The following is a 70,204-nucleotide window of genomic DNA, read 5'->3' as shown; positions in this document are numbered from 1 at the left end:
TATTAGCACCTTGCTTAGGGCAATCATGATTCATGCCATTTAGCATAGAGTATTGGAGTTAGACCTTGCTTAATATACAATCCTTTCAATCAAAGTGCTATGTGATACTGTTATCAAGCTTGGTATATTCTTTGCTCTGCTTTTGGGCAACACTCATAGATGTCTTCTGGCCAACAAAATGCAGGGAGTGCTGGTGATGTGCTGGACGATGACCCTGTTGGGAGGCTCAAGGTGTTTATCTATGACCTCCCCGGAAAATACAACAAGAAGCTGCTGAAGAAAGACCCAAGGTGCCTGAACCACATGTTCGCCGCAGAGATCTTCATGCACCGGTTCCTGCTGTCGAGCGCGGTTCGGACTACTAATCCCGAGGAAGCGGATTGGTTCTACACACCCGTGTACCCGACATGCGACCTCACCCCGTCGGGTCTCCCCTTGCCCTTCAAGTCTCCGCGGATGATGCGCAGCGCGATCGAGCTGATCGCGACGAAATGGCCTTACTGGAATAGATCGGAGGGGGCAGATCATTTCTTTGTCACACCACATGACTTTGGCGCTTGCTTCCATTATCAGGTACAGACACATGAGCAAATCCCTGCTGTTGCACACATTCTCAGATTCTCTTATTTGATTAACTGAACTCTAGACGTTAAGCAATTGTTTAGTACTGGAGTACATGTGTTTTGAACAACTAGGGGATATCTAATTGCAGCATGGAGCATGGGGACAGTGGGGCATCAAGATGCTAGTTTTATCATTTGTGTTTATGAATGGGCAACTCTGACTTAAGTACTTCAGTCTGCACATGCTTTGTCCTTTGTTTCAGATAATGATTTGCTTGCTTTTCTGTATAAAAAAAAGTCTGACTACTCTTCAGATTTACAGTTAGCTGTCCAATTGAAAATAACTACATGCCAATCTGCCATGTCATGCCATGTTTTTTTCTGACTGACACATTATCTCTGATGCTTATTCCAGCACAATTTTGTCCTTCTGTAACACGAGCTTCCTTTATTATTTCAGGAAGAGAAAGCAATTGGACGTGGAATCCTTCCCTTGCTTCAGCGTGCCGTACTGGTTCAGACCTTTGGACAAAAGAACCATGTCTGCTTGAAGGAAGGCTCCATCACAATTCCGCCATTTGCGCCTCCACAGAAAATGCAAAATCACCTTATTCCCGGAGAGACCCCTCGATCCATCTTCGTATACTTCCGTGGTCTGTTCTATGACACCGGCAATGATCCCGAGGGTGGATACTACGCGAGGTAAATTGTTCTCTGTCGAAAAATGCAATTAGTCCTATTGATCCTGCTATTCCCTCTTATTGCATTGTATTGCCGATCTGACATTCCTATGTATTCTGCAGAGGTGCTCGTGCATCTGTCTGGGAGAACTTCAAGAACAACCCGCTGTTCGACATCTCAACCGATCACCCACCGACATACTATGAAGATATGCAGAGGTCTGTGTTCTGCCTGTGCCCATTGGGCTGGGCTCCATGGAGCCCCAGGCTGGTGGAAGCCGTGGTTTTCGGCTGCATCCCGGTGATCATCGCAGACGACATCGTCCTGCCATTCGCGGACGCCATCCCATGGGAGGAGATCGGCGTGTTTGTTCCCGAGGAGGATGTCCCGAGGCTGGACAGCATCCTGACATCCATTCCGACAGAGGACATACTGAGGAAGCAAAGGCTTCTCGCAAACCCTTCGATGAAGCAAGCTATGCTGTTCCCCCAGCCAGCTCAAGCAGGAGATGCATTCCATCAGATACTGAACGGGCTTGCTCGCAAGCTTCCGCATGGCGAAAGTGTCTTCTTGAAGCCCGGTCAGGCCCGTCTGAACTGGACTGCCGGCCCGGTGGGTGACCTCAAGCCTTGGTAGCATCTCTCGCATCGCGGTTTGGAGATGTATAAAAACCTTTTTGAAAATAAACATTTTCAGACCTGATATACTTTGCGCCTTTATACCGCCATGGTTGCACAGTGCTGACCATAAATCAAATGTACATCCTTTTTTTTATCTTCTTTGCTGATAGCTAGTATACCATAGAGCTTCATCCTTTTTCTCTTCTTCTTTTTATATTAGTTGATGAAATGTGTCAACCATTGTGCGCTTTGTTTGTTATATGTGGATATCATAATGGAAATTGCAAGATTTAAACCCTATCGGCCGTCTGATGTTATACCGGCACATGCTTGCGATCTCCAGTTGTCGAGCCTGCTTGGCCCAGTAGGTGATTTTCATCCCCTCTCTGTTTTGTTGTATCCCTGATGAACAGGTGAGAAATTGTCAACTCCTGCAAGAAGCATTGCTATCCCATCTGGATCAGCCGTGTCAGTTTGAGTGCTTGGGGACTTGGGAGTGGCAATTAGTCATGTACTAGCTGCAGTCTTTGTGTAAATATATTGCTGATTTCCTAAGGAATAATGTTCAGACGTGTGACCGAACTGGCCAACAAATGCTTGTTGGCTCTTCTGAAGTTTGGATATCCCGCAGCCTGCTGCACAGGGGAACCACAGACTCCAGCAGTCCACAGTTCTACACCCATCTAAATGGGCCGGGGTGAAGGTTGTCCAAGGGGAGAGCAAATGGTAGGGCAAAGCCCATTTCCTTCCTTGTCGGCTGTTTGCTAGATAACCACCACGCGTCCACGCCTACCACCGAGCACCGACCGTGTATCCGCTGTTTCCCCCTCTCTGCTCTTCAGCGCCGCCGTCGCGGGGAGAAGCAGATCCGCTGCCTTCGCCCGTCGAGCACACGAGGTAAATCGATCTCGGCTCCCCCCATTCTTGCTCTGTTTAGGCGCCACGATGGAGCTCTGAACTGAAACAGAGTGGCTGCCGGTTCCTGCAGGACCTTGGAACCATGGCGACCATGACCAGCGAAGAAATGGGGTCACCAGGTTCAGCGTCAGGGCTTGCTCAGGTCAGCTCAATATTTACCGCTCTCATGGCTAGCAGCTAGGTACACAGCTTAATGTTTTCGTTTGTAAAAAAATGCAACACTCGGTAGCATATTCTGGCTAGAAGATACCAGGCCCTCATGCGGCACTCTAGGTCGACTACAGTCCAGATAATGCCTTTTCCTGGACAAAAGAATCATGGTGCATAGATAGATTCGCTTTTACCTTCATACAGTATACGTTTGCTCTGTGTCATGCCACTCACTGCTCATTTTAAGTATGCCATCATTCTTTGTCCCATTCCTGCACTGGTACCACTATCTTGGGGCTCTGAACATTACAGGATGCTCCGACGATCATCAGAATTCCCTTGAGAGCCATACTTGACATCGTGCTAGCAGAGCTGGGAATCCCAGAGGCCGAATACTGCCGCGAGATATGCGACGATAACAAGATATGCGTCACCGTGCTTTTCGATGCCTCTACAATCGAAGGAGCCCCTGCCCATATGTCGATATCCGGAACATATTCCACGGACGATGAAGTGGCAGAGGACACAGCTGCTCTTAAAGCCATTGAGTACTTAGAGACCGCAGCCAATGTGGTGATCAGGGACTACAGTTACGACAAACTGAAACGGCTGGAGGAAGAAACTGAGCGCCTGATGGAGCAGTTGGAAGAAGCAAATTATTGCATATCCAAGCTTGTTAGGGGCTGGCTGCTTGCTGTCAGATGTGTCTGTTCATTCTCTCACAGTCTTAAGCTACTCCTGGGCAAAGTGTCATGGATGAGATTATGAATGCGGCTCTTCTCGGTATCAAAGAAGTGGCTCATTGACTAAGGTATGTAGTGAAGTGGCTCATTGACTAAGGTCTCTAGGCAAGCGATTAGAGAACTTCCGGAGAAGATCAAAAGCTAATCTTAGGAAAGGACCCGTTGTATCAGGAATGCTAAGTCATATGCAAATTATTGTATCGTAAGCAATCGTTCTAAATTATTGTAACGTAAGCAATCGTACTAAAATGTAGTAAGTGATCGTACTAAGTGATTGTACTAAAACTGCCATTTTTCTTACCAAGTGGTGTTTTCCTTGCACCCCCATGTGAAGTTTGCTCTGGGTAGTTTCAACTCCGATGGAGTTTATCTTCATCAGATATGTTGAATGAGTCTGTTGGGAGATACTTCCTCCGTCTCAAGACTTTTTTGCAAGCTAAAACGTCTATTATAGGACGGAGGGAGTACCTTTTTGTTGAATCGTCAGTATGAAGTAGGAGTACAAGTATTTCCCATGGCAAAACGGCCTACACATGTGCTGGTTGAATGTACTGCCATGTACCAGTGCCACCCGGCACATTATCTGCCCAGTTATATATTCACAGAGCATTCAGAAAGGCCATATACTGTTATTGATATCCATAAAGCCTTCGCTTTGAGAAATGACATTCAGACTAGGGTTTTTACAACAAATCTGTTTGAATCTTTGAGAAATGGCGGATTTTTAAGGAGGGACATAGGGGAGAGAATTCATCCTATGCCGGTTCCCTCCCAGATTATGGACTCTAAAAATCTGTCTATTGTCTTTATTCCAACAATACAATTGACCTGAAAGTGAGGTGCCTCAATCACAATTAGATAAAGCTTAGGGCACCAATACAATACAATTAAGGAGTTAGGATCTTAATATATAAGATGACATTTTATAATTTTGTCCATATTAAGATCCTAACTCCTTAAAATGCCTGCCAGATGCTGCTCAACTCAAGAACCACAATAGTTGGACACCTCAATCACAATTAGATAAAGCTTAGGGCACCAAGTAAAGCAGAAGATATCTTGTTAGCTGTTGTGAAAGCTACATGTACGCACACTGAAATTAGTGATAAGCGAAATAGAGAATTCTTCATTAACGCCTATATTACTAGTTAACTACACCAGTTCTAGCAAAAACCCATGAGCATATGGATCACGTACTCATCAACTACGTTACATGGATACTTGGATACGTATTGGATACGCGATACGGGGATACGCCCGATACGTCAATTCTCTAAAAACATGGATACGGGGATACATTTATATATAGATGTTAAATATTAATTATTATAAATATGAAGAAAAAAATTTAAGGAGCTTCTAGGTCAAAGCATACCTCAATAAGATTACCCCTTTATTTTCTTGCACTTAGTCCACTTTTATTAATTGGCCGTGAGATTTGACCAGGTTTGCTGTTTCAATCAATGCATCGACTCTTTCTTGCTCACCTTTCAATTGAATAAAAAATATTGACAGACATGTTTTCACATAAACTCACGCCCATGTTGGGAATCTTCAAAGGCGCCTTTATTATTGAGGGGATTTCACGTCAAACGAGGGGTTCAAGTATTCAAAACGTATCGCAGAAGTATCCTAGGAGTATCAAACATTATTTTCTTTTTTTAATATCAAAATATCGAGGGATACTTACGGGATACGTATCGAAAAGTATCGGGGCAGTATCCGAGTATCGGGGCAGTATCCGGCTGGATACGCGCACTTTTTGAAGTATCCGCGCAACGTAGCTCATCAATCTATAATTGATGCAACTTTGGCAACCTATTTTGCGGCATACAAAATGGCAACTCATGATTCACTACTGTAGTGCTACAAGCACTTGGCATTGCCAAGTTGCACTTTCTGGCTTTGAACAATATCTTTCCTATCCAAGATAAAGCTTTTGAGCAGAACAAACCAAATTACCATCAGATGCCAGAGCTTAGGGATGTAAATGGCGCAATAAATGGTGAGCTTGATAGTTCATTTTCCCCGGAAAAAAATACTTTATTGAACTGTTAGACCGATAAGCAGGACTCGGTTTACATCCCTGCCAGAGCTACCTAATGGACCATGAGAGCCACAAGGTGCTAAATCTCTCTTTGTCAAAGTAGTTTGGAGATTTTAATTATTTATTTGTTTTCAGGATCTATTCTTATATGACAAAAACTGGCAATGCATACCTTATTTTAATGTTTATAATTAATCAGACTTGAAAGTTTTTGCTTCGATGATAAGAAAATCACTGAGCCAAGTAATGTCATCATCATTAATCAGACTTATTTGATACTCCCTCCGTCCGAAAATACTTGTCATCAAAATGAATAAAAGAAGATGCATCTAGATGTATATTAGTTTTAGATACATCCCTTTTTGTCCATTTTGTTGACAAGTATTTTCGGACGGAGGGAGTACATTGTTTCCTTGCTACATATGGCATGCTCCAACTTATTTGATACGTACAATATTTACTTACTGTATCTGGCAAGGCAACACCTTCCTCTAAGTCACAAGAAGCAAATGAACAATTCAAAGTCAGGGTTAAGATCTTGAACAAATGCACCATGTACTGAATTTGACTTGACAGCAACAAGGCTTCGGATTATGACCAGTTCATTCTTGGGCTGCGGTAATTCTCAGACTCAGGCTGATGTCCATACCATTGTAGGCGAGAGGTGCGTACATCCATGTCTCGTCAGAGCTCAAGACCTGTTCAGAACAAGGGAAGATCAGAATAATACTCCATGTTTGAAATAAATTTCTTGTATCCTCCTTTTCAAATCAAATAGAAAAAAGCACAGAGGATTAAGCAATTTCGCCCCTTTTGCCAAATTTAAATCCTTTTATATTAACTGGGGGGTTCTATGGGTCGTTTTGGTATTCTGTTCAAATCTGAAGCTCCAAAGAACATATCCCCACATCCAAACAACCTCCCAACATGTTATATACTCCCTCCGTTTCTAAATATAAGTCTTTTTAGAGATTCAATATGAACTACATACGGATGTATGTATAGACATACTTTAGAGTGTTGATTCACTCATTTTTCTCCGCATGTAGTCCATATTGGAATCTCTGAAAAGACTTATATTTAGGAACGGAGGGAGTATGTTGAATTTTGGAAGTATGGTGGTAGTGTGGCACCTGCACAAACATTCTGAATTGTCCATGCAAACTTTTGTTGTATCGGTTCGATGAATTCAGTGTTACATTTTTTCAGCAATGACAAATGGCTTAACTGGAACATAAACAAGTAAGTACTACCTTTATTTGCAGCTGCAGAAACTTGACATACTGGACTGCTTCCTCCAACATTGTGCTAATGTCAACCTGGAAACGCATAAAATTGCCGTGTTAGATGGACTCTCCATTATTCAGTAAGTGAATCACTAACCAATCAGTGAGAGCTTACTTTGGTTCCATTGGGAATCAGGTGCTGCAGTACTCTCAATTTCTCGTTGATCCTCTCTCTTCTCCTCTGTAAGAAGCATCACAAATACCGTCAGAGAACAGAAATATTCGTATTCCATGATCAGAACAAGAGTAACATAACCGTGTCCTAACCTTTGCATAAAGAGACTGCAAATTCTTCGAAGGCCGCCTGCAACCTCTTGAATTGTCACCCTGGTTCGGAACAAAGGATTCCTCAGATGCGGCAATCGAATCTTCTTCTGAGCTGCAGCAGGACGAAGAGCTCTGATTGACAGTGTCACCATTGGTCTCGTTATCAGCTAGGCTTAAACACAGAGCATCTGATACCTGCAAACAATTGCATCGATCAGAATGTTAGAACAGTGAAAGGATTTATTTCAAGAGAGGATGCATAACTTAGCATTCACAATATCGTAGCCTTACCGAGGGAACAGTCCGGGATTTCTGGCTAGTTCTCTTGATCTGCTCATCCATATGGGATGTCCTCTTGTGACCAGTAACGGTCTGATGCCGGTGATCAAAGCATAGGTCCATGCCAGTGTTCACCATTGGGGTTGTGATATGGCTCTCCATGTCAAGAGGAAGGAACAAATTACTATGCACTGTGCTAGCTGCAACACAAGAATTGGCACTGGTGCTTGGAGAGCAAAGGTTGACAGCAGCATCACTGTTGCTCCAGAACATGGACTGCAGGTGAGCAATCATCTCAGACTCCTCGCTCCTCCCATCGACAGAGCTCCAGATAGCTGCGCACTTCGCCTCCATTTTGTTGGGCTAATGTCGACCGGAACCTTCTACTGCAATTTCTAAAACTTCTAAAAATCTAGTGCAAGGACTGTGGTAATGTTGTCTTGTGAGTACAGAGCAGGTAGGGACATGTACATTTATACTACGTTCCCAGAGAATCTTTTCAGATATATATTTGACTGAGCTTACACCCTACTCTTAATTAGAGCAGAATGACAACTAAGCAGGGTACTAGTTTATGTCTTCGAGCAATGACCCATACCCTCAGGATCTTCAACATCAAAAACTAGAAAGATTGTGTTGGGAATCGTCTGCCCATTGAGCAATCTAAAGAGGCAATAATGTCATACTGATGCCTCCACGGAATGCCAAGAGAACGATAATACCATAAGCTCATGGTTTAATACGAGAGAATGGCAACAATAATTGCCACCAAGTGATTGATATGATCAGTTATAAAGTTGCAAAATTCCACAAGACGATATTAGTCAAAAACAAAAAATATCTGTTAAATGATTAGGGGGTGGCCAGGACTAAGAAAATTTGCAGTGGACATAGTCATGGAGGAGAAGTGCTCGCAGATCATAAACGGAATGGGGTATATTAAGATAATATGAACTCAGTTTGCAACTTCTTATTTCTCTTTGTGAGATAAAACTTTGCAACAGTTAAGGGAAATTTTTTACATCAATATGCAAGGCTATCTGTAATTCACATTTTGCGAGTACTTCAACTCTCACCTGTCCTTGCACTTTTACATGGCAATCTTGCCAGTTGCCGCTGCTGAAACCGACCAAAAAAAGTAGGAGTACATTTTTTTAATGAAATGCTATATTAAATAGTTTGGATGAAGTAATGAAGTCCCTTATTTCGAGTATTAGGACAGCTCAAGACGTGCTTAAATTCGTATCAAGTATGATAAACGCGTTTTGTGCAAGGGTCAGCATTCTAGCTGGTATTAACTAAGATGCAGAATGATTGGCAACTAGATTCAGAAATCAGAAGAGATTGCTTTGAATATGCACCTCCAAATGGGCCAAGTTCATTATTGCCTTCACAACATACAATCTCCAGTTTGGTAGTACCCATTGAAAGGATCACACGGAATATGCCGAATACAATCATTTATTAAACCAACTGTGAATAATTTCAACCAATTATGAATAACTTGAATGAGAATAGAAAAAAAAAGATTCGTGCAATACCTCTCTCAGAAGGTTGCATAGTGGAAAAGAGATCATAACTGCTGCATATGGAACTGGAAAACAGTACCGGAGAAGCTAATAATAATGCAATTGCCAACTTGCTTCGCCTTAGTATAAGATGCAGCACGTAATGCGAGCAAGCTATGCAAATAACACTGAAGTAATCCATTTTTATTTGTACTACTAGTATAATTTAACTGTATTAATTCAACTTTAAGTATGACCCTAGCTAAGAGTTAATATCATTTCGACTTGCTAATTTGAGAAAAAGAAAACAACTACTCCCTCCGTTCACAAATATAACATTTCAACTTGCTACTATGCTCATAGACAAGGTCTCGCCGATAAGGTTTTTCGGTGCGGCCGCCGTCTATGAGCAGCACGCGAAGTTGAGAAGAAGTCATCTTCACCATCGGTGATAAAGTTTTTCAGTGCGGCCACCGTCGACGAGGAGTCTCCCTGGTGGCCCACTGCCCGCCCGCCAGCGACGAGATCTCGCCGCATGGCTGCTGTCGACAAGACCAGCACGAGAAAGCGTAAGTTATGTACGACTATCTACTCCCTCCGTTCCTAAATGTAAGTCTTTGTAGACATTTTACTATAAACCGCATACGGATGTATATAGATGCATTTTAAGTTTAGATTCATTCATTTTGCTCCGTATGTAGTCCATCTAGTAGAATCTCTACAAAGACTTATATTTAGGAACGGAGGGAGTAATTTGCAGCGATAATAACAGTAAAGAATAGCATGGGAATCGGGTTTGCTGGATTAGCTGAGAATGGTCGTGTGCTTTGACATTAGACTGCCATGTGTCATCAATCGGGCTGTTCAAGTGTTGCACTATTACTCAACAATACACAATGCTCCTTTAGTTCTGCTATGTTGGTTACTGCTAAGTATGTTCTTTTGGTACATGTTTCATAAGTCAGAAGAAAACATACCTTTTTAATTTCACCGGTATGTAATAGCAACTCTACTTTAGTGTTTGAGTAGGTTATCGTGATTCTCAGCCACATTAACAAACTGGCAACACACTGAAATTTCACTATCAAAGTTTAACTTATGCAAGACCTATATTGAATTTGCTTCAACGCCAACTGTTTATACAGAGATGTCGTTTGTATGCCGGCCAACCGAGATATCCACTTTTGTTTGCAGGCTCCATATTTTCATAGTTTTTTTCTGCCACAAGTGTTAATTTAACAGTGCTAACTTAACACTAGCCTCATGCCCGTGCATTGCAACAGTGGAAAAAGTCATAGTAAACATCTCTGAATAGGAAGCCCACAAACGAAAGTGGATACCTCGCTTGGCTAGCATGCAAACGCTATCTCTGAGTAAACAATATTGGTGGCGATATCTCTGCGCTCATACTGCAACATAAATGCCCTTTGATCTGATCTCTTATGTCCTTCCCAAGTTTTTTTTTCATATGCCTGACCACAACTTCCATTTTGTCCCTAAATTACTCAGTTCTCGAGCCTGAATTACAATGGGTCACCAACATGGATTGTATATTGTACTCATACATTTTACCAGGAAAAAAAATGGATACAAGCCTCAAGACAATTCGTTTATTCTGAGTTGGAACATTTGATATACTCCCTCCGTTTTTAAATATAAGTCTTTGTAGAAATTCCACTGTGAACCACATACGAATGTATATAGATGCATTTTAGAGTGTAGATTCACTCATTTTGCTCTGTATGTAGTTCATAGTGTAATCTCTACAAAGACTTATATTTAGGAACAGAGGGAGTATAAGATAAAAGTCAGGTGCCAACGTCCCCTTCCCCCGGGAAAATAGGAAGCCCGCAAACAAAAGTGGATACCTCGCTTTGGCCGGCATGCAAACACCATCTCTCTATAAACAATTGGCGTTGAAGCAAATTCAATATAGGCCTTCTATTAAACCCATTAAGCTACGCTGGAATGGCGGCCAACCAGCTATGTCATGTGACGCAGACTGGTTAACCACGGTGAGAACTCTTTAAAAAAAAGTAGATGAAGGTGGGGATTATATTTTATATGTATTTTTTTTCTTTTTAAATGGAGGTGAGGACCTTTGGTATTTTCTAAATGGAGGGTTATGCAAAGTGGCACTTACTGATAGGCTGCGGTGGTAATTTCTTCCTTTTTTTTCTTATATGAAGATGAGGATTTTTTTCTGAGATGTTTTTTTAGACGGAGGCGAGGACTTTATGTATTTTTTTTAAAATGAAAACGTGCTCGCAACTTCCTCTTAAGCGGCCCCTGTTTTTTTCCAGCAAAAGTACAATCAAAATTGCTCATATACACGAGCATACACTTACCTCTATAAACGCACACACATACCCTACCCATGTGAGCACCTCCAAGAGACCGAGTCAGCATAGCATCTTGAGATTTTATGAAATCACCACAACCGCCTCGCAGTCAACGAGAACGTCTCCTCCCACTGAATGAAAATCGCCGGAAACTAAAATAAATTCAGGAATAATGCGAGCATCAATGTAAGTTGGAACTTGAACTCTGGTGGGCTAGGGATACGTACCACTGTCCTCCTAACCATCCAACCACAAATTAATTTCTGTTTGATATCGTGATTCATGCATGCGCGTAGGTGGCTTGCTTGCATCTTGGAAGACTGCGCTCCTAGGGGGATCTCCGTGAGCACTCTCTAAACCATCCCATTTGTTGGTTAGGAAAAGACTCGGATCGGGCACCCGATCACACGCATCAATCAGTCGTGCTCTGCACACGCCATGCGTCAGTAGATCCCATACACCATCCTATCCCCTCAACATTACCTCTTTCCTTTTCTCCAGCCAATCGTTCTCTGTGCAACGCGACCTCAATCCACCCTCTCTGTTCTTCTTCCCCGGCAAAATCAATTTTTTTTTCTAGTTTTTTTTCTTACATGTTGTGGCACTTGACTTAGACTTGGTTAAGTCTCAGTTTGACTGAGAACTAGGCACATCTAAAACAAATACTTCATTCCAGATAGCGATCGCTCAACAATGATACCATTTGTCTTTTTATACGATATTCGGCGTTCATGCTGGCAATTTCAGATGCAAAACATCATATAAGATTTTGTTTGATTTCATGATTTCATAAACAATTACCTTTATTTTCTATGTTGGGCAATACTCTTCCGCTCACTGGTATATAACAACTACTATAGGTATATATTTGCGGTTAAGTCGTTCTTTATTTTCCTGGCTGTTATTCTATAAATCCAGTTTCATTTTTGTATATTCATCGATATCAGATGTGCCAGAGGTCAGCTTTTTAAAAACCCGTCCGTTCCATAATATAATGAATATAGATTCTTTTAAAGTCAAACTTTGATCAAGTTTGTGGACAAAAGTTATATACTCCATCTGTCCCTAAATATATGTTTTTTAGAGATTTCAATAAGAAATACATACCGATATATATAGACATATTTTTAAGTGTAGATTCACTTATTCTGCTTCGTATGTGGTTCGAATTGGAATCTCTAAAAAGACTTATACTCCCTCCGTTCCTAAATATAAGTCTTTATAGAGATTTCACTATGAACTACATACGGAGCAAAATGAATAGATCTACACTCTAAAATGCATCTATACACATCCGTATGTGGTTTATGATGGAATCTCTACAAAGACTTATCTTTAGGAACGGAGAGAGTATTTAGGAAGCGTAGGGAGTATCACTCAACTGTGACTGCAAAATTACATGGATTCGAGAGCTGTCATTGACTGTAAATTAGAGTGGTGCTGAATTTGACTTCAGTGGATTGCCAAACTACTAATACTAGTACTAGGTACTAATTATACAATACAATTGTATACACACACAACAAAGTACGGAGTAATAGGACGAATTCCCTGTTAATTTATTCAAAAGTCGGGCTAAAGAGCATGCGCCACATTGCCCTGGCTTGGCATCTGATAGAAGCGGATCTTGTGGTTGACAACGCGGAGCTTACCGACAGCAGAGGCGAGGACTTGCAGGGCCGTCAACAGGATGGCAGGGCGCAGGGGCGCCCGGCGGCCGAATCCAATGATCCATGAGATGCAAAACTTTCCATTCCCAAGATATACCAAGGGGGAAATACACTTTAGAACCTGCATGTATATACACCCTATATGGGAATTTTTTATTATTATTTTAATAAAAAGTCAAAATAGGTAAGAACTATTTTGACAAAACACTTGACTTACTTTTGCACTAGTAAAAAAATCTGGATGAAAAAAAAACAAAAGTTGACTTCACAGCAAAAAAGACAAAATTTATTTGCTATTATAGGTCACTATTCACACTATTTTAGCCAAAAATTTGTCTTTTTTGAAAAGAAGTCAAAGGAATATATTTTTTTGTGGATTCATTTTCTCACGAGTACAATAGAAGGTCAAGTTTATTTCAAAAATATTTTCAGGAATTTTTGACTTTTGGTTGAATTACTAATTTTTTTTTGCATATAGGGTGTATATACACCCATAGACCAAAAGTTCCCTCCCCATACCAAGGTTGCTTCTTCCGGGTAGAAGCCGAAAGGGGTTCCGGACGGAGGGCACCGTGGCCGCGTCTCCTCCCACACGTACCTGACCGCCGGAGGGGACTGCTGCATGTCGCAGGCACACAGGCAGTTCTCCTTGGGGCACAGACCGAAGCAGAGGCCGGCGAGCTCGGGGACGACGAGGCCGCGGCCCTGGAAGGGCAGCTCCCAGTCGCCCTCCTTGCGCCACGCGCACCGGACGGTGTCGAAAGTGCAGGTGCCCATCCCCTGTGCCGAGACCCACAGCCGCGTTCCGGCGGCGAGGTAGGCCGTGACCCGCGGCCAGCCCAAGTCCAGGGAGCGGTAGCCGGGCGGGGGGTCGTGGAGGGCACGCCAGGGCTCCTGCCGGCGGCGCCTCCCAAGGCCAGGGAGGGGTAACGTCTCGAGGCAGGCCGGCTCCTCCAGATCGTGCATGAATCGGTTGAGCGCGTACAGACGGCGCCCCATCGGGATGAGATAGGTGCGACCGCGCAAGCGCTGCAGCTCCGGCCCCGCCGACACCGCGCCGGATCGCGACATCGTGAAGGTGTTGCCGTTGCTGGAGGCGCCCGCTATGGCGGTGCCGACGAGCGCGAAATCGATGCGCTCGGGCATGTCGACTGACGTCCTGTACCGCGCCACGGGGGCCGGGAGGCTGCGCAGCGACCCTGAAGCCCTCGCCGTGGTCCTCGCTGTTGCAGTAGCCCTGGCCCTCGCCGATGATTTGCTGGGGACTGAACCGGAATCAGGGTAGAACAGACCTTTAACGTCGACCCCCACGAAATGGTACTGGTGCTCAAGGCCGCGGATCTCCACGACTAGAAGAAGACGATTCTGCTCAACGGCGCCCGCCATATTCTTGCCCTCGTTAGGTTTGGGTTTGCTGCTGATTTCACTGGACGTCGCTCACCACGGTTGTTTGGTCTCAGAGAGGAATCTTTTTGGCGATTACCCGTCCCATGGATCACGATTTACCCTTGCCCCATTTATAGCCACGAGCCGACTTTCGGCTTCCCTCCCCACCGACCCAGCCCAGCACATATGCACACCCGATTTCGGATTCACAAACTCCATTAAGGCGTGCCTTCCAAGCAAGAGGCACACACTACCATAATGTGGAGACTCACTATAGGGCGCCTCCAGCGCGCGTACATCAGGTAGCTGCTGGTTTCTGGAGAAATAGACACCGGTTTTCTAGAAAAAATTGGGAATTTTAAGAGTCACGAAACTGAAATTTTTTTAGGGATTTAATATAATGGCAATTTCAAAAACAAATGTTCGCAAAATTTGAAAATTGTTTGCGGATCTGAAAAAAGTTCATGGATTTAAAAAAACTTCACGGATTCAAAAAGAAAGTTCACGAATTTAAAAAGTTCATAAAATTGAGAAAACTTCGCAAAAATGAGAAAACTTCATGAAAAAATGTCACCAATTTTAAAATAGTTCACAAACATTTGGAAAAGTTCACGAATTTTGAGGGAAAGAAATTCAAAATCTGATAGAAAAAATCACACGATTTTGGAAAATATTACGAATTCAAAAAAGTTCACACATTTGAAAAAATATAAAAAAGAAAAGATGATACAAAAACAAATAACCAGACAAAAACTGGTCCAGAAAACCCCACAACCGAAAGAAAGAAATATAAACTGACCAGAAGCTTCCAGAAGCTTCACAAAATTGGGAGGGGAGGGCTGGCATGAACGAATGAGACGAGATGAGAGGAAAAGTGTTGGTCTAGTAAGATCGGAGCGATTTGGTGGCATTTGTGGTGGCTCTTGTCTATCGATCCGGCGTGGTGAACGTGCCTAGGCACGTCCGAGTCTCCCCATATCCGCTCTAGATATGGACCAGATATGGGGGTGTCGGTCAATCCGGACTTATAGGGTCGGTTTCAGGAGCCCGACTAGGTCACGATTTTGTGACTGGTCACTGACCGGGTTGTCCGCCTAGACGTATATGGGATATTTGAGAAGTCCACCTGTAGATGCTCTTACATGTCGTGATGGGGCGTTCGTCACGTTGCCTTACGGAGCGAACACCCTCAACCTCTCTTCCTTTCCGATTGTTCCTTTATGTCCGACACCTCATCGCTTTCTATACCCTTGCCGCCTTATCTCATCTATCGTTGTCTCTCATATGTCCTTCCTCTCTTGCTCCAACACTTCCCACTCATTATAGTTTTGTGGTATATTTATCATTGTTTTCAATTGTCACTAGTCACATCAGCATGCTCATATAACCTGTGTAGCCACTGATTATCCTTCATGCAGTACGGCTCATGTAATTCTATGGGTTTAGTTTGGATATTCCATGGTAATTTCATCTTTGCATGCTCATATATTTGTAACAAAGAAAGAGCCTCTTTGACTCACATGATTATTTTCAACATAGAAAATAGGGAAAAAAACACATGAATAGCTATAGGGTATCATGACATATTGAATACTACTCCCTCCTAAAGTTGAGACCCTCATTTTGGGACGGAGATAGTACAAAAGTGTACATGGCCATTTGATCTTCCAAAATTCAGAAGAGCTAGAAATCTTCCAAAATTCTTTTATAAATCCTTTGAATCAAATACTTAGAAAAATTCCCGTGGAACTTGAGTGCTTCAAAGTTTCTATACTCAAAGACGTCCTTCACAAGAGAGGAAATTGCATGAGAAAAAAGGTTGTGCATTCGTACATTTTCCTCTTTTCAACACTAGTAAGCGTGCACATGCAACACACGTATTTTAATCTATTAAAAAACATTAACTATGTATTTCAATTGTTATTTCTCTTTTAGTCAGCCTTTTTAACCATTTAAATGTGTGTTATATCGAACGAGCGCGTGTGTAACACATCATCCATACACATGTCTTCACATAAAATTCATGATCACTTAAATGTATTGTAATTATTACTTCCAAAAATACTTAAAAATAAAACTAAGCAACATTATGTAGTACTCCATGAATTTTAACATCCAAAGGCCACAAGATGATATGCACAATTACGAATTTTTGATATATTCAATAATAAATTTCAATAGAAATCTTAATAATAGTTTTACAAAATTTCCCGATGATGATGATAGAACCACACAACCAAACTGGTCACGTTGGAGGAAAATAAAATTGGATAACATTCAACACTAAATATAAACCAAATGATTAAAAGAGCTATCGACAAAATAACTGAATTTGACAACACCTTTTCTTTAGAGGAACGCCTCTGCTTATTAATTATTATTACTTGATCAAATGGGCTATTGATTGTCAATCAAGAAAGAAGAAGGAAGAAAGAGACTAGCCCGACGCTCAATTTGGTCGATGATATATGTTGTGGATGACTTGATTAGGCCACATAAAGCACGGTCATTTGCTATAACGAAACTACTCCATATACGATGGACATTGTCCAATTTTTATACGACCTGTAAATCCAGCGGCGACTATCCTCTCAATCTCTTGAGCAGCCGGATTATACACATCGTACAGGAAACGCAAGAGATCTGTTGTACGGGTAGCACGGTCAAACAGCCGATCCCCCTAAAAAAGGACATTTGCTATAGAAAAACAAGGGCGGTACTAGGCGCCGGTCGACCGGCCCAACTTTGGGCCGGTCGAACCCTGCGCGTCCGATTTGGCACCTCCCAGCCATCAGATCCAGCCAGCGCTCCCACTCTCCTTCGTCCCTAGCCTACCACGGTCCCATCCCTGTTCTTTTCCCCCAAATCACATGAACGAACACATAGAGAGGGAAAAAAAAATCAGAAATCACCACGCCCAGCACACCTCCTCCCTCGGGTGCTCCTTCGCGACGAGCGGAGGCCGTATTCCTCGTCGGCGACGGCCCCGGTAGGACCAAGGTGTAGTGCCCTCTCTCATTTTCCATTGTCGATTGTAGCACGATTTCAATCATGTCCAGCACCCAAAAAAGTGCTACAAGAACGAGATGCTGGAACCGGCAATCGCATTTGCTGGAACCGGCGACTACAGATGTTGCGACCAGCGAGACGATTTGCTGGAAACGACATTCACACTCGCTGGAACCTGTGACCACGTATGTTGGGGCTGGCGAAACCGAAAGTTGGAACCATCGTTACCAAAAGCTACTGCCGGCAAAATAAAATGCTACAACCGGCGAAACCAAAATAGCTACTATCCAAAAAGGAATTGCTGCGATCGGCAAAATCAAAAGCTGGGACCAGCGATGCAAAAAGCTACTACCGGTGAAAAAAATGTTGGAGCCAGCGAATCAAAAATTAGTGTTGGGGGATGAAATTGCTGCGACCGACAAATAAAAAGCTGAAGCCGATAAATTAAAAAGCTGCAACCGGCTAAATCGAAAACAAAGCTATAGCAGGAGCAAGACGGCCTTGCGAAAACATGGTGTTGCATCCGCAGGAGTGTGCGAGCGACGTTGCCTCGAGTTCGCGGGGGAGGGCGCAAGGTGCGAGACCATGGCAGCGAGACAAAAGCTTGGAGAGGAGAGACTAAGCAACAATGCCAAGGGGAGCCAAATCCATGGCGTGGTGAAGCGACGACGGCCACCACCTGTGTCAATGGACAGGGGAAGGAGGCGTGTGAGATGTGTGGATAAGAACGAAGAGTTGGCCTGGTTGAGATGATAAGGCTCGAGTGTGGTGGGTGGCCCAGCGAAAAACTCACACGTGGGTGCGGGCAGGAGCGCAATCGAACGACGCGTGACCGGCCCAGCGCTTGGCCGGTCAGCCGGCTGGAAGCGTTTCCCAAAAAACAAACTAAAAAAAAGACAGCGGCGGCTGCCCTTTCAATCCAATTGAGAAGCTATCAGCTCACTTCGAGCGTGTTTAGTTGCCTGCATAGGGCCCAACTAGGCCCGCATGGGAAAAAAGAAGCATGTTTGGTTGCCCATTTTCACTGTTGGAACCACACGCTTCTTAAAGCAGTTCATAGCCTGGCTCCTGAGCCAGGCCGAGGCGAGCGCTAGCGAGCGGGCCCTTGCACGAATGGAGACGGGAGAGATGCCAGGTGATTACGTGAGATCTTCTTCAACCTCCTGTAAGCTTCTATCTAATCTCCTCTCTCTGATCTACACAACGGTGCTTTGATTCGAGGTAAGCTCTACACGAAAAAGATGCACCTCGATGCTACGGTTCCATTCAGGCGATCGGTTCGTAGTTTCGTCGGCTGTAAGTTCTTAATTTCATCTTCCCGTTTGAAGCTGTTCTTAATGAATTTTGTCTGATTCGTCGCGCACGATCAATCATTTGAGTTTTCCTTTGACCACCAGCCTAATCTCGCAGTTCCTCACAACATTCGTGTTGTAAGTTTTTGGTTTCGACGATCGTAGCTTCGTCTTTTTTTGGACAACAGTCTACTGCACTGACGATCCTGACGTGCTTGTGCTGCTGCGGCGGCTGGTGGTGTTGCGGCGGCGCGGCCGCGATGAGGAGCGCCGCGCAACAGGCGGCGACGGCGAGCAGAGTCGCCGCTGGCACGAACGGCCTGGTCCCCGCCCCCATTTGTCTCTCTCGCCAGCGTTGTGCTCCGGTCCGAGATGGCAGGCGGCCGGCGACCCCTCCCTCGACCTCCCTTCTTGACCGCCTCAGTCACCAGCGCGAATCAAGATGGCCGCGGCCCAAGGCGCAGCTGCGGGAGCAAGCTGGAGGGAGCAGCGACCAATTGAGAGAGGTCGGCCCTGGTTTGCTTGCTCAGCTCGCAGCCAAGTCGGTGTTGCTTGCTATTGCTAGTCCTCCTCGTCTCCGGGTCGCTGTCGGCGTGCGTTGGACCGTCCCTCTCAGCCCCTCACGGTATACCATGACGTGAGCACTGCATTCTCCTCCTCTGTCGACTGTCTTTGCGCGAGCACCGCAACTAGTTCGTCGACGGTGTCACTCGTCGTGCCGCCGACGGGGTCGCTCGTCGACGGCTCCATGCTCGTCATGTCGGACACGGCGCCACAGCCACTATCCACTGCAGTCGCCATGGGCCAGCGCACACTACATTTCTTCTCCCCCTCCCTCTGCTAGCTCTTAACCCTGTGTGCTAACTTCTAAGTGCAAGTGCTAGCTCTTAATCACACCCCATGCGGGCAACCAAACACCGTGTTCATGTGCCACTTGGGCTAATGCAGGCAACCAAACAAAGTGTATTTGGGTATTACCTAATGCAGCGACCATTGATGCAGGCAACCAAACAACTTGCAGATGATACATTTGGGGCTGTTTTTGCTCATCCAGGCTGGGTTGAGAAATGTATGCAATGCGACTACTGTTTGAAACTTGAACCAAACACACCCTTCACTTTCCCCGCCGCCTGTTGTCTCTGTCGCACACCGTCTCCTCTCCACTCTCAAGCGACGACGTCACCCATCGCCTCCTCCCCCAACCCCCCTACAGCCTCGGCCCGCCGCCTCCTCTTCCCATCACGGCGTCGCCCCATCGCATCCTCTCCCCACCACGGCCTCGCCTCGCCGCAAACCCCGCCGGTTTTCCCTAGATTAACTCTGCCGCCACCGTGTCCCAGCGCAGATCAAGGTGCGAGCTACTGGACATGATGAGGGAGCGGGCATCTTGGAGAGGACCAACATCCACTGCGTGTACGCGAGCACCTCAGGCTCAGGCTGCGCCAGATGGAGCGGATTCGCACCGTCGTCAAGGGCCATGGAGCTCGGGACATCACGCTTCCCCCCTTCTCTAACACCATCAAGCATTACCAACTCAACTCGATGCAGGGGGATGCTTCTTCTTCTCGGGACGCCGTGCTGCCATGGAAGGTCTCCCCCCCCCTCTCCCTCTCCCCCCTCTCTCGTTTCGATTTGGTACGGTGATATACTTGGCTCCCTTCCCTCCCTGATGCGGTTCCTCACGCCTCTCTTTTTTGATCTGTAGTTGAGCTGGTAGGTCTAGCATCCATACTGGCTTTACATACAGCATGGACAAGAGATTTTTTTTCAGACAAATGATGCTTGAGTATATTTACTTGGAGCGCTAAAAGCTATTAACTGTTAGCCAAATAATGTTATGTTGAAAAATAATCTCATCATATCTTCTCCTGCGAGGAACAAATATGACACACATTATGTTCCCCTCAAGAAAATAAAATAAAAGATGGTACCACTTAGTTCCAAGTCGCAGAATTCAGGTATGGTTGTTTCTGAAAGGGATTATTGGTGTATAGGCAATAAAAGTTTCATTCTATTTGTAACTAAAGGTCTTGATTATCTATGGTCGACTTAATTCATACATCCTCTATATTTGATTACATTTTTATGTTTCAGATTTCATATGACATTGAATCTGACCCAAGATTATGTAGCGTACAACCTGTCAGCTCTTTGGAATTGATAAAGCTGCATAAATTTCAGGTACATGCACGTGTCCAGCAGCGAACCCTAGCCACGGTGCATCCCACGAGCTGTTGCTGGCCGTACCTCGGAGCGGAGACATCACCGTCCCCAACACGTTTGTCTGGCAGTAAGTATCTGCATTGTTTGTACTAGAAGAAATACACGTGACTCCATCATTTGACTTCTGAACTTTATTGATGCTTATGTCACTCTATGCACAATAGGTATGCCTTCGCCACGTTGTCATTCATGACATTTCTCTTTCTCTATGTTGGCATGGATGCATTGGATATAGAGAAGTGGAATATTGTTAGTGAAACATATATGTATGCTCGCTATCTGCTTCTTTCTATGTGTGTAGTAACATACTTGTTGTTCAAATCCACAAACTGTTTTGTTTTGTAACCCATTTTTGTACTATATGCAGCCCAATGATATCTATCTCCTTGAGCTCCATTGTTTTGGCATTGGTGCTGGTTGCAAGAGATGCATTTGTTTTACCACTGTCTTTTCTCCAGTTTGACCAATAAAACTCCAGGCGAGAAGATCTCTATTATAGGCAGCAAGTGAGTGTCTTATTTAGAAACTTCTTATGTGTGTTATGTCATTTCAAGAATACTCCTGTTACATACATGATGTGGCTTATTCAAGTTATTATTTGGTGGCCAGATCTCATGACAGGTGTTGTGTCAGTTGCATTGGCCTACAATAAGGTAAAATATTGTGTCTGATATATTCCATATGTGCTTTGGATGTAATGCATGATCAAGTTTTGTAGCCTCGGTGTTTTATCATACTTAATAGGTATATGCTAATGTAACACCCATTCGAAATAGAACTCTATCATTAGGAACAGATATACCAATTAGATGCGCTTCAGGAATGTTATGCAATGAAAAAATAAGCATAATAGCATACCAAACGTACCTTGCTAAGAAAAAATGCTCTGAGTTATATTAGGAGGTGTACCCATCTATCTGTAGTCTGCTCTTAATACATTCTGCTCTTTTCCATGTTGTAACATTTAGATTAGTCCACTTATCAGATTTTAATTCCATGTGCTTGGATGCATATTTGAATAAATCCTTTAGTCCTTCTAGCTGTTGCACCAATAAATGAAAAATTATTAGCATCACAAGCGGCAAATAAGAAAAAAAATCTTCTTATTAAAACAATATCTTCACATGGTGTAGCACTGGGTATGTTGACTGATTTCATCCTGCCTCCAATTCTTGCATCTGATAAGTATCATAGCCAATCACAATCTTCATCATCTGTAGAAATATTGAGTGAATGTCAGTTATAATTAGTGGTATTATAACAATGCCCATAATGATTTTCAGTTAGGAAATCGAACATTCAACAATGCGTGTGTGATGTACTTGGGAGACCACCGCATCACCTGTATCAGATTGAGATTGTTCTCCTGTCCTATGGACGGCTGTAGACCCCCCCCCCTATGTTGCTCATACCAGGCATTTTCCCCTCCCTCTTAAGTGCTTGTTTTTCTTTTGTAGAATATAAATGTGAATTAGCTACAGTACACAATATCTACCTGAATTGTCCTTGTTTGTTAGGTCCTGATATGGAGTCCGGTACCTCACTACGCTAAGAGGATGCCGTAGTGTCTTTTGAGTGAATCTATTTGGTCCGAAATACAATGAACAATTCTAAGTCAACAATTCAGCTTGTCATGTGGTCAGGAAATAAATATCATCATTACTATGTCAAGAAATAGATATGAACATTATTATTTCAGTGAATCTAGTTTTGCAAGAACCCTTCTCTGCTCCTCTTGAGGTACAAAGGTGGAAAGCGTGTCACTTTGTTTATCGAATCCGAAATGGCTACTGGACGTGCCGGGGCTATTTTGAATGGTAGAAACATCACTACCGGCTGAAATATATGCCGTCATTTTGTCTCATTCACCCCATTGTTACAGTACATGAACCCCTTGGTAAGAAACAACTAACCAGGAATCCTAATGTGCAGTGTGTACTTAATTTCTTCAATAAAACATTAAGATCATGGTGGCCTGTAGGTGGCAAAAGAAACAACCAACCAGGAATCCTAATACCCAGTGTCCTGTAGGTCTGTGGGCGTTGTTACATGGTGTCCTGTAGATACATGGATGTTGTTACATGGTGTTCTGCAGTGTAATGGTGACAATTTCCTTTATTTTGTTCTGATCATAACATGTGCAAAATTGAAATGATGTAATCTGTGCAAGGGCGGGGCTGGAAGTATCTCGATGACGACCTATGTCGTCGAGATGGTTCGGCCACCAGGGCGAGAACGATGTGGACATCGGAGATAGAGCAGCACGCCGGGATGGCCCGAGGTGTTCTCGAGACGGCAGCCAGGGCGAGGACGGCATGGAAACTGGATCTAGGGCGAGTCGCCAGGGTGGGCCAAGGTTTCCTCAAGATGGCATGACCACAAGGGTGAGGACGGCGCAGACACCAGGGGCCAGGACCGTCGCCAGGGCGGGCTGTGGTTTCCTCAAGACAGCACGGCCACCGGGGCGAGGACGGCAGGGCGAGGGCAGGTCGTGGCCTGGTGGCGGCATTGATCACGAACATATTGTTTAATTCCTCCTGGAGGTAGCATCGTGGGGTTGTCTAGCATCCTATGCGAGGGCGGTCCGCTGGCAGAACATTTGTTATGAACCGTCGATCTGATCTATAGATGTTTGATGTAACTTGGGCGCTTGGATTTCATTAAGTGGGTTTGATCGGACGTGGGTGGTTATCCGTGTGTTCTTATGTGTGTTATGTCATTTCAAGAATACTCCTGTTACATACATGATGTGGCTTATTCAAGTTATTATTTGGTGGCCAGATCTCATGATAGGTGTTGCGTCAGTTGCATTGGCCTACGATAAGGTAAAGTATTGTGTCTGATATATTCCATATGTGCTTTGGATGTAATGCATGATCAAGTTTTGTAGCCTCCATGTTTTATCATACTTAATACGTATATGCTAATGTAACACCCATTCGAAATAGAACTCTGTCATTAGGAATAGATATACCAATTAAATGTGTTTCAGGAATGTTATGCAATGAAAAAATAAGCATAATAGCATACTGCTACGTCTTGAGCTTGCGTTGGTTTTCCTCGAAGAGGAGAGGGTGATGCAGCAAGTGTAGCGTAAGTATTTCCCTCAGTTTTAAGAACCAAGGTATCAATCCAGTAGGAGGCTCCTCAAAAGTCCTACGCACCTACACAAACAAACTGAGAACTCGCAACCAACGCGATAAAGGGGTTGTCAATCCCTTCATGACCTCTTGCGAAAGTGAGATCTGATAGAGAGATAATAATATATTTTTGGTGTTTTGTAAATAGATGCAAAAAGAAAAAATGCAAATAAAAGTAGATTGAAAGCAAATATGATAAGAGATAGACCCGGGGGCCATAGGTTTCACTAAAGGCTTCTCTCAAGATAGCATAAGTATTACGGTGGGTGAACAAATTACTGTCGAGCAATTGATAAAAAAGCGCATAGTTATGAGATTATCTAGGCATGATCATGTATATAAGCATCACGTCCATAACAAGTAGACCGACTCCTGCCTGCATCTACTACTATTACTCCACACATCGACCGACTCCTGCCTGCATCTAGAGTATTAAGTTCATAAGAATAAAGTAACGCATTAAGCAAGATGACATGATGTAGAGGGATAAACACATGCAATATGATATAAACCCCATCTTGTTATCCTCGACGGCAACAATACAATACGTGTCTTGCAACCCTTTCTGTCACTGGGTAAGATCATCGCAAGATTGAACCCAAAGCTAAACACTTCTCCCATGGCAAGAAAGATCAATCTAGTAGGCCAAACCAAACTGATAATTCGAAGAGACTTGCAAAGATAACTCAATCATACATAAAAGAATTCAGAGAAGATTCAAATATTATTCATAGATAAACTTGATCATAAACCCACAATTCATCGGATCTCGACAAACACACCGCAAAAAGATATTACATCGAATAGATCTCCACAAGAGAGGGGGAGAACATTGTATTGAGATCCAAAAAGAGAGAAGAAGCCATCTAGCTAATAACTATGGACCCGTAGGTCTGTGGTAAACTACTCACAACTCATCAGAGGGGCTATGGTGTTGATGTAGAAGTCCTCCGTGGTCGATTCCCCCTCTGGCAGATTGCCGGCGAAGGCTCCAAGATGAGATCTCGCGGATACAGAAGGTTACGGCGGTGGAAATTGTGTTCAGTGGTGCTCCTGGATGTTTTCGGGGTCCGTAGGTATATATATAGGAGGAAGAAGTACGTTGGTGGACGCCCGAGGGACCCACGAGACAGGGGGGCGTGCCCTCCTATCTCGTGGGGCCCTTGGAGCTTTCTTGACTTGCACTCCAGGCTCTCCGGATTAGATTAGTTCCAAAAATAACGCTCCCGAAGGTTTCATTCCGTTTGGACTCCGTTTGATATTCCTTTTCTTCGAAATACTGAAATAGGCAAAAAAACAGCGATATGGGTTGGGCCTCCGGTTGGTAGGTTAGTCCCAAAAATGATATAAATGTGTAAAATAAAGCCCATAAACATCCAAAAGGGGTAATATAATAGCATGGAACAATCAAAAATTATAGATACGTTGGAGACGTATCACATACCAAATGTACCTTGCTAAGCATAAATGCTCTGAGTTATATTAGGAGGTGTACCCATCTATTTGTAGTCTGCTCTTAATACATTCTGCTCTTTTCCATGTTGTAACATTTAGATTAGTCCATTTATCGGATTTTAATTCCATGTGCTTGGATGCATATTTGAATAAATCCTCCAGTCCTTCTAGCTGTTGCACCAATAAATGAAAAGGTATTAGCATCACAAGAGGCAAATAAGAAAAAAAATCTTCTTATTAAAACAATATCTTCACATGGTGTAGCACTGGGTATGTTGACTGATTTCATCCTGCCTCCAATTCTTGCATCTGATAAGTATCATAGCCAATCACAATCTTCATCATCTGTAGAAATATTGAGTGAATGTCAGTTATAATTAGTGGTATTATAACAATGCCCATAATGATTTTCAGTTAGGAAACCGAACATTCAACAATGCGTGTGTGATGTACTTGGGAGACCACCGCATCACCTGTATCAGATTGAGATTGTTCTCCAGTCCTATGGACGGCTGTAGATCCCCCCTCTATGTTGCTCATACCAGGCATTTTCCCCCTCCCTCTTAAGTGCTTGTTTTTCTTTTGTAGAATATAAATGTGAATTAGCTACAGTACACAATATGAGCAACATTTGTTTTTCTTCTGTACGATATCCTCAAGACAATTCGTTTATGCTGAGTTGGAACATTTGATATATAGATAAAAGACTGTTCGCACACGAACACGTCACTGTGTACCTCTGACGCCGAGGGTGATGCACCGCAGCTCACGTCGAAGGAGACCTGAAACCCCACACGCCTGGGGGGACCACGTCAGGGCGTGCGGCGGCTATGGGCTGCCCTAGGTCGACTTGATCACCCCTACGGCCTCGAGGTTCGCCGCCCTGCAACAAGAAGAACAGACGAAGAACGAGGAAGAAGAAGAACAAGGGAGAAGGAAAAGTAAAGGTAAAAAGTGTAGATAGATTTGTTCGATTGTGTGTTGTTATTCAATCGGCCGTCACCTCTTACATATATATGAGGCGGCTGGACTTTCCGTACAAGAAAAGGACTCAAATCCTGTTCAAAACATCAAAAGATAACCTAAATCGGACTACGAGGGTCGGAACTTCCGGTCAGCCCGGAACTTCCGGGCTGAAATTACATTAAGTAGCCCTCTTGCACAGCTCCTGCAGGTCGCATATGGCTTCGGATCGCGATGGTCCCAAAAGCAAAGTTGTAGATCTTGCAATGCATAAAAATTCCTTAGTTGATCACTTGTTCATCCGAGGTCATCTTGATGTCGAAATCGGCCCCGCAAATCTGCAAATAATGTTGAAATTCCAGTTTCCGGGGCGCACCGTGAGCAAAGTTTCTATTTAGCCCAGAACCTCCACGGAAGTTTTGCCCGGAACTTCCGGGGCAGACTTATGCAGCACACTGTTTTGGCTCTAACTTTTGCATACAAATTCTGATTTAGACATTTCTTATATCAAAATCTATCGTTTCGACGAGACGAAGACAATCCGTGTAGAAACGTTTCCCATATGAGGCCATCTTGGGAGCGTAGTCAGCCGAATAGTGTTCTGAATACAAAATTTGAATACTTCAAACACAACTTCGGCCTTAGAGATGAGATCGGATGGCTACAGCCCAAATATCAAAGTTTCTCCTTTTGATGATAAGGAACTTTCTCACTTTGAGCACTTCTCCATTTGAGGCCTTCTTAATTATGTTTTTGACCATACCAAAATCTGGTGTCAAACACATGCCCCCCTGTTTTTCGGCAAAGCTTGTGTGTCGAAAAATAACTTCCGCATAGCTTGTTCTAAGGACGATGTCAACACTCCATCGGCTATTTTGCATGTTCTTAGGACGATAATTATATATCGACCATTGCTTGTTTGAACCTCTTGATGCAAACTTGAGTGAAAACTTCTCAGCTTCTATAACAATCCGGTGATAAGGTTCCATAGATCAAAACAATCATCCGAACCATATCGTTCACCCTTTCGCTAGGATATCACAGATAATCAATAATGAACTTCCTCCAATCCTTACTTCGCCTGCATAAAAGTTTCATTAGTGGCCGAAGCGGTGGGCTTCGACTCGGCATTACCTATGTTGACAAGACCTAGCATCGGCTATTGATAGAAATGCAATACACCATGGTTAACATAGTAGCCGGATGCTTGTTGTGCCAACTCTTTCGAATTGTCATGTCTAGATATATGAACAATTTTAAAGCAACCCAAGGTAAATCTTGCATCTAGACATACCAAAATATAAACTATAAGTGATTCGTCAAAACATTGATAACCCTTGGATATTTGTTGCACTACTAATAACGAATCACTGGAAGCCTCAATATGTATAGCACCTATAGCAAGGCAGAGCTCCAATCCAAATGACAATGCATATTCGGCTTTGATCATTGTGCAAAAATATCTTAAGCGGCATGAGGCTTCACAAAATAGCTCCATATGGAGATAAATAAACAACACCAACACCTTGGCCATTGCCACAAATTTAACCGTCGAAAATAATCTCCATAGTACTAGAAAGACAAGGGCAATATCAATGAACATGTACCTCATCTTGGCATCTAATTGAACTAATGACGATGTTAGGGCACTACATCAGCCATGCTTTGACATATTCTTAGGGCGATAGATAAATATCGGCCATTAACATAAGGTCCATGTAGAATTCTTTCACCAAATCATGTATAGCCGAAATAAACAAATGAAATAGCAATCAAATATTTTGGCCCTTTGGATTAGCAAGAAAAAATGTAGCTAATAAAATGTATAGAGATTTGGTAATACCCACTCATGATGCAGAAAATTATGTCGCTTCCATGGATCAAAATAAATCCAGGGAGGGTAATTTATCATACCTGATGATGAATTCCATGGCAAAGGCATCAATGGTATGGTTGAAGAATATGGATGATGTGCTAACCGAAGATGCTGAAACCTTCTGCTTGGTCCTTCATAGTTTTCACTCTTTTCCTTCTTCACCTTTGCCGCACTTCTTATAATGGAAGCTTGCACATAATTCTTATTTTGAGCACTTACTTTAGGAACCCATGCCATGTTCCTTTCTTCAAGTTCTTATGCACAAAGTTTTTGTAATTTCTTATTTTGCCAATATGATAAGCCGAGTGGACACCCCGACTGCGATTATGTCTGAAGCAATCGCAATTCTTGTTTTACCTTGTGCACTCTCAACTTCTTTTCTTCAGATTTGGCACTTTGACTATTAATAATTGGTTGTTTCGTCTCATTGCATTTAGTAGCCAATGTCAACACTTTAATTGGCTCTTTTTCATTTGAGATCAAATCTGAAGTTGCACTCTTACGACCATCTCTTTTAACACGGTAAACTTGCTTCACCACCCCTTTCTTCTTCCTTGAGTTCTGGACCGTTTTCTTATGATTGAAACGGTCTTTAACATATGATTGTTCAAATGTTGATCCTCCTGAAGCTGCATAACGTTGGTGAGATGGTCTAAAATAAGATGAAGAATGTGCCCTTGTATCATACATGTCCCATGATGGATATGATTCTATATGATCATAGGGAGGCATCCACGGCATTGGCATTGGCGGACCAAAATAAGGATATGAATATGTTGCATTGAAATTCTCACTTTGCGAATACCGATCCTCAGATTTGCGCCTTGGGGGTGATCTTGGTTTCTTTGCATGATTTGGCCGATAAGCATTCTTCTCTTCACTCTTCTTTTGATATTTATCCAATAGTTCAGCGAAGGTGATTTTTGATCTCTTACACTTGCGCTTATTTCGGCCTTTATTTTCTTTTGGTTTGCTTTCATCGATCACTGGATTTGCTTGATTCCCCCCGGTCCTTGGCGTCTCCATTATAGCTTCGATGGAATTCTCACCCTCAAGATTATGTTCATTATGCTCTTCAACAACTTCTTTACTTGAAAGCTTGATCCCATCACCTGCAGTTTTTACCTTCTCTTTAAATGGATCGACTTGAAGTAGCCGATGCAAAAACTTTTTGCCATCAAGACCAATCGGAATAGACTGGTCATCTCTTGGTGTTTCAATAAACTTCAATCGTCCTTTTTTCAATGCCCGATTTAACTATTTGACGAAACATGTTGCAATCCTCAAAATTGTGCTTGGACGAATCATGCAACTTCCAATACATTCGTCCCTGGACAGATGGCTCAACATGGTGATCAAGAATTCTAATATATTTTTTTCAGCAACAAATCAAATATTTGATCACACATGCTTGAATTGAAGATAAACCTTTTATTTTCTAGTCGATCTTGCTGTGAGAACGGCTTTGGAGTTAAGCGACGAATGGTTCAGATTTTGTATCACCCCATTCGGCTATGAATTTTATTTTGCATTCTCTTACCGATGTCACTGGATAAGATAGTATACTAGCATCAGTTTTTTGAAAAGAATCTAACCTTGGCTTTAAGTTTCTGAAACAAAAATAGTTAGAACATGCATGCCTCAATTGAGACCAAGAGTAAGCCAAGTATGAAACAAGCAAAGCTACCCATGCAGATATGAACTTTAAATAAAGCAACGGGGAAAGCTTTGGCTGCAACAATAAGTCATTATCAGTCTTTATAGATGGCGCAATGTGTTGACCGATATGCTTTGTGGCAATCTAATTGCTAACAAATAAATTACCCTTCTTCATTGGGCTCTCAATATTTCTTATGAAGATTTTTCTAATATATGCATCAACAATAAAGTTTTGACCAAATCTGAAAATAGGTAAATTACTTGCTAAACATACCTCTTCAAATATGTTGGGAGAGCATGATGATGGTGTGACTTGAATAATATCTTGCTCCACCTTTGGATGGCTCCCCAACACCTCTTCATCATCTTTTTCTTGATTTCGTGCATCATTACACTGAAGATTTTTGTCGGCCGTACTTTGTTCGGCTACTTGTTCTTGTCCTTAAAGCTTGTCAATTTCTACGACATGGAACTCATAGGGCAGGAAGTAGGTTCCATTAACTTCAGAAAAATCAAGCACCGTTGTTTTCCTATGCTTGCCATGCCCTTTCTCAGTGATGCTTGCCTCGTTGGATTTGATGGGTTCAGAATATATACTTTTTGATTCGGCTTTTTTAACCAAAGAACTTTCATGTTCTGAATCATCTTTATTTACATCGGTTATATCAATTGGCAAGGCTTCTTTTCTTTGAGCCAATTCCCTATCAATTCTCTCTTGGCGAAGTACTTGCACTCTATCGCGCAAAGCTTTAACTCCCCTCTCAATTTCAGCCCGCTCTAGATTAGTTTGCCCCCTAATGCTTTTAGGATCTTTCAGCTATGAAGTGTTAGTGTTGCTGAAATTTTGCAATTGTGTAGGGGTGTATAATATGTTGCGGTACTAGGTGGAGGTGTATGCACTGTTGTATAACCATATGCTCTCTCACCAATACTATCAATTGATGAAGTTTCATCTTCCTGCAAAACTCTAGCCTTTATTGCAGCATAATCAGGAAACAACCCCTTTTCATATTGTTTTGTTCAAGGCAAAGAGCATTAATTCTCTTGTTTTGTGCCAAGCTCTTTTTAATGCAGCCACAACCGCTTCTGGAAGGGATTGCTCCGCAATACTTTCAGATTCTTTCGGCAATGATTCGTGAGTGTTGCCGAAATTCTTGAATTGCATAGAGTATGCATTATATGCTACAGTATTTGATGACGACACATGTGTTCCTGTAAAATTTTCATTTATTTGGCTATGACCATGAAGATGCGGGGCCGAATTATGAACATCTACAGTTGCATACGATGCTAAAAAATTACTAACATGAGGTGTAGCATATGATGGTTGAGAGTAACTGGCCGAATAGCTAGTGGTAGCATGGCCAATTCTTCCATCCATCGGCAAGGTTGGATTCACATACTGCAAATTAGTTGTCGATGAATAAAAAGGTGAAACACTTTCTTGTATGCTATTGGAAATTTTAACATGAGGTGTTTCAAATTGATTAACCAAACCCATCATGTTGTTCATCGGCATATGGACTTCTGGGGTTGCCGATGCATGAGAGTTTGGATACATATGTTGTACGTTGCTAAAATCATAAGAATTTGAAGCATGAAGATTGTTTTGCATCGGCCCTTGCGCATAATTAGATGCATGATTGATAAAACTAGGGCTAGCCGATACATTATGCTCATTAGGTGATCCAGCAATAACATATGGATTATTTGCATCTATAATGGGGAATTGGGTATTCATATTACCTTTGTAGATTGCAGCAACTTGATGACGATCTCTTCGTAGCAAGAATGGGTTGGAGACCATTCAAAGCTTCGTCCCTAGCGGAGTCGCCAAAAAGTGTGTTCACACATGAACACATCACCGTGTACCTCTGACGCCGAGGGTGATGCACCGCAGCTCACGTCGAAGGAGACCTGCCGGAAGCGCGGTACGCAAGACAATCTGGCAGGCGCTTTTGATGACCCGAAACCCTACACACCCGGGAGAGACCCCGTCAGGGCGCGCGGCGGCTATGGCTGCCCTAGGTCGAACTGATCGCCCCTAGGGCCTCGAGGTTCGCCGCCCTGCAACAAGAAGAACAGACGAAGAACGAGGAAGAAGAAGAAAAAGGGAGAAGGAAAAGTAAAGGTAAAAAGTGTAGATAGATTTGTTCGATTGTGTATTGTTATTCAATCGGCCGTCACCTCTTACATATATATGAGGCGGATGGACTTTTCATACAAGAAAAGGACTCAAATCCCGTCCAAAACATCAAAAGATAACCTAACTCGGACTACGAGGGCCGGAACTTCTGGTCAACCCAAAACTTCCAGGCTGAAATTACATTAAGTAGCTCTCTTGCATAGCTCCTGCAGGTCGCATATGGCTTCGGATCGCGATAGTCTCAAAAGCAAAGTTGTAGATCTTGCAATGCATAAAAATTCCTTAGTTGATCACTTGTTTATCCGAGGTCATCTTGATGTCGAAATCGGCGCCACAAATCTGCAAATAATATTGAAATTCCAGATTTCGGGGCGCACCGCGTGCAAAGTTTCTGTTTAGCCCGGAACCTCCCCAGAAGTTTTGCCCGGAACTTCCGGGACAGACTTATGCAGCACACTGTTTTGGCTCTAATTTTTGCATACGAACTCCGATTTAGACGTTTCTTATATCAAAATCAGTTGTTTCGACGAGACGAAGACAATCCATGTAGAAACTTTTCCCATATGAGGCAATCTTGGGGGCGTAATCTGCCGAATAGTGTTCTGAATACAAAATCTGAATACTTCAAACACAACTTCGGCCTTAGAGATGAGATCGGATGGCTACGACCCAAATATCAAAGTTTCTCCTTTTGACGATAAGGAACTTTCTCACTTTGAGCACTTCTTCATTTGAGGCCTTCTTAATTATATTTTTGACCATGCCAAAATCTGGTGTCAACAAAGACAGGTGCCAACGTTCCCCTTCCCATGTTACAATATGTTTAGTATTGTTAACTTTAGACTTATGCCAAGAAACCCCTGAGAAATCAGGAAGCCCGCAAACAAAAGTGGATACCTTCCTTGGCTCGCATGCAAACACCATCTCTGTATAAACAATTGGCGTTGAAGCAAATTCAGTATAGGCCTTCCATAAATCCATCATTGATAGTAAAATCTCTGCACTCATACTGCAACCTAAATGCGCATTGATCTGATCTATCTTAGAGCAACTCCAATGGGGCGACCCATTTTGTTCGCATGCGTCCGTTTGGGTCGGCGCGGACAAAAGTGGAGGCCCAACACGGCGACCCAAACACAAATCGCGTCCGCCTGGCGTCCGCGCAGATCCATGTCCGGCTCAAAATTGCGCCTGGAATGCGTTGTCGCGGACGCGTCACGCGTCTCCTGGTGTCCGTTGCGTCCCCACCAGTAGGCCACCCAACCGCCACCGGCTGTCTTATTTATGATGGCCATCGATAGTGGGCCCACTTGTCAGCCTCAGGAAGCGTCCTTTTTTAAGCACGCGTGCGGCGGGCGAGGGGGGGGGAGGGGGGGAGGGGGGGCTCATCCACTTCTCCCGTCCACATCTAGCCCCCACCACTCCCTTGATTCCTCACTGGCGACAGGAAACCCTAGGCCGCCATGGGCATCTTCGACAACAATGGCAAGGGCAAGGGCAACCCCGGCGCCTCGTCCTTCCGTGCTCCCCCTCCTCCTCCATCGCTGGTGCGTTTTCGCCCTGAACGCCGGTGCCTGCACATCCCGGTGCACCAAGCGCGGTGGCACTAGGAGTACAGGCAGCCCCTCCCCTACCCCGACGTGATGCTGCCGCACCATTGGCACTTGGATCCCCAGCAGATTCCGATGCCGGCAGTTCCATGGAGCCAGCGGGCGCACGACGACGATGACGAGGTGCTGGCGCCGCGCACAGCTCACGCCGGAGCAGCGACGGCTGCCCGAGTACGCCGCTGACTCTCCCAACTGGGAGGCTTGGTTCGCCCTCGAACACGAGGAGCAACGGCGCTCGGGTGTCGATGTCGTCCCACCGCTGTTCCCACCGCCGCCCCCGCAGGTACAGCCGAAGGACGAGGAGGCGGAGGCGGAGTACCAGGCCGCCCTCGAGGAGGCCCTGCAGCAGGCGTTGGAGGCTAGCCGCCTCGAGGAGGATGCGCGCTGGGATGGGCTGGAGCAAGCCCTCGCCCTATCAGCGGCGGGGGACACCGTCCACTTCTCGCCGTTCGTGCCGCCACCGCCACCGTCGCCGCCCATCTAGCCCAAGCCGGAGTTGGAGCCGACGCGGAAGCGCTCCCCAACTCCACCCACATGGTCGGAGGAGGCCTACTCGTGGACGGGCCAGTACCGCGAGTGGGTGAGCGCGCCCCCGTCCACTTTGCCACGACGCCGAAGCAGGAGGCCGCCCACCTCGAGCGCTGGAAGGCGCACTGGCTCCGCCAGGAGCAGGCCGACAGCGAGCAGCATATGCGCTACGAGGCCATGCTCCAGCGCGATGCGGAGGCGCTCCGGCTCGAGGAGGAGGAGGAGGAGCGCGCGCGGCTAGCCGCAATGCCGCCGCCCCAGCAGACGCCGGAGGAGGCTACCTTGGCAGCGTACCAGGCGGCGTCCGGGTGGGCAGGCCCTGCTCCCGTCTTCATCGACCTCACCGGCGATGGCGACGGCGGCGTCGACGCCAGGGGCAAGGGCAAGGCCGACGACATCTAGGGCAACGTGCGGGGCGGCAGAAGGTGGGCGCAGACTTATTTTTTAATGTTTTAATTAATGTTTAATTATGTTTAAGTGGACTTTGGCCGGCGTTTGACCGGCCACTTATGTTTAATTATGCTTATTTAAAGTTTATTTCGTGCGATCATTTTTTTTTGCATGCCGGCACATTTGGGTCTGCCCCCTCGTTGGACGGCCAAGCCGACCCATTTCAGAATGCGGACGCGCAGGTCCGCCTGACCAACCCAAACGGACGAGAAGCGGACAAAAATGGTGTCCATTTGGGTCGGCACGTTGGAGTTGCTCTTATGTCCTTCCCAAGTTTATTTTTTTCATATGCCTGTATATAATTATTTAGATGTACAATTAATTAATTGGACATGTAGTAAATTATGTCTGCAATTAATTAATTATGCAAACAATTATTAGCGTCGAATGAATTTGGAAGCGCTTGAGGGCGAGTACAACCAGCAGGCTCTCGTTGATGTTGGCGACGACCGGTAGGCTCTCAACGACATGGCTGACCAGGCGTTTGACAAGATGGATGACAACCATGCTTTATAGGACATCGACACACGATGGTTGCCGAAACGTTCGCGGGCAAGGACAACAGGCGGTCGAGGATGAGGTCGACAGTCATGCGCTCGAGGACAACCAAGCGCTAACGGTCGACGACTCTGACCATGGCTTCGACGACGACGGTGACAACCGAGAATGATCAGTCAGATGCCACCACTTGTTAAATATTGTTTTATCCCGTAGTAAGGCACGTGTATTTAGCTAGTTAATACATAAGCTTTTAATGCATCAGAAGCAGGACCACAATAAAGAAATAATGAAGCTTTGCATGATATCACATTTTTATTATTACAACTATGGAGATAGTAACATAGGCTAGGGTCATGTTATGTTACCAGTGTAAGAGCATCTCTAACAAACTCTTTAAAAGCGCGTAAAATGTGTGGATTTGACCCGTTTTTTACAGTGGCCCACCCCCCCCCTCGCGCAGTATAACTACGGGTTTGCGGCGAGTATACGGGGCCAAACCCTATCCTCGCACCGCCACAATCTCCCCCTCCCCCCTTCAATTTCTTGCCACCAGCTACTCGAATCCGCCGGCTCACTCCACCATGTGGCGCGGGATGTGGAGCTTGGGCCGCCGCTCCGGCGGTAGCGACGACCCCGAGCGGCAGTGGTGCGTCAAAGCCGACGACGCGAGGAGGCGAGCCGCCCGTAAGTACACGAACCCCGACCTAGAACCGCTGTTGTCGCTCCTCCGCCGCAAGACGAAGGAGTACGACCACAGGCATGCGCGGGCAGCTCCTCCGCCGGGGGGGTCGAGCTCCCGTACGCCACTCACTCCGGTGAAAAGGGAGTCGGAGGAGCTCTCGTCACTCGCGGTGAAGAGGGCGCCAGAACCGGAGCCGGAGCGGCGGGGCGGTGACGTCGTGGGGTCGGAGGATTTCCTTCCATGGCGGAGGCAAACGTCTTCGAGGCCGCCATCGTCATGCACAGTGCGCGGGAGGAGGAGGAGGAGGCGGAGCAGCGCAGTCGATGGGAAGCCGACCTCGACACAGTCCTCCTCAAGCAAGGGCTCGGGAAGGCGTAGGAGTTCGACGACAACCTCGAGCCATGGCGCCGCGAAGCCAAGGCGCAGGACGACATCTACATCGACCTCATCCCCTTCTCCGACGATGACTAGCTGCACCGCCGCCGCAGGGTCACCACCGTACCCAGATGGCTCCAGTGAGCCAAATTTTTGCAGTAGGGTTTACTGTGACCGCCGCTCCTCCGATCTATTTTGTAAAAATAGGCTATGTATGAAATATGTATGATCGTCAAGAACTATGAACCCTACTAGTTCTACTGAAATCGTTTGATTTCTCGCGCGAATTTCTGATTTCAAAATTTACAGGTTCATTTTCGGTTTTTGTTCTGCCACGACTGTTTTCGGCCTGTATCTGAGGTATTCCGTGAACTATAAACTCACTTTACAGGTCCGCAATATAAGAGCAACTCTAGCAGACCCCTTAAAACGCGCCAACCGCATAATAACCACTCGCTTATGGTTTCAAACGAAAAAAGTGGCCAGATCAGAAAACGTATGGCCCGGCGAACTATAAAAATAATTACGGGGCACGGAAAAACTTCCCCTTCAACCTTTAGATTCACGAGGTGGGAGGCTGGCCCGAGGATACCCTGTATATGCGAAAGACCGTCGGCGGGAGTCCAACTGCCATCGGAAACTTCATAGCTCGAAAGACCGTCGGCGAGAGTCCAACTGCCATCGGAAACTTCATAGCTCGCTCCCCTGCCGCCGCCCGTCCGTCCTAGTCGCCGCCCGTCTGTCCCCGGCCGCCACCCGTCCGTCCTGGGCACCGTCCCGTCCGTGCGGAGCTCTTGGATCAATCCGGACACGAATGAGCTAGCTAGCTGGATCCAGCCGGCCACAGCGAGCTAGCTAGCTCCCGGATCCATCCGACCACGAACGAGTTGCCTTCTGGATTGATTTGGCGACTACGAAGACGGAAGCTGACTATGAACACGGAAACAAACAAGAGGAAGAAAAAGACGTGGAGAAGAATATAAGCGAATATTCGCTTTATAGTTTTAGTTTAAAGGTTTGCTCGGCCTCGGTTAAAACCAACCCTTAAAATGTGTTTTCAGTTTCGCAGTTTAAGGGTCTGCTAGAGTTGCTCTAAGACTGCTCTAATTTAGAGCCACCATGACGCGAAGCCCACCGGCGGCTCATCGTTGACACGGAGAGCCCCGGGAGGCCGTACCGACGGCACGCCGCTGCTTGTTCCCACCGCCCCCTCCATCTGATCTCCCTGTCCCTCTCGCCCGCCCGCATTACACCTCCCGCCTCCAACGAGCAGCAGATTCATCAGCAGTTCGCTTTCTCTCCGTTCCGGCCTCTTGGCGCTGACGACTCCGCAAGCGGCGATGGGGAAGCCGCGGGCGGTGCTGGCCCTGGCTGCGGCGGCGGCGGCATTGCTCCTCTCCTTCTTGGCCGCCGCCGTAGGGGGGCAGGGCGCCGGGAGGATCCAAGGTATGGGTGGATGCGCGATGCACCTGATTGGTCTGAGAAATCCGTGGTTTCCGTTGGTAGAGAATAGCATAGCATAGCATAGCGGGCAGAATAGCTTCGTCTAGCTCGGGATCTCTGACCCATTTCACTAGTCTGGTCTGTTGTAAGGCCTATTTCATATCAGATGCAAATGGATTATATAGATAGGTTTTTTTTTTGAGGTGAGATTATAGATAGGTGGAATGGTAGTTTCTGTTGGTGTTCTAATCTACACCCAAGTGATTCGTCTTGTTTCTGGTTCAGTTCTAACCATCTTTTATTAAGCACCTGATGCTATTGACACTTTGTTGATTCAGTCAAGACATGTTTCTTGCTTACAGGGATCATGAATTCATGATTCATGCCATCTAGTCTAGGGTCAGATCTGCACCTTGCTTACCGGTCATAGTATCATACCACCATGCTTTCAATCAAAGTGCTATGTGATCATAAGCAATGCCCTCAAACTTGGTATATTCTTTCCTCCACATTTGGGCAAAACTAATAGATGTCCTCTGGCCAACAGAGTATAGGAAGTGCTGATGATGACTCTGCCAGGGGGCTCAAGGTGTATATGTATATCTATGGTCTCCCTGAAAAATACAACAAGCCGCTGAAGAAGGAACCTAGGTGCCTGAACTACATGTTCGCCATGGAGATCTTCATGGAACAGTTTCTGTTGCCGAGTGTGATCCAGATTTTAATCCCGAGGATGCAATTTGGTTGTATACATGCTATTCAGATGTGCAGCGCAATTGAGCAGATTACGACGAAATGACCTTACTGGAATAGATCAAGGGAGGGGATCATTTCTTTGTCACACACATGACTTTGGTGCTTGCTTCCGTTATGAGGTACAGACACGAGTTCAAATCCTTGTTATGGACCCATCCTCTTATAATAAGAAATTGTGTAATGCTGAGTACATGTGTTTCGAGCAACTGGACATATCCAATTGCAGCACAGCACATGGGGCAATGGACCTTCTGTATACTCTACTGAATGGGCCAGTCTGACTTAATTACTTCTGTCTGCACATGTGCTTTGGCACTTTGCTTCAGATAATAATTTGTTTTCTTCTCTGAAAGACTGTCAGACTGCTCTTCATACTCATAACCAGCTGTCTAGTTGAAAATAACCACCTGTCATTCCATACCATATTTCCTTCACTGACATACAATGAATCTTGTTGGCTATATAAAGTTTCAAACACCAGTTCTATCTTTCTTTAACAAATTCTTCTAATGTAATTTCAGGAAGAGAAACCAATTGTACGAGGAGTAGGCATGCGCGGGTGTTTTTTGGTCATCTCTTCTCCCATGTATTCCCTTGTGCTCTGGTTAGTTTGAACCTATGTTGCAAGGGGCTGCAATGCCTATCGTAGGCAAAAGTGAATGAAAATTCAGGTGCACACCCCCCCCCCCTCCGGTGACCATTAAACGAAGGTTTTTTATTCTTTTGTGGACCAAAAGTTTGGTTAGTTGGAACAAAAACAATCTTAGAGCAAGAAATATTAAAAAAAGGACAGACCCAGTGCATAGAAGCTCCCACACAAGGTGGGGTCTGGGTAGAGCAAGAAATATTGTGAGGAAATAAATGTTTCTTCAACAAAAGTAGTTCTCAAAATTTTCTCATTGCACGGTAGAACAAAAAAAAACAGCGCCTTACAGACTAGCTCTAGTGGTCTTCAATGGAAATTGTTCTCCTCTGCATTTGGTCGCTGCTTCTGCTGATTAATAGGTCCAGCTAAATTGCCCGGTACAAGTTGCGAATAGTATTATGATTGGACCATTAGTCTGATCTGCGTATTTTCTGTGATGATGATTGGTCCAAAAAGCAATTCACTTTTACATGTCAATGGAAATTCACAATACACACTTTAAAATTGATTTTGCAGTACGGGCAAAAGGTAATTAAGATATACACAACGCCATATGCCTTTTGGTCTAAACTAACGGTATACCAAGTGCCAACAAACTACCGTGGTACAAGCAGAGACGACACGAACTCCTGCTCTTGGCTGAACTGACGTGAGCTGTTCTGACCAATCAACGGAGCAATGCCACCACGCCCATTGTTTCCTGCAGCTTCAGAGTGAGGCTGTGCAACTTCGCCTTGCTCCACCCTCGGTGCAACACGGCGCCCCGTCAGGAGCTGCAGCCTCATCTCCACGTCCTTCATGGTAGGCCTCTGCGCTCGTGTCAGACATAGGCACTCCTCCGCCAACCGAGCCATGCACATAACACCTTCCTTGCTCGCTTCCTCGAGGATCTGGGGATCCATTGTCTCCTCGAGGGGCCTCTCCCTCATAGCCCACAAGAAGTAGTTCGACAGATTCTGCTTCTCGCCATGCTCGTTCTGAATGATCGGCTTCCTCCTCGTCAGCAGCTCAACGAGTATCACTCCAAAACTATAAACATCGCTCTTTTCGTTGAGCTGACCGGTGTGGTAATACTCCGGATCTAGGTACCCAAACGTGCCCTGAACGGCAGTGACTAGGTGTGTCTGGTCGATCGGGATCAACCTCGATGCGCCGAAGTCTGAAACCTTTACGGTGTGGCTGTCCGTCAGGAGCACGTTCATGCACTTGACGTCTCTGTGTAGGATCGACACGGAAGCCGCAGAGTGCAGGTACGAGAGCGCACCCGCGATCTCGGTGGCAAACCTCAGGCGCTCCTCCCAGGACAAAGGCGACAAGCTACCATTCTGCTCGCGGTGCAGAAGGTCGTAGAGCGTCCCGTTGGAGACGAACTCGTAGACGAGCAGAGGGACCTCAGATTCTAGGCAACATCCATGGAGCTTTACCACATTCCGGTGGTTGATCTGCGATAGGATGGAGACCTCGTTGATGAACTCATTGATCTCGCTGATCATGGCAAGCGTTGATTTCTTGATGGCCACCACTCGCTGGTCGGTCAGAATGCCCTTATAGACAGTGCCATGGCCACCACGTCCGATCACACGGGTGTGATCGAAATTATTGGTTGCCTTTTGCAGCTCCTCCAGGGAGAATATCTTTGTGCCAGCATCGCTAGCACTTTGATCTGAAGAGATCAGCTGTTCTAGCAGAATGCCTCTGTTCTTACGGAAATGCCTCTTTCTCAAACGTTTCTGAACATTTCCCTTCCATCTCCGAGTTAGAATAGCAACAATTGCAGCAAGAAACAGAATGCCTCCACCACTGCTTAGTCCAATAGTAACACCTGCAATGGATGACCCGTTTAAGTCGAGTTATTTATCTCCGAGATTATAGCAGTAACAGTAATACATAGAAACCACTATGATTTTTACCTAATATTATAGTAGTTGGTTTGCATTTTCCCATGACGCTATTGAAATCTGTTCCACGAGGACAACTGGTGCATGTATAACTTCCGAAACTATTCTGGCAGATACCCTTGCAGATGTATTTATCTGGCTGATGGCACTCGTTGGTATCTGTAAATAGCACACAGTAAGATCTCTGATCATCTTTGCACCATACGAAATTTGTATGCAATCTGTCACACAATAATGCGTGCAATTTTTACAACCAAACTATCTACTTATTTGACCCATGGCACTAATTTTGAGCTTGAAACAGCAACAAATGTTTGTGTATTTAGCAATCTTCATATTTTTTGGCATTCTGCCACATCATAGTGCCCCTCAGATTTTCTGAAATTAGTTGCGGGGGCAGATAAATCCTCGTGCTCAAAGCTACTTTATGTTTGTTGATTTTGCTATGAACAAATTTATTTATTTTGGGAAAAATGTAAACCATGTTGACTATCTTATGTATCAACTGGTCGCGGGCAGTGAAATTTATCCCAACAGTCGTTGGAGCAGGAGCGGATGGCTCTGGTGCCATGGGGTTGGAATTGGCTACAGAGACGTCATGTCCCTGTTAACATATAACGTAGTGTTTGATTATTATTTTTTACACCTTATGTAGCTTGTTGTTTCCTTGGAAGTTTTATGATGTGAATATTGTATTGGTGTTGTAATAAGTTACCTTATGTGCATCTTTGGATACAGGGGAAGGAATGATGAAACGAAAAAGCAAATCATTCAATTTTGTATACTGTGGCACCGTTACATGCTTGAATGTGGCTGAAGATTATCCATTTGTAAGTTATCTCTTGTTTTTTTATACCTTAGTCATGTTTCTAAGTCTTCAGATCATCATCCAACCATCCCAATCTCATCTCACTTTATGTAAACTGTAGGCTAAAAATTTGTACGAGCATTACACTAAAATTGCACACTTTCTGCAGTACAATTTTAGGCTAACTAATATTTTGTCGGGAAAGTTATTTTCTTGGGGAAAAACTAATAGGCAGCTTTAGGTGACTGATTAACAAAAAATTCAGAGAACTGAGATTAAGCAAAAATGAAATGATTCTGAGAGTATACCTGTGCATGCATCTTGAAGGTAAGGATTCCCTTCAAAACCAGAAGAGCACTTGCACCGGTAACCGATATGTCTGAGTGTTCTATCGTCAGTTACATCAACACAGTCGCTGTGGGTGCTGAAGCATCTGTAGTCGCTCTTGTTCATCTTTGCATGCTCGCATGTCATGTTATCAATAGCCCACTTCACCATGCGCCTTTCTCCCTCTCCAGATAAGGCATAGAGCGGGTGGTCCGAGTCAGACATGAAATCATCTGGCTCCGATATCCCATGAATTTGTAATACACCGCCGCCAATAGATATGTCAGTGACGAGCGTTCGATCGGTCAACTGAAGGACGGGAAGGGCGGCTGTTGGGATACATTTGAGGTAGAGATGGGGCTTGGTGAAGCAGCCTAGTTCTGTTCCGAAGGGGAATGGGGTGCTCACGTTATTGCATGATGTGGGACAATCCGCTCTTGGCTGGATGGAATCATAAGCTGTTGCAGGGGAAAGCCGAAAAGGATCAAGCCAAATGTTTGAGCAAAGAAACAGCTATTAATATTTAAAAAATGATATCACATAAATATTGAAACAAAATAGTGTAAAAATAGTAGCCCATCAATTCTTCTCAGATAAGGAAGTGGAAATCCCCAGGAAAAATACATGTGAGTAAGATCGTGTTTGATTGAGGTGGACAGATATGAATTTAACTTGCCGAGCTCTGCATTTTAAGGAGAGTTCTTTTTTTAGGAAAGGAGAGTTAACGCTATACCTAAACCACATGATCTAGTTAAAAATCATTTAGGCCAACTAGCTAGCTAGTAGGTTCTAGGACAAGGTATTTATATACTCTTAAAAAGTTAAAAGTAGAGATTCCTCGCAAAAAGAAAGTTACTAGCTAACTACAAAAGCTACCTTGAACCAAACACAACACAAAATGTTTAACCCAGTCACATATATAGATGGAGAGGATGACCTGGTGGGTTATGGCAGCCGCCATATACGTAAGCGTTGCCCTCCATGGCGCCCGACTGGCAATAGCAAATGTATCCACCGATTGGCGAGTCCTCGCACTTGCTGTGGTTGCTAATGCAGGCATAGCTCTCCTTGTCCTCCATGGCGCGCTTGCAGTTGGGCAACTTGGGCTGGTAGGGAATAGACCAATCCAGCTGAACTGTTCCTGAGTATTGAAACCCAGAGTATGCACCAATCGGGGTGAAACTTGGGTCCATACTATCGCCCATGTAGGCTTGCACTTGTTTTGAGCTTGGAGAGCCGTTGATGCGCGAGATGTCCAGAGTGAACGCCCTTAGGTTCACTTGTATATCAATGAAACAGCATCCGAGGCCAACCATGGCATCACACGTTCCCACAGTTAGCTTCTCCATGACTTGAGCTTCTGCACAGACGACGGAACAGTTCCCGGCCTCAACGGCCGAGTTATCAATGAACAGTGAAGCCCTGACGCCGCAGCCAACAACGAACAAGGATATGTTTGACCAGCCAGATATGGCAAAGGGCCTAGCTGGAGCTTCCCAGTGGATGGAGTAGTCGCGTACACCGGGAATCATCTTCACGGTGTATGAGATACTGGTGGTGAACAGGTAGGAGTCGGGTACATCGGAAGGGAAACTGACCTCCAACATTGAGTTGCCCAGCATGGGATGACTGTCATTGGTCTGCTTGTCGACAGCACAAGTGAGATTAAAACCAGGCAAGGAGCATGAAGGACCTACTCCGAACGGAAAAGGTATGAGGTGATAACCACAGGTGTCGGGGCAGTTTCTTCTAGCCGTAGTCACCGTGGCAGTTGTTGCCGGCACCGGCGGCAACACAAGCACTGCAAGCACGAGTAGTGATACCATGGCCCTGCTCATCTTATATATGTATATACTCTGTGTTTATCCGTTTGTGTTGGATAGCATCGGTCCCTCAACTTGTTAGTGCTATATAACATGCATCTAGTGGTCTAGCCGGATGCATGTTGGGTCTCGCTGACTGACTAGTACTCCCTCCGTTCCTAAATACTTGTCTTTCTAGAGATTTCAACAAGTGACTACATACGACGCAAAATGAGTGAATCTACACTTTAAAATATGTCTACATACATCCGTATGTTGAGTCCATTTGAAATGCCTACAAAGACAAGTATTTGGGAACGGAGGGAGTAGTAGTGAAACGACTGAAAATGACTTGCTTGGAATGATATGTGGGCCGTGGAAGAAGGGGCACACGGGGAACCACTGGTGGGCCGTGGATGAAGGGGCACCCTTATTGACTAACTAGTGGTAGTCTCGCCTCAAAATCAAAAAAAAAAAGACTAGTGGTAGTCATGCAGACATGTACCTTTCGGGTCGGCACTCGTCTTTGTGACAAGAACAGGTCCCCAACCTTACGATTCATGTGGAGCAGGGGAAGCTTGCACTGATTAAGCCATGGCTGAATTAAGCAATGGAGAGCTTGGGCTCCCATTACCCCTGGAGGCTTGCACTAATTAAGCAATTGTTTAGTGGTGAGTACATGCGTCTCGAACAACTGGGGCATATCTAGTTGCAGCGCAGGACAGCACATGGGGACAATGGACCATCTGAATGCTCTATGATAGTTTCATCACTTATGCTTCTGAATGGGCCAATCTGACTTGATTACTTCTGCCTGTACAGTCACTTTGTTTCAGATAATGATTTCTTTCTCTTCTGGAAAACAGTCAGATTGCTCTTCATATATACTCGTACCTAGCTGTCTAGTCTATTTTTTTTAAACACCTACCATTCATACCATATTTCCTTCTGATTTCTGACTGATATACAATGAATTAGCCAACAAAAATCCTAGGCCTGGTCTTGATCTATAATCGCAATCGAAATTACATCCTCAATTTGTGCATTCTTATATTTCTGATTTTATTGTAAAATAAATATACTTTTGCTTCTGAGTTCACTGGTGGTGTGCTGGGTCACTCTCACCCACTGGTAAAAAAAATACTACCTGCCATTCATACCATATTTCCTTCTGAGTTCTGACTGATATACAATGAATTAGCCAACAAAAATCCTAGGCCTGATCTTGATCTATAATCGCAATCAAAATTACATCCTCAATTTGTACATTCTTATATTTCTGATTTTATTGTAAAATAAATATACTTTTGCTTCTGAGTTCACTCGTGGTGTGCTGGGTCACTCTCACCCACTGGTAAAAAAAATACTACCTGCCATTCATACCATATTTCCTTCTGAGTTCTGACTGATATACAATCAATCTCGTTCGTCATTTAAAGTTTTAGACACCGTTTTCATCTTTCTATAACAAAATGCTTCAATTATTATTCCAGGAAGAGAAAGCTACTGTACGGCGAATCCTTCCCTTGCTTCAGCGTCACACATTGGTTCAGACCTTTGGACCAAAGAACCATGTCCGTTTAAAGGCCAGCTCCATCGTAATTTCACCATATGCGCCTACACAGAAAATGCAAGTTCCATCTTCATGTACTTCCGTGGTCTCTTCTACGACACCAGCAATGGTTTGGCAGCACAGCACATGGGGGCAATGGACCATCTGAATACTCTATGCTACTATCATTATTTGTACTCTGATTTGGCCCATCTGACTTGATTATTTCAGTCTGCACATGTTCTTTGGCACTTTGTTTTCAGACAAGATTTGCTTTCTTTTCTGAAAAACTGTCAGACTACTCTTCATATATGCTCGTAACTACTCCCTCCATCCCACAATATAAATGTCTTATATTATGAGACGGAGGGAGTAGCTGGCTACTTGAAAGTAACTACCTGCCATTCCATACCATATTTCCTTGACTGAAATCTCATTGGTTATTTTATGTTTTAAGCACCATCTTTTATCGTTCCGTAACAAGTGCTTCCAATGTTATTTCAGGAAAAAGAAAGCAATTGTATGAAGATTAGGGCATGCACGGGTGTTTTTGTTGTTGTCTCTGTCTTCTCTCTTGCATAAGCAAAAATAAATGAAAATTCAGGTAAGCACTCTCCCCTCCTGGTGACCATTAAATAATCATCCTTTTGTGGAACAAAAGTTGGTTAGCGGGAACAAAAAAAATCTTATAGTCTGGAGATTGAAATATTTTGTGAGGAAAAATGTTTCTCATAACAGAAGTACTTCTTGAAACGTTTCTCATTGCACGGTGGAACATAAAAACAGCACCTTCCGGACTAGCTCTAGTCGCCTTCAATGGAAGTTTTCCTCCTTTGCGCTCTGTTTTGGAACAGAGGAGACAAAGGCATATCGCTGGTTCTGCTGATTGGTGGGTCCAGATTGGTCCAAAAAGCAATCACTTTTACAAATGCCAATTGAAATTTCCAATACACATTATAAAATTGGGTTTTGCAAGCACGAGCAAAATGTAATTAGGATACACACAACTGTATATGCCTTTTGTTCTATACTAACAGTATGCTTCATGCCTACAAACTACCGCGGTACACGCAGAGACGACGCGAACTCCTGCTCTTGGCTGAATTGACGTGAGCTATGCTGACCAATCACCGGAACAACACAACCACGCCCAACGTCTCCCGTAGCTTCACGGCGAGATTGTGCCCCTTCAATCCTTCATGCGGCCCCGCCCTTGGTACAACACGGCGCCCCGCCAGGAGCTGCAGCCTCATCTCCACATCCTTCATGGTAGGCCTCTGCACTCGTGTCAGACATAGGCACTCCTCCGCCAACTGAGCCATGCACAGAACGCCTTCCTCATTCGCTTCCTCAAGGATCTGAGGGTCCACTGTCTCCTCGAGGGGCCTCTCCCTCATAGCCCACAAGAAGTAGTTGGACAGGTTCTGCTTCTCGCCATGCTCATTCTGAATGATGGGCTTCCTCCTCGTCAGCAGCTCAACGAGTATCACTCCAAAACTATAAACATCGCTCTTTTCGTTGAGCTGACCGGTGTGGTAATACTCCGGATCTAGGTACCCAAACGTGCCCTGAACGGCAGTGACTAGGTGCGTCTGATCGATCGGGATCAGCCTCGAAGCGCCGAAGTCTGAAACCTTTGCGGTGTAGCTGTCCGTCAGGAGCACGTTCATGCACTTGACGTCTCTGTGTAGGATCGACACGGAAGCCGCGGAGTGCAGGTACGTGAGCGCACCCGCGATCTCGGTGGATATCCTCAGGCGCTCCTCCCAGGACAACGGCGACAAGCTACCGTTCTGCTCTCGGTGCAGGAGGTCGTAGAGCGTGCCGTTGGAGACGAACTCGTAGACGAGCAGAGGGACCTCAGATTCTAGGCAACATCCATGGAGCTTCACCACGTTCCGGTGGTTGATCTGCGATAGGATGGAGACCTCGTTGATGAACTCGTCGATCTCTCTGATCACAGCAAGCGTTGATTTCTTGATGGCCACCACTCGCTGGTCGGTCAGGATGCCCTTGTAGACAGTGCCATGGCCACCGCGTCCAACCACACGGGTGTGATCGAAATTGTTGGTTGCCTTTTGCAGCTCCTCCAGGGAGAATATCTTTGTGCCGCCATCGCTGGCACTTTGATCGGAGGAGATCAGCTGTTGTAGTAGAATGCCTCTGTTCTTACGGAAATGCCTCTTTCTCTGACGTTTCTGAACACTTTTCTTCCATCTCCGAGTAAGAATAGCAACAATGGCAGCAAGAAACAGAACGCCTCCACCACTGCTTATTCCAATAGTAACACCTGCATTGGTTGATCCGTTTAAGCCGAGTTATTTATCTCCTTATATATAGCAAGCACAGTAGTATATGTACAAAATAAATGAATTGTTTACCTAATATTATAGTGGTTGGTTTGCATTTTCCTGCGACACTATTGAAATCTGTTCCTCGAGGACAACTGGTGCATGTATAGCTTCCAAAACTATTCTGGCAAGTACCCTTGCAGATGTATTTATCTGGCTCACGGCACTCGTTGGTATCTGTAAATAGCACAGTAAGATCTCTGATTATCTTTGCACCATACGAAATTTGTATTAATGTCAATTTTCACAAGAGAACTAACTACTTGACCCATGACACAAAGTTTGAGCTTCAAACAGCAGTAATGTTTGAGTGATCTTCAGGCATTCAGCAGCACCATAGTATACCTTAGATTTTTGGAAATTTGTCTATATGATTTTTTTAATTTTAAAAAAGGGAAAACCAATTAATATTTGTTGACTATCTTTAACTTCTTATGTACCAACTGGTTGTGCCAGTGAAATTTTTCCCGATAACAATTGGAGCTGGGGTGGATGGTTCTGGTGCCATGCTGTTGGAGTGGGGTACAGAGACGCTATGTCCCTCTTTAACAGATAATGTAATATTTGATTTAGTTTTTCACGCCTTATTATGCCTTATATAGCTAGTTGCTTCCTTGGAAGTCTTATGATGTGAATAGTGTATATGAAATTTATAATAATTTATCTTGCGTGTATTTTTGGATGCAGGGATAGAGAGGTGAAACAAAAATGGAAATCATTTGGCTCTCAATTAGTTATAGCCTGACAACATGCTTGAATGTGGTTTGGGAGTATGTATTTGTAAGTTGTCTGTTTCTTACATCTTATCCATGTTTCTAATTCTTTCGATCATCATCCAACCATCCCCGTCTCATCTCACTTTATATAAACTGTGGGCTAAAAATTTACTTAAGCACTACACTGGAAGTGAACACTTTCAGAAGTACAGATTTAGGCTAACAAATATAAATTTTTTTGGTAAAAAACTAATATGAACTTTAAGTGACTGTGATTTATGAAAAATTCAGACAACTGAAATTAAGCGAAAACTAAATGGTTCCGAGGGAGTATACCTGTGCATCCATCTTGAATGTAAGGATTTCCTTCGAAACCAGAAGAGCACCTGCACCGGTAACCGACATGTTTGAGTGTTCTATCCTCTGTCACATCAACACAGTCGCTGTGGGTGCTGAAGCATCTGTAGTCGCTGTTGTTCATTGCATGCTGGCATGTCATGTTATCAATAACCCACTTCACTGCACCCCATTGCCCGGATGATGTGTAGAGCGCAGGGTCCAAGTTCCAACGAGCCATGAAATCGCCTGGCCCCGATGCCTCATGAACTTGCAAGATGCCGTCATCAATAGATATGTCTGTGACGAGCGCTTGATCAGTCAATTTAAGGACCGGAGGAAGAACGGTCGTCCCTGGTGTACATGTGAGGTAGAGATGGAGTTTTGCAAAACAGCCAAGCTCTGTACCAAAGGGGAACGGGATGCTCATATTCCCGCATGATGTAGGACAATTCGTTCTTGGCTGAATGGAGCCATATACTGTTGAAGGTGGAAAGAACAATACTAATAAATATCTAATGATGATATATCACGTATATTCAAACAAAATAGTGTACTTCCTCCGATCCATATTACTTGTCGCTGACTTAGTAGAACTTTAATTGGGAGTACTTGAATATACTCCGCAAAAAGGGTAGCACATCTAACTAAGATTGCGTTAACCCCTAAACTAACTGAGGAAAGGATATAAATACGTTGATATATACACCCAGTCAACCATGTTTTCTGATTCTTAAACCACATCATGTAGCCAAACAATCATTTGAATTAGGCTAACTAGGCTTTGGAAACGGGGAAACTAGGACTTGGTATCTAACCTAGCTTAGTGAAAGTTGTACTACTAGCTAGTCATTTTGTCGATCCGCCGTTATCGGCATTTTTTTCTTTTGTACTTTCTCTTTCATTTCTTTTGGGCGTGACTGTGTTGCTTCCGCCCCAGCACCTATCGTTGGTTGTCTCGGATGGTTGCTTTGTAATACAAAGCGGGGGGAAACCCTTTGTAACACAATAGAGCTATCCCAGTCACATAGTGGATGATAGGTGTTTTGGCTGCGCAGAAGCTAGGGAGGCTACACTTCTTTTCGAAAAAAGTAGATGATAGATGGAGAGATGACCTGGAGGATTAGGGCAGCCGCCATCAATGTAAGCATTCCCCTCGCCTGACTGGCAGTAGCAGAGGTATCCACCGATCGGCGAGTCTTGACAGTTGCTGTGGTCGCTAACGCAGGCATAGTTGTCCTTGTCCTCTATGGCATGCTTACAGTTTGGTTGGTATGGAATAGACCAATCCAGTTGAGCAACGTATCGCTCTAATAACCCAGAGTAGGCGTCAATCGGCCTGAATGTTGGGTTCATATTGTAGGCGATGAAAGCTTGCACTTGTTTGGGGCGTGGAGAATCACTGATGCGTGAGATGTTGAGGGTGAACGCCCTTAAGTTCACCTGTATGCCGATGGAGCAGCATCTGATGCCAACCATGGCATCGCATGTCCCCACAGGTAGCTTCTCCATGATTTGAGCTTCCGTGCAGACGACAGTGCAGTTCCCGACCTGAACGACCGAGTTTCCAATGTACAGTGAGGCTGTGACATCGCAGCCGACAACAAACAAGGATATGTTTGACGAGCCAGAGATGGCAAAGGGCCTAGCTGGAGCTTCCCAGTGGATGGAGGAGTCGCGGACACCGGGAATCATTTTCGTCGTGTACGAGAGACTGGTGTGCAGGTAGCTGAGGTAGGGGTTGGAATCCGCAAAAACCTGAGACACCTTCAGGGTTGAGTTGTCCGTGCCCAGCATGAGAAAACTGGCGTTGGTGTGCTTGTCGACAGCACAGGTGAGATTGAAACCAGGCAAGGAGCATGAAGGATCTAGCCCGAAAGGGTAAGGTATCACATCAGAACCACAGGTATCAGAGCAGTTTCTTGTAGCTGTAGTCACCGTGGCAATTGTTGCCGGCGGCAACACAAGCACCGCAAGCACGAGTAGTGATACCATGGCCCTGCTCATCTTGAATATGTATACTCTGTTTCTCTGTTTGTGTTGGATACTACTTGTGCTTCAACTTGTTAGTGCTATATACAGTACCATTTAGCAGCCGAATGCATGTTGGGTCTCACTAGTAGCGGAAGGATTGAAGACGGGTCTCGCTGAACCACATGCGGGCTTTGGAAGAAGAGACGCCATTGTTGACTAGTCATACGTGGAAACAAACTTGTGGGCCGTGGAAGAAGGGACACCATTGTTGACTAGTTGTAGACATGTACCTTTCGGGTTGGCGCTGTCTTTGTCATAAGGTCCGTCCCCAACCTTATGAGTAATCTGGAAGCTTTTTTTAAGCAAGTTCGTACCAGTCGTCAGTCAAGGAGGGAGCTTGGGACACATCCAATTGCAGCACAGCACATGGGGGCAGTGGACCATCTGAATTACTCTATGCTAGTTTCATTATTTAGACTTCTGAATGGTGTCCAATTTGACTTGACTACTTCAGTTTGCACATGTTCTTTGGCACTTTGTTTCAGGTAATGATTTGCTTTCTTTTCTGAAAAACTGTCAGACTACCCTTCATACATACTCATAACTAGCTGTTAAGTTGAAGATAACTACTCCCTCTGTAAACTAATATAAGAGCATTTAGATCACTAAAGTAGTGATCTAAATGCTCTTATATTAGTTTACAGAGGGAGTACTTACCATCCCATACAACATTTCCTTCTGACTGACATACAACGAAATCCCTCGCACTGGTTGCTTGAAGTTTTTAAACACCATTTTTATCTTTCTGTAACAATTGCTTCCACTATTATTTCAGGAACATGGTTGTTCAGGACTTCGGACAGAAGATCATATCTGCTTGAAGGGCGGCTCCGTTGCAATTTCACCATATGCGCCTCCACAGAAAATGCAAAAACCATCTTCATATACTTACATGGTTTCCTTCTAGATCCCAAGGGTGGATTACTGTGCAAGGTAAAATGGCCGTCTGTTGGCCAACAATACTCTTATGCCCCTCTTCTTGTATTTGTTGATCTGACCTTTAACCCCACAGAGGTGCTTGTGCATCTGCTGGGGAGAAGTTCAAGAACAACCTGCTCTTTGACATCTCAACCGATTGCCCACCCATAGCTGTGGTTTTCTGTTAAATCTTGAAGTTGTAACAGATGATGATGATCCGACTCCTGAAGCTGTTTGGTGTGTTTGGTTTGCATCTGTTTGGTGTGTTTGTTTCCGAGGAGGATGCTCCGACTCCTGAAGCTGGACAGTATCCTGAAAAGATGTTATAGAGGAAGCAACCGACTTGTCGGAAACCCTTCGTAATGAAGCAGGCTATGGTGTTCGAGTGATGGTACACGTATACGATAAAATTTGAACCATTCTTGTTTTCAATCTGTACGTTCCATGTTAGTGTCGTGTCAGCATTGTGGAGGAAAGTATTGTATGCACATCATTTTCGATGGTGTTCCTTTTTTGTGCTCAAGCTGGAGATGCATTTCATCAGATACTCGCAAGCTCCCATATGGCAAAACTGTGTTTTTTTTGACGCAGAACTGTTTTTTGACGCCCGGGCAGACCCTCCTGAGCTAGACTACTGGCCTGGTGGGTGAACTAGCATCTCTTGGGCCTTAAGAAATGCCAGTCTTTTTTTTTTAATAAACATTTCAAACTAGGTAGGTATACTTTGTGGATGGCGTTTTTTTTTCCAGCAACTTGACGCAGTGAACATCAGTCAGATAGGTTTTCTCCGTTTGTAGTTTGGATGGCATTTTAAAGCTGCTTAGTTTTTTTAGGGAATTCAAAAGTGTTTGATTTTGGATTGTAAAGTAGCTGGGCCGAGAGAATTCCCGGCGGTGGGCCGCGGGAAGGTGGCCCGCTTGGTCTGGCTATAGGCGGTGTATGCGGGCTCAGGGCCCTTTTCTATCCTCAGGCGGCCCTCCAAGCTCCTCACCTCAGGCCTCAGGCGCAGGCGCCCCCGGCTTCCCTGATCTCATCCCCGCTCCGGAAGGCTCGACCTCCTCTGGCGGCGCCGCCGGAACCTCCACCTCCACCTCCACCGCCTCTGCCCCCTCCCACCCCCCACCCCCCCACCAAAGCACCGCCACAGGAGCCCTTCCGTCTCCTCCCCTCCACCGGATCCATATCAGACGCGGTTCTTTCCTTCCCTTGGCAATCAAACCCTAGCCTACTCGGATTTGTCTTCGCTTTATTAGGGTTGGACACCGCCTCCACCGCGCTCCCCCTCCCAGTCACCGCCTCAAACCGTCCAGCGGCCGAGCGCGAGCACCATGTCCGTGGCGGCGGGGGTCAGCGATGCGGCCATCGCGGTGCGCGACAAGCTGCGGGGCAAGATCGGCCAGACCAAGGTGAAGCGCTACTGGCCGGGGAAGAAGCCCGAGTGGGCCGACGAGGCCGAGGACGACATAGATCTCCGCGCGGCCAGGGTCTCCCTCGACGAGGCGTTCCCCAAGGCCGAGGAAGGGGACCGGGACCGGGACCGGCCCCCCAAGGACGACCGGCGGCTGCGGCGGCTCGCGGAGACGCGCGCGGAGAACAAGGAGGAGCTCAGGGCCGACCACCGCCGCATCCGGCAGGCCGAGATCGTGTCCACCGCCGAGGAGGAGCGGGACAGGCAGGAGGCGCAGGCGGAGGAGGAGGACGACGAGGACGCGCAGGAGGAGCGGCGGAGGAGAATCAAGGAGCGGCAGCGCCTGCGGGCGCAGGAGGAGGAGGAGCTGCTCCCGCAGGAGGATGAGCCGCTGGAGGATGACGTGCAGGAGTCGGAGGAGTCCGAGTACGAGACCGACTCGGAGGACGAGCAGATGGGCATGGCCATGGTGAAGCCCGTCTTCATACCCAAGGCGCAGCGGGACACCATCGCCGAGCGCGAGCGGCTCGAGGAGGAGGAGCGGCAGGCGGAGGAGAACATCAGGAAGAGGCTCGAGGCTAGGAAGATTGAGACCAGGCAGATTGTGGTGGAGGAGATCAGGAAGGATGAGCACATTCAGAAGGCGCTCAACGAGGATGCTAGCATCGAGGATGTCGACACGGATGATGAGCTGAACGAAGCTGAGGAGTATGAGTCATGGAAGAACCGTGAGATGGCGCGGATTAAGAGGGACAGGGAGGAAAGGTATGCAAGGTTGAAGGAGAAGGAAGAGATTGACAAGGTGAGGAATATGACTGAGGAGGAGCGCCGGGAGTGGGAGAAGAAGAACCCGAAACCTTCTCTCCAGAAGTCCAAACAGAAGTGGAACTTTATGCAAAAGTACTACCACAAGGGTGCCTTCTTCCAGGAGAGTGGTGATGACGTGAGTCAGTCAGCTGGTAGAGACGCTATATACACCCGTGATTTCTCTGCGCCCACCGGTGAAGATAAGATGGACAAGAGCATCTTGCCTAAGGTCATGCAAGTCAAGCATTTCGGGCGGAGTGGCAGAACAAAGTGGACACATCTTGTTAACGAGGACACTACTGACTGGGATGCACCGTATGTACTCATTCTTATGGCATTACTGTTTTCTACCTGAAAATGTTCAGCCGGCCTGTTTAATTATCGTCATATTGCTTATCAGTAGAACATGTGCCATCTATCCACTACTTTGTCCAGACAATGCTTACTTGCCTAAATAGAAGACACACCGTGTATGCTTTTCAGCTGAATACTAATAGCCCCTCTCTGGTCCTTCAATCGGCATGCCTGATTTGTCCCTCTTTTTGTCATTCTAGCTTTGTCGATGGTATTTATCAATTACTCCCTCCGTCCCATAATATAAGAGCGTTTTTGACACTAGTGTAGTGTAAAAAACGCTCTTATATTATGGGACAGAGGGAGTAGTTTGTTTTTGGCTAAAAAGGGCACTCATTCTGATCTTATAACAAGGATCATGGCCCTTACTTATTTCTTGTTGAATTTCAGATGGGCTACAAACGGGCCGCTGCGAACAAAATATAATGCAAAAATGGCGGGCATGAATGCACCTATTGCTAAACCAAAGGGAAGTAAGAAGATGAAGGATTGGGATACAAAGCGAGATGATTAAATGTTTGTTTTGTTGGCTTTGACCCGGTACCACTCTCCTACTACCATATGATCACTAGCTGAAAATGGTGCTTATGCAGATGTTTTATTTCTTTATGTTGATCACATATGAGACATGTGCTATCATTTAGTCTTGTACTATCTTGCAAAATGCTTTTTCGGAGAAGTATTTTGTACATATATGTTTCTGTGACTTCTCGCGACAGGCGCATCTTCTATAATATTTGCTTGAAAATTTTGTCGTTTGCTAGTCATGCTACATTTGTGTGCTCTTGAGAATCCTATAGTAACAGAATTCCAAGAAAGCCTTAATTTGTAGTGTTTAAATTGAAGAAAACATAGGCCAAAAAGGGCTCATGTGTGGCTTTATTCATAGCTGTTGGACAATATGAGATACCTGGGATTTGTGTTACAGACTAACAGATCAAATTGAGGCTATTTCTCCAGAATTCACTGCCTCATTTAGTTGCCTGTTCATTTAGTTGTTGTGTTCTTTTCCATCACCTTCATTGCTAAGGTTGGAATGAAATAAACTATTCTTACCAATCTCAGTTCAAAATTCAAATAGCCATGTAGGCTGACCAAATCCTCCCCTCCTGAACTCGACTGCTGGCCCGGTGGGGTTTGTTGCCAAAAATTGGCATGCCAATGTTTGGCATTGTGCCAAATATTGCCTACTACTCCCTCCGTCATCAAAATGGACAAAAAGGGGTGTATCTAAAACTAAAATACATCTAGATACATCCCTTTTTATTCATTTTGATGACAAGTATTTCCGGACGGAGGGAGTACTTGGTTGGTTTGTGCCCATCTCTTATAAAGTTGCCAATAGTTGGCAAGTCTTGGTATTGCCAATATTTGGCAATGGCAACATTTGGCAAGCCAAAAATTGGCGGCAAACTAATTATGCTCTAAAGCGTTGGTAGCATGTCTCGAACCTTAGGGATGTCCTTTTTAATAAAATAATACAACTTGGCGTACTTTGTGCGCTTATTATACCTCCATGGCTGCATACCTCAACTTCATCTCTTTTCTTGTTCTTCATTGGAGGATGAAATGACAGCCATTGTGCGCTTTGTCCGTTGTATGTGGATGTCATAATGGAAATTACAATATTTCAATCCTGTGGATTGTTTGTCTGTTGCTGTCTCTAGACAGGGTCGCGTTTCCGGATTGTGAAACCTGCTTATACTTTGTCAGTTATGTTCTGGACTTGTGGTACATGACCCACCCAGCTGATGTTTCTATTGCCCCCCTTCTATGTTCCCCAGAAACAGTAGAGAAGAGGGGGAAGTGCTGTAACAAGTAATGTCATCTCATCTGGGGGTCTGGAGTAACAATCCAGGCATGTAGTTGCAGTCTTTGTATAAATACTGTTGCTGATTTCTCAAGGAATAATGTTCAGACATGTTACTGAATTAGCCAACCGATGTTTGTTGGCCCTTCTGAGAATTGGAGTCAACGTCAGGCCTGCCTTAGAAAATTGGAAATGTTCAGGTTACACCTCTACTTTTATGAAAATCCGGATTACTATGAGCCTTGCTATAAACTGGTCACTTTTTGAGATAGCCGGTCACTTTAGTCCACCAACTTTGACAGCCGGTGCAAATATCAGCCTGATACAGTGGCCACTTGGCGACTGGGCCTCCCATTAGCTTAATTTTGTCACTTCCCGAAACCAGAACAGAGGGGAATAGATCACATCTTTTTCAAGAAGAAAAAAAATCCTAGGCTTGATCTTGACATATAATCGCAATTGGAAGCAGTAGATGCCAACTAACACAGGTGCTGGGTACTGTACTGTAAAAGAGCTCCACCTGCAGCCGTGCTTATTAAAGGTGATTTCATCTGGTAGCCTGTCTTATGAAAAGTGATTGACACTTGGAGTAATAAATAATTAGGCATCTAGCTAGTTGCAGTCCCTGTCCAAGTGTTGCTGATGCATTAAGCAAAAAAGAATAGCTCGGACATGTGACCGAATTGGCCAACAGATGTTTGTTGGCTCCTATGGAAAATGAGAGTCGATGTCACGACTTTTGTGTCATGGCTCACTTTTGTTAGGCCTTGATCTAAAAGGGAAAAGGAGGTTCTCCCATATATTTTCTCTAGCGAAACTAGTACCGTATGCTAATAAAAATTGCTCTGTAGCTGTATATATTGTATTCTTGTGTATTTCTTTTCTTAGGCCTTTTTTGTCCAACCATACTTTTGATCACCCAACTTTAATACTATACTCCTATACGACATGACTTGTCAACTTGATAAACCACAAAAATTTGGTCTCTTTGCTGGCTTAGAAATGTTTGGTGGATGATGTGGCAGTGGTTTTGCACACGTAGCGGCACCAACCAGCATTTTTGTGAAAGAAGCTGGTAATAGGAAAGGGAAGACGAATAAGAATAAGAATACTTGTTAAATCATGATAAGCATTCTAGATGGGAGCGAATAAGAATGATATTTAATCATGATAGATATCCTAGGAAGAGACAAGAATATGGGGGTGTCAGAAAATTGAGAAAATAACAATAACGCAACGAGAATTCCCAGTGGACGAGTGTCTGTAACATGTCTTTTTTGTCTATAAAATGTGCAATGTCTTTGGATTTTAAACATCTTTCCGTGACTCGGATCTTGTTTCCGTGGTATCTTATTTCTTAATATATGAATTCCTTGCCCGTTTTTGAAGATTTGTGTGTTGTGTGAATTTGTTTGAAATAGAGCCGACGGCGGCCGATGGGCGTGCCGTCCACCAGATCACCTCTCTTTGCAGTATCGATCGATCAGGTCAGGTCAGGGACCAAACATGCCCAGTTTAAATCGTACGTGCGGGTCAACTGTCAACACAACGCAGGGAAGAAGACGTGTCTTCTTACCACCGACGACGACCTACTCCCCTCCCCCCTCCCCTGCGTGTAGTCTACTACGTATGCTACCTAACCAGGTACCCCTGCCGAACACGAACAACACCAGCCAACGACGGCGACGAGCGACCGAGCGAGAAGTCAAAGGCGGAGGACAGGCGGCACGGCGTTGGATTGATTGTGCGGCAAGCATGCATGGCCATGGCCATGGCGTTTCCCACCGACGGAAAGGACTCTTGAATGCCACGCGGTTTGGCTCGCTGGACCCCGCCAAAAAGGGCCAACTGTACGTGCAACGCCGTTCCAGTCGGCGGCGTCCGGTTGGATTTTACTCACCGGAGTAATCTCCGCTCCGCGTCTCCCGGGATGATTGATCGTCCACGTCTGCCAGAAAAAGCCTAACTTTCGCCCTCCTCTGCGCGCTTATAATCAACTAATCCCAACGGCCGTTCACACGACTCTTGCATTGCCTACTATAGGAGCATAAAGATATGTTGCTACTCTTGAGATTTAAATAAGCGCCACAGTTTTGTGATAAAAACCAGCGATGCGAAATCAATTTTGCGGCAAGCAAATCACCCATATGGAATCGCGTAATTTCTCTACTACTCCCTCCGTTCCTAAATAATTGTCTTTCTAGAGATTTCAACAAGTGACTACATACGGAGCAAAATAAGTGAACCTACACTCTAAAACATGTCTACATATATCCGTATGTTATAGTCCATTTGAGATGGCTAGAAAGACAATTATTTGGGAACGGAGGAAGTAGTTTACATTGATTGATGTAGGGGAACGGTGGTTGCGGTGGTGTTGGCTCGTTGTAATCTTGACGGCGTTTGATTATCGAAGGGGCACCGCCGTAGTTACACTCGTCGTAATCCTTATCACCCACCGCTACGGTGCTTACGGCAGATGAGGTCTCCTCCCCTTGGCGCAGGTCGAGAGAGATGGGCTGGCGAGATCTCATTAAGCACTGTTTGAGAGCAAAATATAACTTATGATGTCGGCCGTGGCGGCATCGATGACCCATTGGTGTAGATTCACGCCGATCTCTTGGCGGTACAATTAGGGTTTGCAGGGTTTTGTCGGTATGGTGATAATGACGACTTTCCTATGCGGTCTGGTCTTTCGGTTCCCACTTCCTTACATTGGTGCCATCCTTCGGTGGAGTTTTGTTTAGCAGTTTTGCTAGAACTCATCTAGATGAGATATAATTTGGTCTCATTCACCTTTTATAGCCATTGGATGTGATGCTATAAGATGCGTGTGTGCTGACGTGGGTTGTATTTGTTCTTATTTTCAAAGTGAATGAGACCAAATTATATCTCATCTAGATGAGTTCTAGGTACTCCCTTTAGTTTAGAGGTTATTAGGATATTTCGTGTATGAATCTTTCGGCGTTTTGACAAAAAAAAACTTTCGGTGACAATTTATTCTTCGGGAGGTTGATCCGACATAAATGCCTTTTTATCATTATCGACCTCTCTTTTTTAGGTCTATCTATATGCATTTGTTGGTTTGACCCGTAAAGTCGGGCCTTTTCTAAAAAGGAACTCATGCGAACAAACATGTGTTTGAATGGTTAGTAGGAGATTGGTATCCCCAACCCATCAGGGTTCAAGTCTTGGTGCTCGCATTTTTCTAGATTTATTTCAGAATTTTCGACGATGCATTTTTCAGTGGGAGGAGACGTTTTACGAGGCGCCTTCAATGACTTCGTCAATCTTAAAATGATATGCCGGCTCAGTCTCTCGAAGGTGCTCATAAAGGTAGTGATGAGTGTATGCGCGTATATACAAGAGCTTGCATCTGTGATGGGTTTAAAAAAAGATGATTTGTCGGCTCAACCTTTCAGAGATGCTCACAGGGACAGCCAAACAAGGTATGTGTTCATAGGAATAAGTGTATGCGTGTATATATAAGCTCGTCTACTTTGTATAATCCCATCTTAGGTAGTACGACCACTAGGTGCACGCCACCAGTAGACGTGCTCGGCTAAGCTAATGATCCTCATCCCTAAATACGTGGCCGTGGTACTTCTACTATTTGATCAATGTACTCCCTCAGTATAAAAAAATATCAGTGTTAAAAAGGCCTAATATTTTGGTAGGGAGCAGTAGATTGGATGCCTTTTCCTATAGAATTATATTGTACATCTCATTTTTGCAAGGTAATATGTGTCTCATTTATATCATAAGGATCATTGTATAAGTCACGTACATACCGACCTGAAAAGACATCAGAACGGTAGCCTTTGCACACAGAAACACCAGCCAAGAAGTAAAATTACAGACAAGACTGAAGAAACCTCTGAGCTTGACACCAACGTCCGTCACCTGCCTCTGGCACCACCATAGCAGCCACTAAAGGAGAAAATGACGGATCACCTTCACACCCGAGCTCGAGGCGGCTCCATTGCTGATATGCAGCTTTTGCGGACCTCCAAGGTGGCTCGCCAATAAAAGCGAAGCCATTGCCGTTGAACGAATCAGACCGGGGCAACACCCCGGACACGTCGTCGAACTCCAGATCTGGCACCCCTGCCCAACTAAGACGTTGGAGGAGGAAACCATACTTGCCTGCCACAAACCACGAACCCAAATCCACAATCTTCCAGATACCGTCGATGCAGATCACAATCTGCATCTGCTCCTGGACTACCTCCCAAGCTTCACGCCGGCGCTGGAGCAAACGCCGTCGCAACAGCGGAGCCCGAGGACACAAGTCCACCACGAGAATGCCGCCGCCGCCGCACCATCCTTACTTCAACAGTCTGGTTTCCAAATCCACCCCAAAAGCGGATCGCCTCGTTAGAAAAAGATCTGAAGATTTATTAGTCGGCGCACCACCGAAGCCATGACTATGAGCAACCCAAAATCCTAAGGCCTTATACAATGGAAGGTGCTTAGAGAAATAAATCGGGCTTTTCTTAAGCACCAGTGCTTATTTGTACAGGATAGACGCTTAACTAAGCGTCTCTCCTGTAGAAATAGGCACCGGTGCTTCAGAAAAAACTCGGTTTATTTTTCTAAGCATCTTTCCTAAACACCTTTCATTGTACAAGGCCTAAGAAACTAATGGCTAAAACAATCCACATGCGTGGATCCGATAACCCCCCTCACCACTGTCGGCCAAGGTCGTCCGTGGAGGGGAGCCGCCGGAGAACCGCGGCGGAGGAAGGCGCCGTGGCGGCAGGAGGTGAGATCGCCTTTCTTTCTGCGTATGATGGAACATGAGAGGGAGGGGGGTTGAACAGGAACTGTATATCTCATTTTACCTGTCAGGATCACTACGTGCACGCCACGAGTAACGTGCTCGGCTTCCCTAAATACGTGGGCCGTGGTACGTGGAGCATTTACAGTACGGTGCTGGATTTACTGCGCGCGCGCGCGTGTATTGAGGACTTGAGGTGAGCGTCCCACCAACCTGCTCCGCCGACAGCTAGCTCATCATTGACACCGAGAGCCGAGCCGGCTCCCACCACCACCACCCTCCGCCTCCACCTCCGCCCCGCTCGCTCCTCCGCATTATTATCACCCGACGCCCCTCCCCTCTCCCCTCCCTCCCCTGCTCGCCAACGCGCGGCAGCAGATTCGACCGTCTCCCCACCCTCTGCCTGTGTATTTTTCCTCCGTCCTCCTTGGCGCTGAGCAGGGAGGCGCGCGGGGAGCTGCGGGCGGGCGGCGGCGATGGAGAAGCCGCGGGCGATGCTGGCCCTCGCGGCGGCGCTCGCGCTGCTCCTCTCCTGCTCCGGCGTCGTCGTCAGGGGCCAGGACACCGAGAGGATCGAAGGTGTGTACCTTTCTCCTATGCGCGATTCAGCTGGAGAGAGCAAAAAAATGCTCGCTTTTCCTTTCCAGCCTTTGATGCTCTGGTAGTCCTTACTGTTCTTCTTCCTGCTGGCGCAATGCTTGTGCCACCGAGCTCGATTGATCCCCAAAAATCCGCGGTTCCTTGTGCGTTTCCGCTGTGCATGGGATCTGATTTGGGGGCATCAATCCGTACTGCTTTTGGAGCGAATCCTGCTGGTTGGGGTTGGGGAAGAAGGCGGGCGGCATGAGATCTGCGGCCGCTAGACCAATTCGCCCAAGATCTCGAAACCCTGATAGGATTTTATTATGCGCCGCATGTTCCGACTTTGGTCACCGACAGGGAGAGCATGTCTGACTTTGTAGATAAGCATGGGCGCCTACCTCAATCACCAAACTTTAGACATTACTGCTTACTGTATTATTAAACCTCCCTGCGATTATGGACTGGAAGTCTAAATTGTCTGTTGCGTTGCCATATACTCTACCAACAGCCCACTCAAACTGTTCCATAGCTCTGTAATTTTTAGCTATGATGATTGTGCTGCGGCAGTACTTGGTTCTCATCATGTTTATGGTGGAAATTCAGGGAGTGCTGGTGATGTGCTGGAGGATGATCCCGTTGGGAGGCTCAAGGTGTACGTCTACGAGCTCCCCACCAAGTACAACAAGAAGATGGTGGCCAAGGACTCCAGGTGCCTCAGCCACATGTTTGCCGCCGAGATATTCATGCACCGGTTCCTGCTGTCGAGCGCGATCCGGACCATGAACCCGGAGGAGGCCGACTGGTTCTACACTCCGGTGTACACGACCTGCGACCTTACTCCGTGGGGCCATCCCTTGCCCTTCAAGTCCCCGCGGATCATGAGGAGTGCGGTTCAGTTCATCTCATCACACTGGCCTTATTGGAACCGGACGGCGGGTGCTGATCATTTCTTTGTCGTGCCGCATGACTTTGGGGCATGCTTCCATTATCAGGTGAGTCATAGAGCACACATGGGAAACCTGAATCTTCCTACTATATATTACCACTGAATCATGGAATGGATATACTTTGCACACTTGTACTACCATGGGCTTCGACAACTGTTCATTCGCTTATGTAGCCTAGTCTGCATTTTATGTTAGATATTTGGAAACAAACTGCATGCTCTGTTCTAGTAGAATCTTTCTCTGACATGCATTTGGCATTGCCGTGGTTCAGGAAGAAAAGGCGATTGAACGGGGGATCCTTCCATTGCTTCGCCGCGCTACACTTGTCCAGACATTCGGGCAGAAGGATCATGTCTGCCTAAAGGAGGGCTCAATCAATATCCCACCATATGCTCCTCCCCAGAAAATGAAAACTCACCTTGTTCCCCCGGAGACCCCGCGTTCCATCTTTGTGTATTTCCGTGGTTTGTTCTACGATACGGCGAATGATCCCGAGGGTGGTTACTATGCAAGGTATGCACATCTGAAACATGTGGTACTCCTCATAATCATCATTCTTAATGGATTATTGGGGCACAAAAGTCTTGACGTACCTTCTATATATGCAATGCAGAGGCGCCCGTGCCTCGGTGTGGGAGAACTTCAAGAACAACCCTCTGTTCGACATCTCAACGGACCATCCGCCCACCTACTACGAGGACATGCAGCGCGCCATCTTTTGCCTGTGCCCTCTAGGCTGGGCTCCGTGGAGCCCCCGTCTCGTGGAGGCCGTGGTGTTCGGGTGCATCCCGGTGATCATCGCGGACGACATTGTGCTGCCCTTCGCGGACGCCATCCCGTGGGATGAGATCGGCGTGTTCGTCGCGGAGGACGACGTGCCCAAGCTTGACACCATCCTGACCTCCATCCCCATGGAGGTGATCCTCCGGAAGCAGCGGCTGCTGGCGAACCCGTCGATGAAGCAGGCCATGCTGTTCCCGCAGCCCGCGCAGCCCGGTGACGCCTTCCACCAGATCTTGAACGGGCTGGCGCGGAAGCTCCCGCACAGCAAGAGCGTGTACCTGACCCCGGGGCAGAAGGCGCTGAACTGGACCCAGGGCCCCAAGGGCGACCTGAAGCCATGGTAGGTAGCCGCGGCACCGGCATTGGCGCCATGAGCTGATGATGTTCAGTCGGTCTGAACCAGCTGAGAGGACTGATGGATGAGTAAGCCCAGCCAAAACCAAGCCAAGCTAAGCCATTACTGTCATCAAATGTAAAGCTCCTTCCTGTCTAATACCTTGCTTCTTTTTGTTGTGATGATGTGCCTGCCTACCTTCCATGTTATGGCATGGCATGGTTCCCTTGTTTTTTGTTGCCCTAGTGCTAGACTGCTGCTGTTGTAGGTGATCATGGATCATAGAGTGTTATATATATGCATGACCTTTGTATTATACTGCTATACAGTAGATGCCGATCTGTAATGGCGCGAATAATTAAGTAAGGTTAACAACAGACCGGTCGTATCCGGTGTACAGAGGCAGAGAGATATGCTTGTCGTTGTCGCTGAGCATGTCTGCCGTTTGTATTGTTTGAAGGCAGCACAGTATCCGTGTCATCTCTGGTTGATATCTTGACAGATTTTGTGACACCACAGGGCTTTTATTTGGAACATCAATGTACTGTAGCTTATGTTGATGATGAAGGTAGATTAGAGCCATGGTGAGTACAACTTGCAAGGAACACCGGCACCTGAGAGCTCCAGCTGCAGCAGACCGGACGTTCCATCGATGCATGCTTGACAGTAAAGCAATATGAGCTGCAATGTTTGCGTCCGGATTAACATGGACAAACGTATAAAAGACTCAGAGCACCCACAGATTTGTTCAATACGGCTTCAGAGTCGAGGATATGCTCCGGGGTGAGCATAATGAGGCCTCTGACAAGAGTACCGTGTTGGGCCACAATGAGAAGCGCGTCCGTGTGAGCCCAAACCATTCAAGACCGGGAATGGTTAACAGAGTCTGAGGCCAAAACTCCAAGATAGATACCGCTCGTCTCCTGCTGATACGTAATGATAAGCCATTAGATCACTAACCAGTTGTTAAAACAAGAAGCGGGGATAGCTCAGTTGGGAGAGCGTCAGACTGAAGATCTGAAGGTCGCGTGTTCGATCCACGCTCACCGCAAATTCAAAATTTTTTTTGTCTAATCGTTCATCAGTATTTTTTTCTAAAACAAAATTAGAGAAACCCGGTATGTATCAGCGATTTTTTTAAGTGGTAGCATATCAACAATTTTTTTGTCTAATCGGTCATCAGTGTTTTCTTTAGAAAAAGCAGTTATGTATCAACTATTTTTTAAAGTGGTAATCTTTTTGAAACCTTAACGTGAATTGTGATAGTTTTTTTTTTGCTATTTACTCGATCAAACATCATGCAGACTGTTACTCCCTCCGTTCATAAATGTAAGTCTTTGTAGAGATTCCACTGGATGGACTACATACGGAGTAAAATGAATGAATCCACACTTAAAATGCATCTATATACATCCGTATGTAGTTCATAATGAAATTTCTACAAAGACTTATATTTAGGAACGGAGGGAGTAGAAGAAAGAGAGAGGATTGATTGAATAATTGTTGTATTGCTTGAGCTTCATGGACATATATATATAGGAGTATAAGGTCATCTTGGAGTACGAGTCAAGGTAGAATAAATCCTACGCTATCCTACGTTTCCTAAATAACCCTTATACTCAACACCCCCCGCAATTGCAACGGTAGTGACGCAGACGGTGAGACTGAAGAAGAATCCGAAGGCAAGCCGAGTTAGTCATGGGCGCAGTAGTGTCGAAGTAGTGGTGCGCCGGGAAGAAGACGGTGTTGACGAGGCGTCGTGCCGGGTTTGCCAAGCTCGGGGACACATCGTGGACGAAGGCACGCATCGGTGTTGCCAGCACCCGGCATGCGTAGACGGACGCAGACGAAGTTGATGAAGCGCCGACCAGGCTTGCCAGGCCCGGGGACACGTCATGGACGAAGGCATGCATCGGTGTTGCCAGCACCGGGCATGCGTAGATGAGTGACCTGCATGAGCTGTATGCCATGTCGAGGAGTCGGAGGGCCAGCAGAGAAGAAAACTCGACGACGGTTGTGGCACCAATCGGCATGGGAGCCGATGTCACCAATGGTGGTCGAAGTAGATGAAGTGGTCGTGGTAGATGATGGTGATGCTAGCGACATGCTGGTGCTGGAAGAAGACGAAGGGGGTGGAAGGGCGGCTATGGGGGTAGCAGCGGCGGCGGACTGACGGCGGCGGCGGCTAAGTTAGTAGCGCGGCGGCGATGCTCAAAGTAGGCGAGGAACCTGACGGCGTGAAGAAGACCGACGCGGATGGTGGCGTTCCCGCCTCAAGGGAGGCGGCGCGACGCATACCACGGGGAGTCGACGCGCGGGGACGGCCGTGAAGGAAATATGCCCTAGAGGCAATAATCAAGTTATTATTTATTTCCTTATTTCATGATAAATGTTTATTATTCATGCTAGAATTGTATTAACCGGAAACATCATAATGTCACTAGTATGCCTCTACTTGACTAGCTCATTAATCAAAGATGGTTAAGTTTCCTAACCATAGACATGAGTTGTTATTTGATTAACGGGATCACATCATTAGGAGAATGATGTGATTGACTTGACCCATTCCGTTAGCTTAGCACTTGACCGTTTAGTATGTTGCTATTGCTTTCTTCATGACTTATACATGTTCCTATAACTATGAGATTATGCAACTCCCGTTTACCGGAGGAACACTTTGGGTGCTACCAAACGTCACAACGTAACTGGGTGATTATAAAGGAGTACTACAGGTGTCTCCGAAGGTACATGTTGGGTTGGCGTATTTCGAGATTAGGATTTGTCACTCCGATTGTCGGAGAGGTATCTCTGGGCCCTCTCGGTAATGCACATCACTATAAGCCTTGCAAGCAATGTGACTAATGAGTTAGTTGCGAGATGATGTATTACGTAACGAGTAAAGAGACTTGCCGGTAACGAGATTGAACTAGGTATTGGATACCGACGATCGAATCTCGGGCAAGTGACATACCGATGAAAAAAGGAACAACGTATGTTGTTATGCGGTTTGACCGATAAAGATCTTCGTAGAATATGTGGGAGCCAATATGAGCATCCAGGTTCCACTATTGGTTATTGACCGAGAATAGTTCTAGGTCATGTCTACATTGTTCTCGAACCCGTAGGGTCCGCACGCTTAATGTTACGATGACAGTTTTATTATGAGTTTATATATTTTGATGTACCGAATTCGGAGTCCCGGATGTGATCCAGGACATGACGAGGAGTCTCGAAATGGTCGAGACATAAATATTGATATATTGGAAGCCTATATTTGGATATCGGAATTGTTCCGGGAGAAACCGGGATTTTTCCGGAGTACCGGGGGGTTACCGGAACCCCCCCGGGGGTTATTGGGCCTACATGGGCCATGAGGGAGAAGAGGAGGGCCGGCTAGGGTAGGCCGCGCCCACCTCTCCCCCTAGTCCGAATATGACAAGGAGGGGGGGGGGGCGCCTCCCTTTCCTCTTTCCCCTCCCCCCTTTCCTTCTCCACCAAGGCAAGAAGGGGGAGTCCTACTCCCGGTGGGAGTAGGACTCCTCCAGGCGCACCCCTTGGGGGCCGGCTGCACCTCCCCCTCCCTCCTTTATATACGGGGGCAGGGGGGCACCCTAGGACACACAAGTTGATCTACAGATCGTTCCTTAGCCGTGTGCGGTGCCCCCCTCCACCATATTCCACCTCGGTCATATCGTCGCGGTGTTTAGGCGAAGCCCTGCGCCGGTAGAGCATCATCATCGTCACCACGCCGTCGTGCTGACGGAACTCATCCCCGACACTTTGCTGGATCGGAGTTCGGGGATCGTCATCAAGCTGAACGTGTGCTGAACTCGGAGGTGCCATACGTTCGGTACTTGGATTGGTCGGATCGTGAAGACGTACGACTATATCAACCACATTGTCATAACGTTTCCGCTTACGGTCTACGAGGGTACGTGGACAACACTCTCCCCTCTCGTTGCTATGACATCACCATGATCTTGCGTGTGCGTAGGAATTTTTTTGAAATTACTACGTTCCCCAACAGTGGCATCCGAGCCAGGTTTTATGCGTAGATGTCATATGCACGAGTAGAACACAAGTGAGTTGTGGGCGATACAAGTCATACTGCTTACCAGCATGTCATACTTTGGCTCAGCGGTATTGTGAGATGACGCGGCCGGGACCGATATTACGCGTACGCTTACGTGAGACTGGTTTCACCGTTACGAGCACTCGTGCTTAAAGGTGACTGGCGGGTGTCTGTCTCTCTCACTTTAGCTGAACCGAGTGTGGCTACGCCCGGTCCTTGCGAAGGTTAAAACAACATTAACTTAACGAACTATCATTGTGGTTTTGATGCGTAGGTAAGAACAGTTCTTGCTAAGCCCGTAGCAGCCACATAAAATTTGCAACAACAAAGTAGAGGACGTCTAACTTGTTTTTGCAGGGCATGTTGTGATGTGATATGGTCAAGACGTGATGCTATATTTTATTGTATGAGATGATCATGTTTTGTAACCGAAGTTATCGGCAACTGGCAGGAGCCATATGGTTGTCGCTTTATTGTATGAAATGCAAATGCCCTGTAATTGCTTTACTTTATCACTAAGCGGTAGCGATAGTCGTAGAAGCAATAGATGGCCTAACGACAACGATACTACGATGGAGATCAAGGTGTCGCGCCGGTGACGATGGTGATCATGACGGTGCTTCGAAGATGGAGATCACAAGCACAAGATGATGATGGCCATATCATATCACTTATATTGATTGCATGTGATGTTTATCCTTTATGCATCTTATCTTGCTTTGATTGACGGTAGCATTTTAAGATGATCTCTCACTAATTATCAAGAAGTGTTCTCCCTGAGTATGCACCGTTGCGAAAGTTCTTCGTGCTGAGACACCACGTGATGATTGGGTGTGATAGGCTCTACGTTCAAATACAACGGGTGCAAAACAGTTGCACATGCGGAATACTCAAGTTAAACTTGACGAGCCTAGCATATAACAGATATGGCCTCGGAACACGGAGGCCGAAAGGTCGAGCGTGAATCATATAGTAGATATGATCAACATAGTGATGTTCACCATTGAAACTACTCCATCTCACGTGATGATAGGACATGGTTTAGTTGATTTGGATCATGTGATCACTTAGATGACTAGAGAGATGTCTGTCTAAGTGGGAGTTCTTAAGTAATATGATTAATTGAACTTAAATTATCATGAACTTAGTCCTGGTAGTATTTTGCAAATTATGTTGTAGATCAATAGCTCGCGTTGTTGCTTTCATATGTTTATTTTAATATGTTCCTAGAGAAAACTGTGTTGAAAGATGTTAGTAGCAATGATGCGGATTGGATCCGTGATCTGAGGTTTATCCTCATTGCTGCATAGAAGAATTATGTCCTTAATGCACCGCTAGGTGACAGACCTATTGCAGGAGCAGATGCAGACGTTATGAACGTTTGGCTAGCTCAATATGATGACTACTTGATAGTTTAGTGCACCATGCTTAACGGCTTAGAATCGGGACTTCAAAGACGTTTTGAACGTCATGGACCATATGAGATGATCCAGGAATTGAAGTTAATATTTCAAGCAAATACCCGAGTTGAGAGATATGAAGTCTCCAACAAGTTCTATAGCTAAAAGATGGAGGAGAATCGCTCAACTAGTGAGCATATGCTCAGATTGTTTGGGTACTACAATCGCTTGAATCAAGTGGGAGTTAATCTTCCAGATAAAATAGTGATTGACAGAATTCTCTAGTCACCATCACCAAGTTAGTAGAACTTCGTGATGAACTATAATATGCAAGGGATGACGAAAGTGATTCCCAATCTCTTCGTGATGTTGAAATCGACGAAGGTAGAAATCAAGAAAGAGCATCAAGTGTTGATGATTGACAAGACCACTAGTTTCAAGAAAAGAGCAAAGGGAAAGAAAGGGAAACCTCAAGTAGAATGGCAAACAAGTTATCACTCCCGTGAAGAAGCCCAAAGCTGGACCTAAGCCTGAAACTGAGTGCTTCTACTGCAAAGGAAATGGTCACTGGAAGTGGAACTACTCCAAATATTTGGTGGATAAGAAGGATGTCAAAGTGAACAAGGGTATATTTTGATGTACAGGTTATTGATGTGTACCTTACTAGTGTTTATAGTAGCCCCTGAGTATTTGATACTTGTTCGGTTGCTAAAAATTTAGTAACTCGAAACAGGAGTTACAGAATAAACAGAGACTAGTTGAAGGGGAAGTGACGATGAGTGTTGGAAGTAGTTCCAAGATTGATATGATCATCATCACACACTCCCTATACTTTCGGGATTAGTGTTAAACCTAAATAAATGTTATTTGGCGTTTGTGTTGAGCATAAATATGATTTGATCATGTTTATTGCAATACGGTTATTCATTTAAAGCTAGAGAATAATTGTTGTTCTATTTACATGAATAAAA

At 45.4% G+C, this 70,204-nt stretch overlaps 5 protein-coding genes, 1 long non-coding RNA gene, 1 other non-coding gene and 1 pseudogene across 11 annotated transcripts in view; 6 read left to right on the top strand and 2 right to left on the bottom strand.

Moving 5' to 3' along the window:
• LOC100682440 (probable glucuronosyltransferase Os01g0926700) overlaps window positions 1–2,162 on the top strand; it is a 2,933-nt gene extending 771 nt beyond the window's left edge. The window contains exons 2-4 of the mRNA XM_044495646.1: window positions 185–573; window positions 1,024–1,265; window positions 1,367–2,162. Coding sequence (XP_044351581.1) covers window positions 185–573; window positions 1,024–1,265; window positions 1,367–1,880 — 1,145 coding nt within the window. The 3' untranslated portion in view covers window positions 1,881–2,162. The remainder of the gene's footprint in view (window positions 1–184; window positions 574–1,023; window positions 1,266–1,366) is intronic.
• Window positions 2,163–2,585: 423 nt separating this feature from the next.
• Window positions 2,586–3,996, top strand: LOC123072092 (uncharacterized). Its single transcript, XM_044495647.1, has 3 exons — window positions 2,586–2,761; window positions 2,853–2,924; window positions 3,245–3,996. Exons 2-3 carry the CDS (start codon window positions 2,865–2,867, stop codon window positions 3,698–3,700), a joined length of 516 nt encoding a protein of 171 aa, XP_044351582.1. The 5' UTR covers window positions 2,586–2,761; window positions 2,853–2,864; the 3' UTR covers window positions 3,701–3,996.
• Window positions 3,997–37,456: 33,460 nt separating this feature from the next.
• LOC123072090 (uncharacterized) lies at window positions 37,457–52,388 on the top strand. Of its 3 annotated transcripts, none has more exons than XR_006434832.1 (9): window positions 37,457–37,815; window positions 38,360–38,687; window positions 39,090–39,239; window positions 41,226–41,287; window positions 41,851–41,942; window positions 45,543–46,205; window positions 48,409–48,509; window positions 48,640–48,732; window positions 51,814–52,388. It is a non-coding gene; the product is annotated as an uncharacterized lncRNA (long non-coding RNA). The 3 variants fall into 3 exon arrangements; XR_006434833.1 differs by having other exon boundaries at window positions 41,226–41,731; XR_006434831.1 differs by lacking the exon at window positions 41,226–41,287.
• LOC123072087 (wall-associated receptor kinase 4) lies at window positions 39,694–44,267 on the bottom strand. Of its 3 annotated transcripts, XM_044495644.1 has the most exons (6): window positions 43,974–44,086; window positions 43,846–43,887; window positions 43,185–43,607; window positions 42,229–42,705; window positions 41,125–41,271; window positions 39,694–41,036 (listed from the first exon to the last, which is right to left on the bottom strand). In XM_044495644.1, the coding sequence occupies exons 3-6, from the start codon at window positions 43,594–43,596 to the stop codon at window positions 39,811–39,813; spliced, it is 2,262 nt and encodes a 753-aa protein (XP_044351579.1). In that variant the 5' UTR covers window positions 43,597–43,607; window positions 43,846–43,887; window positions 43,974–44,086; the 3' UTR covers window positions 39,694–39,810. The 3 variants fall into 3 exon arrangements, with proteins under 3 accessions (XP_044351579.1, XP_044351578.1, XP_044351577.1); XM_044495643.1 differs by having other exon boundaries at window positions 43,185–43,887; window positions 43,974–44,110; XM_044495642.1 differs by having other exon boundaries at window positions 43,185–44,267.
• LOC123072088 (wall-associated receptor kinase-like 8) lies at window positions 46,537–51,599 on the bottom strand (annotated as a pseudogene).
• Window positions 52,389–53,004: 616 nt separating the features above from the next.
• Window positions 53,005–55,273, top strand: LOC123072089 (microfibrillar-associated protein 1). The gene is made up of 2 exons (XM_044495645.1): window positions 53,005–54,486; window positions 54,916–55,273. The coding sequence occupies exons 1-2, from the start codon at window positions 53,285–53,287 to the stop codon at window positions 55,037–55,039; spliced, it is 1,326 nt and encodes a 441-aa protein (XP_044351580.1). The 5' UTR covers window positions 53,005–53,284; the 3' UTR covers window positions 55,040–55,273.
• Window positions 55,274–61,380: 6,107 nt separating this feature from the next.
• On the top strand, window positions 61,381–64,160 carry LOC100682498 (probable glucuronosyltransferase Os01g0926600). Its single transcript, XM_044495641.1, has 4 exons — window positions 61,381–61,694; window positions 62,301–62,689; window positions 62,916–63,157; window positions 63,258–64,160. The coding sequence occupies exons 1-4, from the start codon at window positions 61,592–61,594 to the stop codon at window positions 63,769–63,771; spliced, it is 1,248 nt and encodes a 415-aa protein (XP_044351576.1). The 5' UTR covers window positions 61,381–61,591; the 3' UTR covers window positions 63,772–64,160.
• A 579-nt stretch (window positions 64,161–64,739) lies between these two features.
• TRNAF-GAA (transfer RNA phenylalanine (anticodon GAA)) lies at window positions 64,740–64,812 on the top strand. The gene has a single exon. It is a non-coding gene; the product is annotated as a tRNA-Phe (tRNA).
• The last annotated feature ends 5,392 nt before the right edge of the window (window positions 64,813–70,204 follow it).

The sequence above is a fragment of the Triticum aestivum genome, chromosome 3B (genome assembly GCF_018294505.1).
Source record: "Triticum aestivum cultivar Chinese Spring chromosome 3B, IWGSC CS RefSeq v2.1, whole genome shotgun sequence".
Classification (NCBI taxonomy): domain Eukaryota; kingdom Viridiplantae; phylum Streptophyta; class Magnoliopsida; order Poales; family Poaceae; genus Triticum; species Triticum aestivum.
This window is presented reverse-complemented; position numbering and strand designations above follow the sequence as displayed.

What these genes read in the sequence shown, in the direction of transcription:
- LOC123072089 (XM_044495645.1), top strand. Translation starts at nt 53,285, where the DNA reads ATGTCCGTGGCGGCGGGGGTCAGCGATGCGGCCATCGCGGTGCGCGAC. An exon ending in ACTACTGACTGGGATGCACC is followed by an intron (nt 54,487 to 54,915) that starts GTATGTACTCAT and finishes GTTGAATTTCAG; the next exon opens with ATGGGCTACAAACGGGCCGC.
- LOC100682498 (XM_044495641.1), top strand. Translation starts at nt 61,592, where the DNA reads ATGGAGAAGCCGCGGGCGATGCTGGCCCTCGCGGCGGCGCTCGCGCTG. An exon ending in GGACACCGAGAGGATCGAAG is followed by an intron (nt 61,695 to 62,300) that starts GTGTGTACCTTT and finishes GTGGAAATTCAG; the next exon opens with GGAGTGCTGGTGATGTGCTG. An exon ending in GAGGGTGGTTACTATGCAAG is followed by an intron (nt 63,158 to 63,257) that starts GTATGCACATCT and finishes TATGCAATGCAG; the next exon opens with AGGCGCCCGTGCCTCGGTGT.
- LOC123072092 (XM_044495647.1), top strand. Translation starts at nt 2,865, where the DNA reads ATGGCGACCATGACCAGCGAAGAAATGGGGTCACCAGGTTCAGCGTCA. An exon ending in CAGCGTCAGGGCTTGCTCAG is followed by an intron (nt 2,925 to 3,244) that starts GTCAGCTCAATA and finishes TGAACATTACAG; the next exon opens with GATGCTCCGACGATCATCAG.
- LOC123072087 (XM_044495642.1), bottom strand. Translation starts at nt 44,085, where the DNA reads ATGAGCAGGGCCATGGTATCACTACTCGTGCTTGCAGTGCTTGTGTTG. An exon ending in CGGCTGCCATAACCCACCAG is followed by an intron (nt 42,706 to 43,184) that starts GTCATCCTCTCC and finishes CCCCTGCAACAG; the next exon opens with CTTATGATTCCATCCAGCCA. An exon ending in CCTTCAAGATGCATGCACAG is followed by an intron (nt 41,272 to 42,228) that starts GTATACTCTCAG and finishes TGCTATTTACAG; the next exon opens with ATACCAACGAGTGCCATCAG.